The sequence below is a fragment of the Microchirus variegatus genome (genome assembly GCF_963457635.1).
Source record: "Microchirus variegatus genome assembly, chromosome: 9".
Classification (NCBI taxonomy): Eukaryota; Metazoa; Chordata; class Actinopteri; order Pleuronectiformes; family Soleidae; genus Microchirus; species Microchirus variegatus.
The window spans coordinates 13,243,179-13,315,267 of NC_139810.1; the positions used below are offsets into that span (position 1 = coordinate 13,243,179).

General features: G+C 38.5%; 3 protein-coding genes across 3 annotated transcripts; 1 reads left to right on the top strand and 2 right to left on the bottom strand.

Annotated features, from left to right (window-relative positions):
* Positions 1-3,726: 3,726 nt before the first annotated feature.
* LOC310932292 (transcriptional regulator QRICH1-like) lies at positions 3,727-14,366 on the bottom strand. Its single transcript, XM_083895586.1, has 12 exons — positions 14,229-14,366; positions 12,672-12,958; positions 12,476-12,571; positions 11,398-11,538; positions 10,528-11,304; positions 9,152-9,329; positions 8,900-9,054; positions 8,678-8,792; positions 8,152-8,260; positions 7,898-8,046; positions 6,290-6,380; positions 3,727-4,573 (listed from the first exon to the last, which is right to left on the bottom strand). The coding sequence occupies exons 2-12, from the start codon at positions 12,924-12,926 to the stop codon at positions 4,387-4,389; spliced, it is 2,253 nt and encodes a 750-aa protein (XP_083751712.1). The 5' UTR covers positions 12,927-12,958; positions 14,229-14,366; the 3' UTR covers positions 3,727-4,386.
* A 1,072-nt stretch (positions 14,367-15,438) lies between these two features.
* On the bottom strand, positions 15,439-29,119 carry qars1 (glutaminyl-tRNA synthetase 1). The gene is made up of 23 exons (XM_083895585.1): positions 28,931-29,119; positions 28,070-28,220; positions 27,623-27,732; positions 27,447-27,522; positions 25,361-25,425; positions 24,887-24,940; positions 22,487-22,550; positions 22,310-22,384; positions 22,123-22,208; positions 21,455-21,541; positions 21,267-21,366; positions 21,086-21,164; positions 20,534-20,773; positions 20,326-20,418; positions 20,010-20,147; positions 18,850-18,937; positions 18,620-18,766; positions 18,434-18,535; positions 18,247-18,339; positions 17,296-17,423; positions 17,085-17,151; positions 16,126-16,251; positions 15,439-16,004 (listed from the first exon to the last, which is right to left on the bottom strand). Exons 1-23 carry the CDS (start codon positions 29,039-29,041, stop codon positions 15,954-15,956), a joined length of 2,331 nt encoding a protein of 776 aa, XP_083751711.1. The 5' UTR covers positions 29,042-29,119; the 3' UTR covers positions 15,439-15,953.
* An 8,590-nt stretch (positions 29,120-37,709) lies between these two features.
* dennd2c (DENN/MADD domain containing 2C) lies at positions 37,710-54,809 on the top strand. Its single transcript, XM_083894714.1, has 18 exons — positions 37,710-38,670; positions 40,514-40,638; positions 41,398-41,480; positions 41,661-41,813; positions 43,252-43,330; positions 43,618-43,662; positions 45,529-45,716; positions 46,360-46,469; positions 47,129-47,198; positions 47,723-47,800; positions 48,120-48,260; positions 48,863-49,011; positions 50,163-50,340; positions 50,585-50,626; positions 51,368-51,476; positions 52,720-52,962; positions 54,019-54,105; positions 54,180-54,809. Exons 1-18 carry the CDS (start codon positions 37,775-37,777, stop codon positions 54,209-54,211), a joined length of 2,808 nt encoding a protein of 935 aa, XP_083750840.1. The 5' UTR covers positions 37,710-37,774; the 3' UTR covers positions 54,212-54,809.
* The last annotated feature ends 17,280 nt before the right edge of the window (positions 54,810-72,089 follow it).

Here is a 72,089-nt window from a genome sequence, read left to right on the forward strand (position 1 = left end):
GATGACCTTAATGACACATGTATGCTGCATTCCATTTACATTGGAGCTTGGAACTTGAAACTGGGAATGACATCAACGCCCAAGTTCACCACGTTGCAGTTGAGAACTTGGAAATGCAAAAAGAAAATCTTACACTAGACCTTTTCTGCCATTTTAAGCAAACAAGCTACTATACATGGGTTTCTGAGTTGGAAATCTAAGTTCAGGAACTTGGAATTTTCAAGGTCATGGAGCATCCTTCCAACTTCGGACTACAAACAGAACACCTTTGAACACAGCAGCAGTTGTGTCTTGATGATCTAAAATTGCTGATTTTCTCCATGGGTCTGTTGTGCAGGAGAATGTGTGGTATACACATTTTTAATTATTTTGGAATTATTTACCCAAATATGGCTATAGTGTATACTTTAAGTATTAAATGGCCAAAGTGTCTGCTCTGGTTTAGACTTAAATACAAGTATAGTATAAAAGCATATTTTAATATGTATTTGACATTCTATGGGAACAGTCTAACACAGTGTTCCTTTAATTATTATCCTCCTCACCTGCTCATTTACTTCTATGTAACCAGGAGCAGTACATATTCGTGTATCAGTGTCTGCTACAGTGGCTCAACGGAGTAACAGGAAGAAGCTCGGCAGGGTGAGAGACCAGAAATAAGCTCCCAACACACACCATTCTTAGTTTGAGCACAGGCAGCATATTATTAGTCAGTGTAGCGTATGATGACATTTTAATTAGGTGTCTTCTCTTCCTCAGCAGCCCACAGATTCAGGGAGCCAGTTCGAAAATTAACCCCCACATTCAGGATCAACCCCATGGCTCCTCAGGACGCGGGGAGCGAACGGGGAGGAGGAGACATCACCGTCATGGACAGAAATCTCCCTCAGAGCCGCCACAGAACACAATACAGCAGATGTTACACCCGGGAAACCTGCTGAGGAGGTTGCTGCCCTCGTCGTCGCTGTTAAATCCAGGCTCTAACGCCTCCTGAACTCACATGGCATTAAGGTGACATAACAAAGCAAAGACACTGGTCACACGGTGCGTGAGAAACAAGGACAGAGGCTGCGGAAATAATGCTGTGTGTGCTCGACGACAATGTCAGGCCCTGCAGGCAGAAAACTGGCCTGACGACATGCAAATACATGCTGGTAAAGGAAAACATAGAGGCTGGTATTTTCCAGGTGAGATTAAGTAAATCACCTGTTATTCAGGTCAGACTGGTGCACACAAGGACAATTTTAACTATCAAACCACCCAGATGTTTTCCCAGACGTTATTTGCACATCTTGACGTCACAGTCCAGTGTTTAACATTAAGGAGGATCCATTGGTAGAATCTGAACGTACTGTACAGAGAACATTGCATTTAATGTACAGGCCCTGTTTCATTTCTGACAAAAAATGTGCATAAAACAAAAATGATCAGGCACACGTGGAGCCAAGAAACAAAGAAAATGATTATGACATTACACGCGACGAAATACCATTATAAAATATAAAAATAAGGAAGATATGATATATAAGCTAGAGCAGAGAGGGAAGAGGTAAACCGGATGGATGCATCGATAAAAACGGACAACAGGAGAACATACAACTGAAAACCATATGTTCCATAATGTCTGTCAGGTAAAAGAATGGACAGCAAAAATAAATGTTGTGGAATTGTACATGGCAACATACATTATAAAATAATGCTTGCCATTGACATTTTTGTTTAAGTGTATAATCACTTCAAAATGCTTGGCTTCAGAGGCTTTGGAAAAAGCGTTTTTTTTTTACGGCATGTACTTCAGGCAAGGCTGAGCATTTAGAAATGAGCACGTACAAGGAACAGCTCAGATCGATCAGGTTCAGAGAAGATTCATGGACGTTTTGAAGGAGGAGGACATGAGGACAGCTGGTGAAACAGAAGAGGACACAAGGGAGAGGACAAGATGGAGGCAGATGATCCACTGTGGTGACCCTTAACTGGAGAAGCTGGAAGACAAAGTACTTCTGGTTCCACTTACATAAACCCGATGCATAAGCCAGAGAAGGAGGAAACCAAAGATGGAGTGGGAGAGATCAGTGTTTTTGGCATGCGAAGACAACAGTAGCTCCCTGTCGTGCTTGAAAAAGGGAGGGAAGAGCATTTGTTGCACTCTGCAGTCTGACCATTGACCATTTGATGTCATTAAATGTTGAATTGTTGAAATTACTACAATTGTTGCCTCACAGCAAGAAGGTCACTGGTTTGACCTAGTTTGAATTTCCTCCCCGAATGGGTTCTCCGGTAACCTCCCGCAGTCCAAAAACATGTAGAGGATAACTGGACACTAAATAGACCATAGGTGTTAATGTGAGAGTGAATCGTTGTTCTCTATGTTTGCCCTGTGATAGACTGACGACCTGTCACCCCTTTATTGTAAAGATCATCAGTTACTGTGACTACAACTACATATTAAAAAAGATACAAAACATACGTTTTATCAGCAGTTGCATTTATAAAAACTAATCTTTCTACCCCAAAGACTGCCTAATTTGTGGTGCATAAGTTATTACAAGGTGGCAGCATCAGCAAGCATTTAGTTAGGGAACTTCATATGTGTTTGCAGAAGTGAGGAAAATGTTTCTTGAATGCATCTTGTAGCCATTTCACGCACTCTCATGTGCTGGATTTTACAATATTTGATGCTAGTAATGCCCATACCTAGTATTTATCACAAAAAAAAAACTTCAAAGGATTTTGGATTATGAAAATAGTTTATGATTTTCATTGCTGTTTTTATATTTTGCCTCCATTACCGATTGTGAAAATGGCTTGAGATGACGTAAATTAAATTTTTTGCATCCTTTTATATCACAAATGTAGACCGTGTGTGTGTGTGTGTGCAGAATTGATGCTGGAGTTGCTACAAAGGCAGACACATGGTATCGTGGCTGTACAAAAAAGTCATGTTTCAAAAACACACAGGCACTGCCGTTCTCCTTCACATGGCTGAAAACCCTTAATAATACATAAAGGAGCCATGACTATTATACAGTATAGAACATTAAGGGCTATCTCACTTCTTAATTTCATCCGTCCGTGTAATAAACATGTTATGATACAAGAGGTCCCTCTGCGGGTGAGTTTTGGGGTTGTACTGAGGGGAAGATGATAGGAAGGTCCAGCAGCAGTCTGCTTCCTCAGCCCACGCTTTGCCACATTTCCACCTTGTGGCAAGTGCTTGTAGCTGCAGATCGAATAAGTGACACTTAAAAGCAATAGAGTTCATTACTGGAGTAATATCCTGATGGGATTCGGTGCTGCCGTTGGGTGTGAACACGTGAACACCACTCAAGACATACGAGTGAAATGCAAAGGAAGAATACACACTCGTTTGGTTACTTAATGGCATCTTAGTACCACTGAGGTATTCACTGCAAGACTTTACAGTGACCAAAGCAGACAACATTGAATGAGGGATGTCTTTCAGACCTGGTGCAGACCTGGTACTAAAATCCATCCTCTGTGATTTGATTGCATATGGACAACCTTGAGTTGGCCTACTGTAACCACATTATGATCAGATCTGGCTTCCCATGCCCAGTATCCAAATAAACCCAGACGTTTCTTTGTGAGCGACAAGAGGAAAAAAAAAAAAACATGAGTGAAGCTTCAGTGAGTCAAAGCTCTAGATTAGAAAAAATAAAGTATATGGTGACCAGTGGTAATATTGTGGAAGTGGCTGCAAATAATAATAATAATAATAATAATAAATAAGAAATTAGAGGACTTCAGGTGAGAAGGCAGTCGCTAGTCCACCCTGAGGACAGATTTGCATTCATGCAGCTCAAGAATGTGGCCACATGTCCTCAAACCACCTATGAACGAGGCTTCTGTGATCACATCTAGAGCGTTCACACTTGTATTTAGCGCAATCTGCCTGGATGGATGTTAATACCAGGTCTGAATGTAGTCTAAGAAAAACAATAGTGCAGGCCAACCCTAGTGAAAATAGATTTGAGTTATATTACAGATTAAAACAAAAGACAAAGAAAATCATCAATTGCCTTATTGATCAACAGAACCAAGAGCTAAAATAACATTTAAATTAGAGTTCAGGTCCAACAAAAAGATTAGACAGCACATCGTTTGGCCGAAACAAACAGAAAAAATCTTGAGCGATAGCCTCAGTAAGGCAAATGATCATTTGTATTGTTGGTTTGTGTATGTACAGTCCGTGGGTGTAAGATATGCTGACATATTATGATTATAAACATATACATGTCACCCTTACAGACCACAAGAGGGTGTGAGATAATATAAAAACTACCGATGATAATGAGCAATCAAAGGCTGGGTGAAGAGAAAGAGGGGGAGAGTCTAGTCTGTTTATATAGTTCTCCTGCGGTCAAACTAGTGCACGCTCTCTGACAAGGTAATGATTTCCTGGATTTCGCGCACGGCGAGGATGCGAGAAAGCATCTGCTCCAGCTGCTCCTTTGGGATTGGCTGAGTCGAGTACCAGATAGGGCTGTTGGGAGCGACCACAGGCTCGGGAGTCAGGTAGAAGGTGTCATTGCGACCTTTAGCACTCTGTGGACTGAAGAGAGAAGCAGAGAGAACACAGTGTGAGGACGAGTTCAAGTCACACTGATTATCACATGTCAATATTATAGTTTCAGTCCATGTCTGTGAGTCAAATTTTTTTTTAAATACTTTAGGGAACTGGGAGAAATGAAGTGGGGAAGTGTGCTTTTATGATATAAGCTTGATGATGACTGTAAAATTAACAATAACAGAAGACATATGCTAAATTCCATTTACATCTGAACTCGTCAGAACTGGGTGTGACATCACCCCGAGCTCACTGCGTTTGAGTCGGGAAAAACAATAACGGTCAACACAAACAGCATGGCGTCATGTCTATAGTGAGAAATGAAAAGGTACTATGTGTAAGACTGATTAAATGTGAAACAACTGAAATTATATTAACGGTAAAAACAAACATCTTTTTTTTTTGCATGAATGCCATTTTTCAAGCATTTGTTCCACAACCAGCTGTAGCGATATAGTCTTCCAGGTCTGTCCAGCTTAGGCATGAGGAAACCCATGACCTAATGACCCATGCATTTTAGCAGCCAAATTAAGTGTCTATTACTAACAATAACTCCATAACTTACCACAAGTGTATGTCACTGTGATTAATTCCCAGATTTAAAAAAAACTAAATGAATTCAAATTTGTCTATGTCATCAAGCATCTTTAGCGACAAATGTCTCTCCACAGGAGATGACTTAACAATAATTATCTTTTCCCACGCCTGAGTAACGCGTGTCCACGCTTTAATCGTTTTTTCAACTATGTCACCAGAGGGGCTCTGTACAAAATAGTGACAAGCAGATCTTTTTGGTATACTGAATCATTAGAATCAGTTCATTAAAAAATATTGGTTCAGTACTTCATAGTTGTGTGGCAACTGACTTCACACCAAGTTGTAATAACTTCCAAGTTCCAGATATAGTTGTGAAATATGTCGATATACAGGATATACATAGAATCGGGCAAATAAATTCCACCATTTGATGAGAAGAAAAAAGAGGGAAAGGAAGAGAAAAAAGTTATTATATTGCATCCATGTTTTTGCCAGTTGCCTAGCAACAGTGCTTCTGCAGGTTTCAGCACTTGAACACGGAGTGCAACATGTACGCCACCTCGCATGTCAATAACACAAATAGATTTTATTTAAAGGTATCAGCAGCACCTGCACAACAAAATCTCTTGACTCTTCTTATGACTAAAGCAGAACCGAGTGAGGATTATTTTTACCACAAAATAATTGCTTTCTTGATTTGTGTTGAAGTTATATTAAATGTGTATCATAGATTTTAGGGCTGGGCAGTATACCGGTTCACACCGAATACCGGTTTTTATTTTTGTTATGATATGAATTTTTAATATACCGCCATATTGGTGTATTTGATTAAGCAACATCCGCGCAGCCGCAGTGCGGCTGTCTACTTTGCGAGTGAGCGTTTCATTAATGTTTATATATTTGTTTCAATCACTGAATGAAGCCTGTCATATTTGGGACAAGAGTCGGGACCTTAAATCACTTGCACAAAACTCTTGATCAGCACTCAGCATTTGTTTGTTGTTAAAAAAATACCGTCAGATACCGTGAAACCGTTCAAATAAAAAAAAAAAAAACGTGATATATATTTTTGGTCATACAGATCAGCCTTAATTGGTTTATCCTTAATTTAATCATATGTATCCATTCAATGAGTCCTTTTTGTCATCTTTGAATCATATTTACCATTTGAAGAGGTAGAAATCATAGAGTTTGATGGGGCATCGCAGCGGGTTCTCTGGATCCTCCAGCTGCTCCGAGTACATGTCATCTGTGACTGAAGAGATAGAAAAAAAAAGAAAAAAAACATTTGTCTACATTCTGTAAATATAAACTCAAAGGCCATCTCCACAATCAATCACATGGAATTTAGTCATGTTGACTCCAACCCTACTTAAGTTCAAACCAAGCATCAGAATGAGGACAAATGTGATTTACTTGACTTTGAACATGGCCTGGTTGTTGTATTTTATATATAAATATAATTTTATATGTATTTTAGAAAAGTATGATCTCATGGGATTTTCCTGCACAATCACCTATATCACGTGTCAAACTCAAGGCCCGGGGGCCAGATGTGGCCCGCCATGTCATTTTATGTGGCCCGCGAGTGATTAATCGGTCTTTAAAATCTGTGTTAAATAGGTCTATGCTGCTTAAAGGTGTGCGTTGACCATAAACTGCATTTCCCATAAGGCATGGCGATCGAGTTTCCCCCAAAGTGGTGGCATCCCGCCACTAGATCGCAGTTTATCATTGTATATGTATCACGCGACGAGTGAAATTGAGATTGAGACTGTGATTGCAGCAGAATGTGTTCACAAAAGCCACAACCAAAAACGATGAGGCAGTGAAAGGTAAAGGGTGCGCTTTTGAAGCAGTGCATGCTGGAGGTGTGTGAGCAGGTCTGCCCCGACCAGAAACAGACTTTTAAAACTGTTAGTTTGTCAAGAAACACCATCGCGGACCAGATTACATCTATAATGCATCATATTTGTAACTTGAATAAGTAATAAATACAGAAAGTTATTTTGCAATATGTTACAGAGTAGTTATGTTTATTTTACATTATATTTGGTTACATTTAGTTACGTATTGTACGTATTGTATCATACATGTATACTGTATGACAGTTACAGCTGGCCCTTTGAGGGTAAGCATTAAGCTGATGTGGCCCTCGGTGAAAATGAGTTTGACACCCCTGACCTATATGGTTTAATGAGATTGTTTGGAAAACACAGCCAGAGGTCAAAGGAGAATAAGCAGACAGGTTTAAAATTATAGAAAGGTAACAGAAGACACAAATAACTGCTTGTTATAACTGAGGTATGCAGAGGACCCTCTCTAATCAAATGTCATTCTGAACTATAAAGGAGATGGGCTACAACTAGGGCTGCAACTATCTAACATTTTTGTAATCGAGCATTCGACCAATTATTTTTCGATTAATAGAGGAAGCAAAACACAACATTATTATTATTATTAATGAATAATCGGTAGAATATATAGAATATAATATATCTGCAGCAACTGGATACTTCCGGCTCAGATGCTGAATCATTGAGGACGTGCTGTTGTGGTACGCCAGTTGTCGTTTACAGTGGTACCATGTTGGCTTCTTGTTTAAGCGTGAAATAGTCCCACACTTTGGACATTTTCTGCACGAACATGGGCCGTGTGGAACAACGTTCCCTGCGCTGAATAGGCCGCGCAAGATAGGAATTAAACGAAAACTCAAGTCAGAGATTTTGATTTGAGGAATTTTTCTCTCAGACAGAGGATGTGTGTTCTCACCTTTCTGGCCTATAAACCTCTCTGTGGACTTGAGATAGCGGATGCTGGTGCTCTTGTCTTTGGGGTTGTTAGGACTTTTCCTGGTGTGTCTGAGCACCTTAGAAAAGGCCACCTTCAGATGTTGATCCACTGTTTTTAGGTGGAAATATCTGTAAAAACCATTTGTGTTGATGTTACACTGTTAGACTGTATAATGTACAACACTGTGCAGAGAAATCACTCATGTATGGCTAGTGATGAACTGTGAGACTCACTTTGTGTTGAAGAACATTAGAGTTGTGAGCAGGGTTGAGGGTGAATGAGCTCCCAGCTGTTTACATTCCCACAGCATCTCCTCTGTCACATGACTGGGAATAATGTAACCTGGAACGAGAGGTAAAGAGCAGATTATGAACCTCAAGGAGTTTTGAAAACAAAATAGCTGGTGTTAGATGAAGCTAAAACTAAAGACTTTTACCATAACGTGTAATGTAATTTTTAGTTCAAATGTATTTCATGAAAAAAATGTTGTTCGGGAATACCTATCGAACCCTGCCCTAATTGTGGGAGTGCACACAATAGCTTCCGATTAAGAAAGAAACTTGTGACCTAGATGCTAAATCTCAGTCCGTAACACAAGAAGAGACTTTATTGTCCTGCAGGATATTTGTCTTGGACACATACAGAATGTAAGAAAATGCAAATGTCATAGTGCATATTTGACCACACAAATAATGTGAGTACACACAACAACCCACATTAATGTTCCACACTATGTTTGATAAACATCAATATTCTGACCTAATGGATGAACAGCTGGTCTCCAGGACTCCAGGATCTGGTGCAGACTGTGAGCAAATCGAGTGTAGTACTGATCTGAGAAAACGTCATCCACTCGACCATTGTCAAACAGATACTGCAGAAAAGAGAAAGGACAAAGACAGATGCAGTTTAGGCAATTTGTTTCTCCACATACCAACCAAATAGCAATAAACAGCAGTAGTTTGTGAGTAGTGAACTTACTTTTTGTATGCACAGAAATACATAGTAAAGAACATCAGCCTCATAAGATTCCCCTTCCAACCCCCGGGCATCTGTTGTCATCAAAGAGAGACCCATGCAGAGCTCAGCGACTGCACATGACACCAAGTCCTCCTGGAAACGTAGAGCCTGACGTCCTGAAACGCACACATACACATGTCACATGACTTAGCTGGAAAAACAAAACAAAACAATTATTCAATGCTATGATAAACAGTGCATGCATTAACTTACGGCCTATTGGAGCCAGTTTAGTGCTCTCTGATTTCTCCAACTCTGCGTTTTTCCGCTGAGCCCAAAGCCGCCACACGTCAAGCCCCTCTTCTGGCTTGAGTGTGGCAGGCAGCAGCAGCTCCTGCACCTGCACATGCTGTTGGACTTGTCCATCTATCTCTGCTACCACTGTCTGAGCCTGTACATACACAAACACAACAGCATGTTCATCACTGGATACTCTACTATTCAGATTGGCATGTCCTCAAGTGAGATGCAATTTATTTGTTATAGAGCTCTGACTATAAAACTACCAGAAGTTTCCACACAATTAATGGCTGTGTTTGTCTATATTGTTGTTGCTTGTATTACTGTATTGTTTCCATCCTATCCGGAAAAGGATATAGAAAATATTTTCAAAATACACAGCAAGATACACATTAAAACAATGTACAGTTTTTATTTCATGACATTTAAGCCGTGTTTTCACCAAGAGGAAAGGTTCGGTACGGTACACTATGTATTTTTTTTTTGCTTTTCCATAAGGAATAGTACAAAATGACCGGCCCCAACTGTTCCATTTTTCAGTATCCTTCCCTTGAGGTACTAGAGTAATGGTACGGGATGGTACGGGTGGAGCCAGAGGTAATGTGCTCAGCCTGACCAAGGGCTTTACCGTCCAAACCGTGGCTTACTGTACTATGATGGAAACAAGGATTTAGCTCAAAAGATCACATCGACCCCTTTGACTATGTACTTGTCTGTTCTGTGCGACTATGGCGCAGGTACAAGGTGGACTAAACGTGGCATTACATAATTTGCCCTATTTAGCTGCTTAACAAGCTCTGACCTTTCACTACAATTGTCAGCATTTTATTGTACTTGACACCCCTTTTGTTATGCTTTAATTATTTAGTTGGAATTGCTCTGTGCAGTTATGTAGAGTGGGTGATGTCTTTTATGTTCTGAATGAGTGTTTTATGTTTTTATGCTAAACTCCCCTTTGGGTAAGGTTTCTTTCAGTCATTCTGTATTTTTTACAGGTAATGACCACTCAAAGCTGCTTTACACAACAGTTATGCCATTCACCCATCACACTTTGATACAGCGGATCTATGTGTAGCAAATCACTCATCTTTCATACCGTCTCATATGCTGCCGGCACAGCTGTCAAGAGCAACCTGGGGGTTAAGACACACTGGCATGGACACTAGCAAAGTACATATCACTGTAAAACCTACAATGGCTGTATTCGCCCTCTAGCTCTTAGACCTAGACTCACAACACTGCTAAACAATATGACCAGGAGGTAAAAGAGATAGAATCATCAGTTTCATTTTTAATATACTCACAAATAATAAAAAGACCAAACAATGGCTCTACGATTGCATTAGTACCTGAAGCTGCTGTGCTTCCTGTCCCGTCAGCCCTTGTGTGTGCAACACCTGCTGCTGAGGGTCCCAGATGAGAGACTGTGTAGCATTGGAGTAACCCTGCACTGATACGGGGATGTGGATGTTTCCGTTCATCAGCTGGGCAGGGAACAGCGTGTTGGCAGCCAGCGTGTGCACCACTTCTTCCTGGCCGCCCATTCCTGCAGAGCTTATTATGCTGGAAACAGCCTGCACTGTCTGACTCAGACTGGCGGGGTTTTTCATCTTGTCGTTTTCAATAGTGACCTGTGTCGGCAATGTGGTCATTGTTGTGGTGTTTGCCCCTGTGACCTGCACTGTTCCATAAGCCTCCTGGGGGATGGCAATGTGTGTCACTTGTTCACGGCCTCCAGAGCCAGTGGGAGCCGAATACACAGGGATGGTCCATGTCTCCCCCGTGGGACTGGTAATGGTACCTGTAGCACTGTATAGATGAGAACTGTCCACTGTTAGGAGGTCTGGACGCAGGGATACGTAACTTTGCTGCTGGCCCTGCCCCTGCGGGATAGCCAGGACTGTAGCTACCTGCTGACCAGGTAAGGCATAGGACACGGTGATGGGCATGTCCACCTTACGCTTCTTGGCCGGTTGGAGGACACCAGCTCCCTGGGTTGTAGCGACCGTGGTTCCCAGTATCCTTCTCTCTGTACTGTCCTGATGCTGGGTGGGAGAGAGCGCCCCCACTGTCTGAATTTGAATCTGTTGTCCTCCTGCAACAGCTGCCACCAATTGGGCTTGAAGCTAAATCAGGACAAGTGATAAATAACTTTACAATATAAATAACTAACTCAAGTTTCTTACAAAATATGCATTCACGTGTGAGGGTAAGCATACCTGTTGGTGCTGCTCCTCTGTGAGATCTCCAGGCTGAATCAGCTGTGCAGTGGTCACACCTTGTAGCTGATGATGTAACCCAGAGGGCACTTGAAGGATCTGACTCAACATCTGACCTTGCTGCTGGCCCTGGATCTGGACCTAAAAAAAAAAGACAAAAAAGGTGGAAGTATTAAACTATCACTTTTTGTCATGTTCCATGTTGTTGAGAATAAATAAACAGGCATGTACTTTAACAAATCACTTGTGGGAAATGTCGTTGACACTTCAATCAGCAAAAACCAACAAGTCTACTTTTAGGAAGGGGAGATATATAGATAGATATAGATATATATATTATAAAGGGCCCACGGTTGGTGTAGTGGTTAGCACTCTAGCCTATGCAGCAAGAAGACCCGGGTTCCTGGGTTCGAGCCCCGGTTGGAAAAACTTTGTAACAAGGTCCTTTCTGCAAGGAGTTTTGCATGTTCTCCCTGTGTGTGTTCTCCGGCTTCCTCCCACAGTCCAAAAACATGCAATATGGGGATTAGGTGAATTGGTCACTGTTTGTCTGTGTTGTTTGTCTCTATATGTGTGACCCTGTGATGGACAGATAAACTGTCCGGGGTGTACCCCGCCTATCGCCCAATGTCAGCTGAGATGGGCACAGCACCCCCTGTGACCCTCCAGTGGAGGATAAAGCTGTGGATGATGGATGGATGGATATACTATAAACAGTAGTAATAATTTAACAATTCACAAGAATTTGGCTTGTAAATATTGAATATCATGTAAATAGAGCAACTGTTCTGAAATGTCTTTTCGTGTGCATTTATATGTATTCTCTGTTAATTCGAGCGTGAGTATATGTGCAGTATATCGGTGTTTATACACATAATGCCTTAATACACTAATGTCTTTTCAAAGGCATGTATTGATGTATACTTTAACTGACAAAGAAAACAGCGATTCAAGAATAAAATAGTTACTTTGATTGTTGTTGGTTTTTTTTTTACCAATGAATAAAGAGAAATAAACATACGAAGAAGAATAAGTTTAAGTGACAAATGCAGCATTACAGTGCAATATAGATACATACCTGCACTATTTGTTGCTCAGTATTCTGCTGAATAGATTGCTGCTGTGATGTGGACTCTTGTATCTGTTGCTGCTGTGGCTGAACCTGCACCTGAACCTGCATTAGAAAACATTGTCATTCAAATTTTCAAAACAAGAAATAAACCCTCTATTCAATCACAGACTGCTTTATGAACACTTGGTCCACACTCATTTACCGGACAAGCCAGTTCCAGCAAGGATCCTGCCACCTCTGTGCTGTCTGTGTAAATGCAGTTAGCCTCCTGCTGGTAAACCATGGTGGTGGCGGTGGTTGTAGTGTCTCCACTTTGCTGGGTGAACTCCTGCAAGGCATCTGGACCCTTGTTGGCCAATGACTCAAGGAATTCCTTCATGCGATGCTGAGGGATACTCCGAGCTTTCTGCCTCACCAGCTCCTCATAGGAGCCTGTTCCCTCCAAGGAGTTATTCATTGCTCCTCAAAGTGCCCGCTTTACAGGAGTATCTGTAGATACAGTGAATTTATGTTGAATGATTTTCAGGCTTGCATTCATTTACAACATCATGCTATGATTAGGTATCTAAGAATGGGACAATATGAAAAATTCCTCTCACAATTATCCTGACCAAAATGTTTGTAATTCATACTATTATTATTATAAAAATTATTATTGTGGTAAAAAAAAGAAGACATACATAAGCAGGCAAACAATGCCACTACTATATATTTGTTTTGAATGGATAAATGTCTGATAACAGATGAACTAGTCACTAATGTTACAAAACTAAATTTCTTACTTTACCAGTACATTGTTGAAACACAAATGTTTGTGTAAAAACATTAAAAAATAAAAAGCAAAATGATTAGACAATAGCAATGAGAGACATTGCCTTAAGGTTTAAATTATATTGTTTTTATTTAATATTATTTTTTAACATATTTTTTATTTATTACCGAGCTGGAGGACTCATTTTAATGTTCACCGTTCACTGGTGAATGTGGTGTTTATTTAAAAACATAGCATGGGGCTTCACAGTTGTGCCTGAAATCGAGATTATATAGTTTTAGGAATAATCATTGACGATGTACAAACAGTGAGTCGACAAAGTTTTGGAAAATGTTTAAGGACCTCCAATTTCTGAATTCGGAAGCTCTGTAGCTTAAGGTCCAGATATACAGAGAAAACAACAGATAAGTAGATAGTTAAATAGGGGAATGAGGACAAATAATATGATCGAAGTTGAAACTTGACATACGTGAAACGTGACATATCGATCTACAGCTCACTGTCCTACCACAACAACACACAGAGATGGTAATAGGAAAGGGTTAATAATGACTGAGTGTATGTGAGCTGGGACAAAAGCGCGGTCACTTTCCAAATTCTAAGTCGTATTCAAAGTGGTGACAGACCGTGGAGAGCAATGTAAATACGCATTTTTTTACACTACGGTTGACATGAAACGATGGGTATGGTTCGATAAAATAATAAAACCTAATATGACAGCTGTTTACACAACACGGTGGGTGTGAGCCAAGTAGACGGCTAACTAGCCGCGTGCAGTCCGCAAGTAACATTCGTCTCTATTTTGTGTGGCTAAGTATAGTATTGCAACAACTACGAGAATGACAGCGTGATAATTTGGTCACACGTTATATATACATATAGTTTGACTGGAATTGAAGAAACCCTCCCTTGGAGGTAACGTTAGCCTGGCAGTATTTTGTTATCTTAATGGCTAGCAGGCTAAACGTTAGCAGACGCGTTAGCTACCTCTCTTCTTCAGCAGGGCCGAGGGTCGAGCCGCTCACAAGCCCTTCTCTGCCTTCGAGACAGCGTTCCTCTTCCAGGCAACGGGCAGGTGAAGCGCTACTATTATGTCTTTGTGGCTGCTTTATTCTTTATTTTTCGTGATTTTTCTTGGATGGCTAACTGTAGTTTTTCTTTTTCATGGACACTCATATTTCGCTGGGTGCCATCTTACAACAGTACCATCAGACCAATGAGAAGACGATTTGTAACTCTGTCATGCTATCGCGGTACTTCCACCACATCGTCTCGCGGTAAGTGTATGCTGTGGGGTAGTTCCTTAAAGGCGCCACTCGCAGAGAACGCGAGAAAGCTGCACGCTTGATGAGGTAGATGTGGCTCCACCTTAAAAACAGTTATCCTCAGACAGGCGCTCCTAGTGGTTCACTAGCTTCTGGATCTTTTAAGGTGGTCGCACAGAAATGAACTAAATATGTGGGTGGATGTCAAGAAGCTCCGGGCAGCTGAGGGTTAATTCCTATGCACTACAACTCAGCATGGCCTGAACATGGGTCTGCATTATGACCGATGTTTGTTGACGTTTACTATAGCGTATGTATACACGTATACACATTTTTTATTATTTTTATATTAACATTTATTTGTCGATTTCCCTTATAGTTCTTGCTTTCATAATTATATTTTTCAGCATTTCATTTTATTTACGAGATTCTCATGATTGCAGCTTTACAGCAGCATGTGTACATTTATACATCTTTTAGATTGGATTCAGAATAATCTAGACCAGATGCTGAGGAGGGGAGATCATCAGTAGTACTTCTGTCCATGTTCCTGAGCTGATGGAAACTAGGCTACAACTCATCAACCAATTAACCTGTTGATCATTTTCTCAATTCATAGATGGTTTGGTTCTTAAAATGTAAATGACGTATCAGAGACTCGCACTCTCGCTTCCTCAGCCACATTTTGAAGGTGTCCTCACACTGCACTGAAGCGCTTGAAGCCAAATAATTAAATATAATTCAGCAGAATCTGTTTAGTAATGACATAAATGAAACTTTGAACAGCATAAAGATTACATTTTAAAAAGTGGTAACATTTCACTATAAGATACAATAAAGGTTAACAAACTAAACTATCCTGTAATAATCCATGGCAATTCATACCAATTCAATGTATGTTACTACAGAATAACACAGACAGTGGTGGTTTCAAATGTTATTTATTCTTGTCTTGGTAAAAAAAAGACACGTATGCGTCCACTTGAGTCTTAGAAAAAACACAGTGGTTTTGGCACTGATCGACCACCTGTGTTACAAAATCATGCCTGGCAATTGAGAGCTTCACCTTTATGTAACACCAGTTTAGAGCAAACACGGAAGCATGAGGTACTTGTTGAACAGCAATTCAAGTTGCATACATTCAACAATGAGGAAACATTGTTGGTGAATATTACTGCCATAAATAAAAACACACTTTAAGAGATGGATCAGTCTGTTATTTTGATGGACAATGAGTTTATAAAGACCTACATTTAAGTCCAGAGATTCTCTTGCAGTTGTAAATGAGCGTGACCCAGTCATATGTGAACAGTAAACTCTTGGAAATGTCTAGAGTTCATGTCAGTCTGTGCCTTTACTGATATTACACATTAAGTGATGCAAACATCTTGGCCATGTATCCGTGGGCTCATATGGGAAGCAGATTCTGCCACTTAAATTCAGACAATCAGATCTTCCCAGGGTCTTCTTTCAGAGTGACTGTTCTGTTGAAGATGGGCTGTGAGGGAAAATAAGATCACAGTTGTAGTTAATACTTGTAACCAGGGTAGATTTTTATTATTAAATAACAAAAGACAGAAGCAGTAATAAGTGACTAGAAGTAAGTCAGAGAGTCATACCTTGTCTGCAGTGCTGTCAGGGTCCAGAGAGAAGTATCCAAGTCTTTCAAATTGGAATTTGTCAAAAAATTTGGCTCTCTTTACTGAGGTATCCACAAAGGCACTGCTGATCACCAGGAGGGAATCCTGAATAAGACAAAGCAATACATCAGTTTTGTTATCTACTGAAACACAGTGGCAGCTCCTGGGGGGGGGGGGGAGATAATGATTAAGGTGACCCATTCAAGAGGTGACAAAATGCAATATTATTTTTTGACAGTATCAATTTGTTGTTAGATGATTAACAGAGTCCTTCCTGTGTCCACTGGATGGCAACTTCATAAACCAAAATTATTTACATGAATCGAATGTTGTATGATGTAAAATAGTTAAACAGGACACAAGATGTGTCCAGCAAACACATAAAGACAGGGGCAGCATATTAAGTTAAGTATTTATTAACTGACCAAGGATCAAGAGCTTTCATAACCTTTACCAGATTCATACAACAAATATATGAAAAGATAGTGCAGTCAAATTATTCATTAAGTGTAAAGAAAAGTGCAGAATTGGATCTTTAGATGTGTTGCTAACTGGATCTTACAATATTTTCTTACATGAAAGAGTCTGATTTGCGTGAAGTTTAACCTGCAGTTAAACCATGAGTGATACAAACAATGTTCATCAACAATGTTAGAAAACAAGCTAAGAAACGTTGCCAAACGTCCGCTGCTATGGACAGCTAACAGGTATGAAAGCGTGATCTCCGTGGCACTGGTAAAACTACATGTACTTATCAGTTAGTGCTGGGAACGGTTAAACGAGCACAATCCTCCGTGTATTTTTAAAACAGAGAACTTCGCTGAGAGTGCTGGGAGCAGAGAGGCGAAAAAAACAGGCTCACATTGAATAGGTATTGCACTAGTGTAAATGTTCCCACTAAGAACTTTATACTGTCACAGGTGTGTTAAGATACTCACAGGGTTGATGTCGCTCAAGAATCCATTGGGCACCTCAGATGGATCCTCTGGGTTTTTGTGCAGGAAACTAAAAAGATAGTGAGTTGAGTTTATTTACAGCAGAGTGAGGGTCCCAGATTCTTCTTTATTTCCCCCCTGACAACTTTATTAATCTATGGCTATTGGGGGAGTGAAGAGGATTGTGAATGGCAGAGGTTGGTTTGTGACTTACAGTCTTTCATAGAGACGCACTTCACACTGCAGCGGCTTGCTGACCCAGTGGATGAAAGCCTTTGGTTTCTCTGCAGCGTCAGAGCTGCAGCAGTTCACCTCCACTTCCACCACTTTACCCTGATCGTCCTGTAGACACAAGAGCAAGTTGTGATGAAAGATTATCAAGGATGATGGGGGCAAACAGTCGAGAATGATTACATTCAAGTCTATGTAGGACGTATTAATACACGATATCTAACAAAGATCAGAGGACAGTGGAGATCAAGACCTAAAACTTGTTTTTGTCAATAGCAACTGAGCAGAATTTCTAATATTATCTTTTGATCAATGCAGAATTGCTAATTAATTTGAAGACGATTCAAACATAAAATTTCTACAACAATACTATGGACTTTTCAGCCAGTTTGGCTATAAACTGTACACAAAAACATGAATTAACCTTACTGACAAGGGGATACATGGGAACATATTTTAGACCTTTAATATTAGAAAATTAACGTCACAATTCACTGAAACCTTTTTCACACTTGACAATTAGGTATGCATAAAAAGGTTAACTAATCATAAAGCAAAAGTTGAGTGATGGTTAGTTAATCATTAGGTAAAGATAACATTATAATGATTACTTAACCATGTTTGTACCTTATTGTAAAGTGTTACCTCTTTTTGAATTAATCTATTTTTTAAGTGAAACAGAATCTTTAAACCGGGTGAAGTTGTGTTAACACCAGACCTGAATTTGACCACAGCATTATAGTTAGTAAAAAAAGATTAGATTCTTATATTGTACTTGGTTTTCGTTGAAGTCTTCTGCATTGGATATGCAAAATCCTCAAAATAATGAGTTACGGTACTGTTTTCCATGTCATCTTAAGAGGAACCTAAAACCAATTAGTAACTCATAACATGAAATGTATTTTTCTCACATAAGAGTCTTAACAGATCTTACCTTAATGATCTTCTGCACAGAGATGACATACCCAGCATGCCTCAGGCCAACAGGCTGTTCTGGGGTCAAACGTTTGTAGCCCTTCTCCATCACCTACAGAGCAAACAAAGTCCACCATCACACAAAGTACAAATACATGCTGCTGCTCAGACTGTGAGGGAGTATATTCAGTTATTTTCTCTCTGACCTCTCTGAAGTCACTCTGTTCAATGAAGATGGTGCGAGAGAATGGAACCGTGTGGCTGCCCTTGGCTTCATTAGCGGGGAAGTCTGGTACTCGCACTTCCGACTGAAGGAAGACAGCAGGAAGATTCAGCGCCGGTGACGTTTAATCGTACACTATATTTACAGTTTCACGTGTAAATGTACAAACCTGTGTGTTCTCAGGAAGGTTCATTATGGTGACTTTGAGAGGCTCCAGCACGGCCATGACTCTGGGCGCCGTGTCGTTTAGCACCTCCCTCACACACGACTCCAGCAAGTGGGGCTCTGTCGTCGTCTGAGAAACAGTGACTCCAACCTGTCGAGAGACGCGACCCGTTATTGTACAAAAGCACCGTCCTCTTACAGTTTATATATTTTTTTATAAACCACTCTGCCTACCCGTGCACAAAAGTTGTTAATCGCCTCTGATGGGAAACCTCTTCTTCTCAGCGCAGTCAGAGTGAAGAGACGAGGATCGTCCCAGTCTCTGCGTTTAAAAAAATACATTGTTTACAGTCACCTAAATGATAATATGTAGAATGAAGACAGGACTACAGACATGAGTACTACATACAATCTAGAAAATAAGAAAGTGAATAATCGTACATTTTATCCTTTTATCCTGTGTTTTAGCACATGCAATAATGAACTATTTAAATATTCAAAGTTCCAATTTAGGAATTGTATTATGAAATATATAGAGGTTATCTGGTTGCAGCTTCTTAACGTGAATATTTTCTTATTTATTTTGTACCAATGACAGTAAAGTGAATATACGTCATCATTTGGAGGTTTGGGGAAAAACTGGTCACCATTTTCTGACATATTGTGGAACACAAAAACCACCCAAATAATCAAGAAAATAATTGGTTCAAATGAATGACTCTAAATCAGGCAGGTTTAAAATTTGTATTGCCATTTGAGGCTTAATTGACGAATTTCATCTCTCTGTTACTATTCAAGTAAGTACATGCTGTTTAGATCTCAACCAGATGTCGTCACTGTCCCAGTTCAGACATAAATTGAATTAAAATAAATTGAATACAAAGAATATTCAAAAGAAGCTTGAGATGTGATTTGTGTAAAATCAGAGGGGAGAGAGTTCCTGAGTGTAATGGTCCAAAGGTTTGATCTTATTAGGTGTCGAAAATGTTTATTCGTGTAAAATCGTTTCATTTCATTTCAGCATCACAGCGTAGTAGAAAAAGAGGCCTTCAGTTTTATGATTACAACTTTCTTTAGGTTTTACTAAGGATACTTCAATAAATGTTTTCATTTTTTATTTGCTTGTGGTTAATTTTTTTTCCCAAATCAAACATAAAACCTACCTAATCTTGCAAACTCTTTACTCTGATTTCATGATGGCAAAACTTTTCTTAGCACACAGAGTAGACCCTTGTGAGATTCTGATTAACACCTCTTTTAACCAGCATTTAATACTTTTTTATACTTAATAATTCAAATTCACTACACTACAGATAGTTTTGTGTATTGTATATATATGTACATTGCATATTGTAAATATATGGCCAATGTAGCAGACAAAAGTGTGATTTCACCTGACAACACCAGTCTCCACCAGCTTGATGATTTTCCTCTTGGACACGACAGTATAGGTGAGGTTCAAGCGGCCATATTCCCACTGCACAGGGCAGTACAAATCCAGAGCGTTACACAGCCAGTAATATGATGAGCGTCTGTCAAAGACAAACAACCAAGGTGAATGTTGAAAATGCAATCAATCATGTTGAACTTTAAAGCTGAGGTTGTCAGCATTTATTTGGCACGACTGATCGACAATTTGATTATAATGTAAATAATTTAACTTCTGTACTTCATCTAAACTAAAAACTAAAAACATTGATAGAGTCGTACCTGGCCTGAAACTCTTTGGTACACAGTGAGTGTGTGATATTTTCAATGGAGTCACACAGACAGTGGGTGTAGTCATAAGTGGGGTAGATGCACCTGCACAGGGAAAAAGGTGGAGTAAATGTCATTTAAAACATGACCTGTTGTAAGAAAGACATTCTATTTTTAATTAAACCAGGTAGTGATATAAAAAAAAAATAGGGTTTTCAACCATTCATCTCCTGTTCGATGATGTGGCGTGTATTTGATTCTGTAGGCCACGGGGTCCGTCTTCCCGTCCTCCATGACCATTTTCATCCTGAGTGTGGCCTCTCCCTCTGCAAACAGACCATTCTTCATCCTCTCAAACAAAACCAGAGACTCTTCGATGGGACGGTCTTTCCAAGGTGATGGAGGAGCATTATAGCCCTTTAGTTCCTCCCCTTTCTGGTGGCACACGTATGCATGACCCCTGAGAGATGACAAGGAACAATCAGGGATACACCAATTGTGCATAGGATCAGATGCTGGCCTTGTGTACTTGTATTCGTTAAACTACTCCAATACTGCTGTGCACCAATACCGTACCACGTTACACATCTTCAAGTGAGCTGAGCAGGTGTGCATTACAATAGTCTGGACAGGTTGTAATAAAACCATGAAGATGTTATTCGAAGTGCCCACTTGACAGAACAGACCTAATCCATAAACTCTTTGCCTCAATTGAAAATTAAAGCATATTCACCAACACATACTGTGTTGTCACCCCAGTTCCTATATTTACCTGCGAATAAGATCCACAGCAAGATCATAGAGTTGCTGGAAGTTGTCTGATGCATGGGTGACCTCATAAGGTTTGTAGCCTGTAGAAAACAGTTATAATGGTAAGAAAATGTCTTAATGAACTACTGCATGTTTGACAAAGATGTATATAGACCCCACAAAAGGGCGTCAATCTAACTCACCGAGCCACTCCACCATGTCCTTGATGCCAGTAAAGTATTTCTCCTCCTCCTTCTCGGGATTTGTGTCATCATACCTCAGGAAACAAATTCCGTTGTTTGCCTACAGGAAGAGGCGAGAGTTAAACAAAATACCCTGTTTCAAAATGAAACAACTAATATGATGATAAAAGAAGGAAAACTCTTTGCACCTTTGCATAACCAAAATTGAAGTTAATAGCTTTGGCGTGTCCGATGTGAAGGATACCGTTGGGCTCGGGAGGAAACCGGGTACGAATCTAAAAGAATTCAGAAAAAAAAACAATACATATAATAATATCCATTAAAGGCCAAAAGCCCTAACAAATATATAAAGACAAATAAAGCAAAAAAAGCTGGAACTATAGGAGTAGATTATTAAGTTGCTGATATTGAATTTCTCTTGTTAAGGCTGGATTAGGCAAGATCACCATGGTGATAGTTGACTTTCATCAGAAGGTTGTTAAAACACTAACGTTTTTTGGGACTGAAGTTATCTGACCTGATTCCTGAGCTCAGATGAGCATGAACAGATGTATCGTATGTGTTAATTGTCTGACTCTTTTACATTTTACATTCCTATTTTCTTTACAGCATAGGCTGTTTTTGCTGGTGCTGGAGTGCCTGTCAAATGACTGCACACACTACACACCACACTTTGATTGGCCAAAGGCTCACATGACAGGCCAGAATGAGTTAAAACTGAAGACAGAGCTTAGAAGATGTAAAGGGGTATCACTCTCTCTCAGATAACTTGCTTTACATTGGAATCACTAATCAATAACCCTTGAAAAAACCTGCCTACTGCACCTTTAATCAGACATGTAAAGTGAACCTGTACCTGACCACCCGTGTAATCCAGGTGCTTTTTAAGCAGGGACATTGTGTTTGGTGTCATCACATATCCCTCGGTTTTATAGTTCTCTCCTGTAAGATTGAAAGTAAAAGTGAAAGAGCAGCATGGTCAGTATACACGCAGTGGTGGAATATGAAGAGAAACTAAAATCATTAAGGTGGTTTCTTCTCACCTGTTTTGTGGAACTTCACTGCTTCTCCTCTGAGCTGCTCCATTAGTGACATTCCCTCCCCAGTGGTCACCTCACCTAAACAACCGCAGCACGCACACCCACACACGTAAAAATCATCAATACACACTCTAAAATTAAATTTACTTTCATCTACCATCCACTTTGTCTGCCGTTTACCATTCACTGACAACTCCTCCTTCTTCGGCTTGATGTCAGTCTCTGTAACTTTGGCTTTCGGAGCCTGAAAGAGGACGCACAGATGCACAGGAAAGAGCAGGTCACCCTCAGCAGATTAAGAATCTGGCACAGCAACTTAAACAACTGTAAACACTGTCATATACATGAGATAGTACAGTACATACTGTAAAAAAAAATACATAGAGAAAGGACATGGGGTGAGAGACTGAGGGGAGCAGAGATGACAGAAGAGTCTGTGCTGAGTGTGGTGGGAACAGACAGGGCAGAAAGTGTCTGTTCAAATTTCTGAGGCAGAAAGAATATGATAGACTGGATAGTGTAGCAGTTTTCCAACTTCATAGGATGGCAGTGATGGAACATCATGGATGCAAGCTGCCGTTAAACTCATAGGCCCCCTTTACACCTGGCATTAAAATGTGTTTTTTTCGATGTGTTATCGGATTGCAATCGGATAGCACCTGACCACTTATGGTGAGTATAGGTGTAAATTAGGGCTGGGCGATATATCGATATTTAAGATATATCGATATATTTTTTAAATGCGATATGGAATTAGACCATATCGCGTATATCGATATAGTTCAAATTAGCGCTGTGATCCTTGCTCCAGACAAGCCGCTGACCGGAGCTCTCTGCACTGCTCCTTGCGCCCCGCCCCTCTTTCATGCACAGAGAGGGGAGGGGCAGGTACAGACACTCCGCTTCACATGGAGAAAGCAGCAACGTCTGCAGAGCGTGCGGCGAGCATCTGGGTTAGTAAAAGAAAAAGCAGTGGCTCAATCATTTCTAGATGGTTTGGATACAAATCATCGGACGAGCAACAAAACCACGCTATATGTAGGGAGTGCCATAAGCACGTTGCAGCCAGTGATGGAAGCAATACGAATCTTTTTCACCACTTAAAAACGTGGCACAAAGTGCAATACGCAGAGTGTGCGAAACTGCGCGCTGCAGACGCCACAGGCGCAAGCCGTCCACAACCCGACAAAACTCCAGACAAGTGGTGTGCAATAACAAAAGCGGTGTCCTTTCACATTGCCAGAGACACGTTAATGAAAAGCTAATGAAAACGATGGACCCGAGATATGCGCTTCCCAGTCGCAACTATTGTGCACGAGAAGCAAATGTACAGTGACGTCAGACAGAGCCTTGCAAACCGGCTCGCTAACGTCACCCATTTAGCGTTGACCAGCGGTATGTGGTCAAGCAGCACATGTGACAGCACTACTGTTTATCAAAGTAAAAAAAAAGAGGGGGAAATGTTTATTGAGTTGCTAGTCTGTTTCTTGTGCAACTGGTTGAGACTGTTCAGATAAGTTAACAAAAACGAAAAGGTAATCTGAAGCTGATGTTTAAAAATGTTTTTCTTAAAATGAGCACTTTATTTTGTTGTCTCTTTATATATAAATGCTGCCCTTACTAGGGTTTTTCATATTTTGTTCTTTTATAAGAGAAGAAAATCTGTAATTTGATTTTCAAAAGCCATTTATAGTTGTCAAACTAAAACATTTTGATATTGTACTTTTCTCATATACACATATTTATTTCAGAAAAAGATTGGCCTATTTTATAGGCTATTTTTATTTAAGATATTTTTTTTATTTAAATGTTCACCTTATGGAGCTTTGATTTTATAAAAGGCACTCCTGTTGTTATACAGTGTTTATGTTTTCATTTTAGTAGTTTTCAATAAAACTACTTTTTCAATAAAAGGCTTTGACTTTGACTGAACAATTCATTTCACAGCTCTCACTTTGCGGAAAAAATATCGAGATATATATCGTATATCGTTATTTAACCAAAATATATCGAGATGTGACTTTTGGTCCATATCGCCCAGCCCTAGTGTAAATACACCTAAGGACAGGTGGGCACTTCGGGAAGTCTGTCATATTCTGTCACCATATTGTGACCACATTGAACAGAAGTGTAAATGTAACAAGTCTCCAATGTGTCACCGCTCCACCCACAACAACTACAAAAGTGGAAATACGTTGGTGGCTCAGAGCACAGCTGGAAAGTGGCAACAAAACTGCTGCTTTGCGCGTCAAAGACGACTTTGTCCCCTGCTTCAAAAAGCAAAGAGGAGTCCATACAATAGCACTACAATATCTTTGCTGAAGAGGGGGAGGATGCAGGTTAATACAAGGTGTAAATGCATGTGGTGAAGCTCTATCCGATAGCTATTCAGAAAAAAAAGTTCATCACTTAACAAAAATAAATAAAAAAACAACCTCTACATGGTATATTGTGCAAACAAACCGCATAGCAAAGTGTTTATGAATAAAAGTATTACATCATACAACTGATTTACTGTGAAAGAAGTGTTATTAACAGTAAAAAAAAAGTCAAGGTACAAGAAATATGTTGAAGCATTACCTTAGTTTTCTTCTCTAGGTCAGCTTCTGTCTTGGGTCCTAAAATGTGTAGAACCTATGAGACAAATGCCAGCATTAGTTATGGTGAGAACAACAGAATTACCTCAGATCACGACTACTACTATTCGTAAAATACAATCAATTACTACATTAATTGAAAAAAGCTCTGTGTGTTTCTAGTAGGGTTGCATTGATTAATTGATTATCAACTAATTTTAAAATCGGTTTTAATATTTTTTGATAATCAAGTTCTCTTATTTCTATTAGCTCCTTAAAAGTGAATATGTTCTAGGTTATTTGCTTCATATAAAAAGAAATCAAATCATTAAGCCTGAATAATTTTAGTTAATAGACAAAAAAAACTTTTGAAAACATCATGTTTGAAAAACACTAGTCAACATTTTAAGGCCCAAACAAAAATAATCCATGGAATAGATGAAAATAATTTTTAGTTGCAGCCCTGTTTCCAACTCACCTGCATGTCCACCTCATTCTTGATGACCTTCCCATCGGCCCATTTTAGGCCCCCACGTGCTTCCCCTATAACAGACACAAAAGCTCAGAGAGACATCGCAGTTGGAACCACAAGTTTTCTTTGCTGCCACAAAGGGATGGGGGCAAGGTCTACTTGGCTGATGGTGCAGTAAAAGATTGCAATGAAATCAGTAAATAGATAATTCTGCTGGTTGGGTGTGCCAGTCTAATTTTATGCTCGAGTTAATGCTGCATGCTTGCATCTGCACTGTCAATGGCACTAGAAAAATTCTTTAATAATGACAAATGTATAGATTTTATATTTTTGCAGGGACAATTCAATTCAAACTGAGTAAAAGTGAGCTTCACCAAAAACATTCATGGCTAACAGCTATGCAAATGGCAAGAGTTTGAATGTGTCATTGTGTTGTATATAAGAAATTACATCTCTGGCAAAAATGAAGAAGACAAAGAATTTGTTGCAAAAAAGAATTAGTGCATTCACATGTGCGTTGCCTTCCTATCGATGCAGAGCAGAGCCTAAACCGATTAAAGAGGACCTAGACCGGAAGTTCCAATTAACGCTGTTTTTAGTGTGTATCTGCGTCATTACCTTGTGTACGAAGCCCTGAAATTTTGAAACAAACAGTTCAGCCATTGCTGAGAACGCTGTGTTTTATTGTAATCTCGGGCTCAGCGAGATCTCTGAAAAAACCCGGTCCGGTTACGTAGACAGCAGTTCTCCTGAACAGCAGATCCTCCTGCTCTGGGCACTAGCCCGGGAACATCCGGTTGCATACATTGAACCGCAGAAGAAGAATAACGTGCGTTGTTTCACTAGCGACAGTGTCTTCTGACTCTGGGTCAAAGTCATAAAAGGGACTGCGGCGGGGAGTTGTGACAAAGCTATTTTTTAACATTGTTAAAACAATGTTTTGATAATGAGTAGCAGTGTATCGACCGTTCCAGAGGGGGGAGCTGCGCTTCTGAGTCACTCTATGTGAGCTTTAAAACTTGCTTCCACTGCAGAGCCGTTTGTCCCAGGGCTGAATGTTCTTTAAACAAGCATTCACAGCAGTCAAAAAAACCTGTTTAAACCCAGCAGGGTTCCCCCCAGTGCATTATAAACATGACGGGCCGCCAGGCTTTACTTGCCCTGACGCCAGGCTAAGTGTTGCTTTTTTATTTATTTTAAATAGATTTTATTTATATACCACAGATTTTTCTAAACCGCAAGGACCATGAAATTTCTTGTCCAGGTGACAATTGAAACACAAATAGGCCATTATCACGTTTATACTGTACTTGTCAATAAAATATGTTATATTTAGGGATGCACCGGAAATTTGGCGGGCAAAACCTATTGGCCGAAAATTCACCACCAATAAAACCAAAAAGATCCAGTCTGCGTTGGATACGGAGAGCCCGCTTGGAGGGTGGGAAGCGCACGAGAGGGAGAACAGCGCAGTGGTGGTGCGCAGAAAAAAAAGGGCTGTCTGTCTGCACCAGATGAAAGGGCACCATCACTTTTTTATTTATGTTGATTTCTTTTCTTTTAAATGTGACCAGCATTGCATGGCTTGTTTTAAGATTGAATGGCCAATTACTTAATTTGGATTTAACTTAACTTAATTTCAAGAGTGTGTCTTTCGTAAGACTCTATAGTTGGTGTTAAAGTATTGTTAATAAAATTTCCTGTCAACCTTTAACATTTTTTTTTACAAAAACACAGTGGGCCGCCGGTGGGCTGCCCGAGAGGCCCTACCACCGGGCTTAGCAGGTTTTCTGGGGGAAAAATGGGATATAGCCAAATGTGCCAAGTACAGTAGAGCACAAAATGAGAGCTGATGTGCTTCCATTGGTAAAAGAATAAAGGTCTATGCTGAATTTGTTGTCTGCTCTGTGCAGACATCCATGTGCAGCCCAAACATTTGTGACCACGTGGACCATATGCACTGCCTTTACAGATAAGACAATACATTGGAATAGAATGTGGAATCAGGTACACATGTGCGTAAGGCAAGACAGATGCAGACACTCATTTTTTCTGTGGACATGGAATGTGGAAAAGTATGTAGAGAACCTACTCATCAGTAGTCCCATGTTGAAGTGATATCTCTCCTTTAACAGCTCTTCCTTGTGCTTCTTGATCACTGACTCCACCTGCACAAGATTCCACAGTCACTTAAATGCACCACAGCTTGTGGCGCTCAAATAAGTACATACTTCTGACCAATGCGAAACCCTAACCCTGTGCACTTACCGCATCTTCAATTTGCTCGGGGGTGATAACCACACCCACTCCACATGATTCTTCAAATTCTTTTTGGTTGATAGGGTCATGAGGGTGACTCATCAAAAACTCTAGTGCAGCTGAAAAAAAAAAAAAAAGTCAACAGAAAGAATAAATTAATGGAGGAGCATGACATAGATCATTATCCACAAGAAGAAGTGGTGTTAGGAAATCTTTCACTGTGTATGTGAAATGCTGCGTCTCTAAAAGCAGTTTGTGTCAAACTTTGATTAGTTTCAGAACATCAAATTAATGAGTCAAATTAAAATATAAAAAAATATATCCTGATTGAAACAATGTAATGAACAATTTAAGCAATATTCACTTTTCCACTGTTGTGCAATCACTTGCACTGTGGTAGGGACTCTGAAACATTCTCTAGTTTCATCATGATCAGTTTTGATATCAAGGAGTTACCGGCCAACTGTAGCTCTGTGCAGATTTTGCGCTGGGCTATGTTCTCCGAGAGGAACGCCACACGTTTTGTGTCTTTAAGACGAGATGCCATGCTGTACAGCAGTGTGCCCATGGCTTTGTCCACCTCTGATATGCCTTTGACATTCTGGGCCTATTGAAATCAATGAGAAAAGATGAAATGTCAGTTGTTGTTGTTTTTAAAGCAAGGTGTATTAGGAGACAGGTGAAGCTGAACTCAAGTTATACATTGTTTTGTGAATGGGGACAACGGAGAAAACATTATTGTACAAGGCCCAACTGAAAATTAATGACTATTTTCCAGCAGTGCTTGGAAAGGGCACATAATAACACATCTATTTCACTATTGCAATTTTACAACACTACTATGCAATTTGTCTTATCAAAACAATACAACGACAGTGTTCTGGTTCTGTTTCTTTCTCCTAACAGTGTGTTGAGCCCTACCTACTGTCAGTGTCAAGCTTAAGTTATACACAGTTCCACAGCAAGTCCTGTAAATGTACACTGTTCATACATTGTTGAGAGAAAAAAAATCATACTATAAAACACTATATAGAACAAAATGACATGAAATCAACATGAGGCTTTAAGGGCTCCTTCTATTCTAGAGCTGTTATGTTGTGGCCTGGTTGTTGACGCTGTTTTGTTGTATACAACTTAACAAAAGTGAAAGTAAAACAATAGTGACGACTCAGAGTCTCGAGAAAGGTTTATTTATATATAATCAGCTATCTCTAAAGCCATATATAGAGAACATTTTAAGAACTAAACACAGAGATAGAACATAAACTAAGGAATGTCACAGCTGTCCCTCCAGGCACTTCAGTCACTGGCTCATACCTGAGTAATTGCCTCTTTCAGTGCGGAACTCAGCGCTTCATTCTTCAGCGTTTCTTTCGCTTTCTGCTCGCTGAGACCTATGGAAGTGAAAAGTGTCAACGTGTCCGCCATTTTCCCCCCGTAGAATCACCGGCTAGACTGAAGTCACACACGCTGCCGGCACGACTTCTCTGCTGGGAAGAGGAGTCAAGTCGATCACGGTCACTTCCTGTACACCCCAGCGGAGAAAAAAAAAAAAAAGATGAGCAAAAATATTAACCAATTGGAGACAGCGGGTGGGGAGATATTACCCAATCATGAAGGGGTTTGGGCTCAACGAACCGCCTACTGTGACTGAGAAGCCAATCAGAGGCTGTGTGACAATGTGAAGGAGGAGCTATATGAAAGCGTAATGTTGCATCAGTTTCACAGTACGTTACATTGTGGTTACGTTGAAAAGAAATCGGAAATCGACCTCCCGACCGTAATATCATGGTTGTATGGGTAATATGCACTTAAACGGCCAAAACAATAAGTATTGTTAATTGAACAATATACAACATGACTGTTAAAGGCAGAGTCGGCTTTATTTTTATCAGTACAATCATGAAGAAAACGAATGGTTAATTCTGCTCGGTGGTCAATACAAGGTAAATGTATAAAATTCGCCAATATGTAACAATCGTCTTCTTCTGGCTTTCCCCACTGGTGTCATGTCAAGTTTCCAGCAATGTTATGTTATGTTAGTAACATTGCTGGAAACTTGAAACTAAGAAGGTGGCATTTTTAACACTCCATATTTATACAGTAACATAAATTTGGAGTGTTAAAAGGACACCTGTTGGAATCGTATAACATGAATACCTGTTTGTTTTCGGGTTTTGTCCACCGCAAACACTGATACCGTAACGCCTCGAATAAACGAGAACACATTTTCTGACTGATTGTCTGCACACCGAAAAGGAACAACTGAAAAAAGATTTGTGAAAATGCATTTGTTCTGTCCACTAGAGGGCAGACTAACTAAATATGGTAACAACTTACAGTTTTTCTCACATCACTATTAACATTTGCACAGCAGTCGGTGGATTTCTCAAAACAATTAGTGCAAACTGCAAAACCTAGTGGATAACCTGCAACACCATCGTTTATAAACAAGATAGTCAAATGGATTTGTCATATTTTCATTATGACAGTTTATTCCCTCTGTGTTTTCCAATGCAAAAAAAAATGTCAGAACTCGGTGACACGACCTGAAAATGCTCAAGACAGCACTATACACTACTTGTACAGCCATATGAAAACTACAGTTAAGTTACAAATTGCTGTAAGGGGAGTAAGTGAGTACATTTTTACTGTATATGCTCTTTGCAATTCTACAGCACTGTGCAAAAGAAAAATACACTACAGACACTTATTTAGAACAAACATAAGAAACACCCTTTTGGTAGAGCTGTGCACAAATATAACAGTACATATTGTAACTGAACATAGCTAAATCATTCTTTCACATCCAGACGTTCCTGTCTGTCTGGCCGCATATTTTCATCTACATCACAACGAAAAGTATCTTCCTGAGTGGCGAATTAAAAAAACCCACCCTCTGCATGACTCTGCTGTGATGCTGTGCACCTCCAGGCAGAGAAAAACTCCTCTATCGGATTAAGGAATGGGGAGTTGGAAGGGAGATATTCGACCAGCATCCTGCCATGTGCCGCAAGTTGGCCTCAACCCCTCTCATTCTCAGGGACTATGTCCCTGTAAAGAGTGTCTAAAAATGTTTATTCTATGGACCAAGAAGGGGGATATGGGTGAGGACACCATTTTCTGAGATGGCTGCACACACTGTAACATTCACTCCGCGTTGGCCTGGGACATCAGCGGTTGCTCTCTGTCCAATGTGATTTCTTCCACACCTTTTTCTTTTGGCGGGTTTTGAAACCCGCCTCATCAACATACTGTATATGAATGTGTGCAGTGGTTCCCTGGCTTACAGCTTCAGTACACGCTTTATCGAGAGAGAGAGAAATGTAACAACTTTTCCTGTGTAACATAATGCATTTAGTAAAACATATTGTACAGCTCTGTGAATACATATACAGAATTGCTAGTGTACTGCATGAAACTACACAAAGTAAATTAGTTTACAGTGCTGAACATTAGAGTATACATAGAAGACATGTTTTACCTGTACATATTGGTGATGGATCTCCTTCACTCTTTCACTGTTCCGTTCAAATGTCACTTTGTACAATTGTTTCATGTGCATTTCATTTCTCTTGAGCTCTCTGTCAATTGTTGCAACTGACACAGAGTCAATATTGCTAAATACATTGTTATGCTCTATGACAGCGCTTTGAATATCTTTCAACCTTATGTTTGCAATCACCATTGCACAAATGGCTTCCCCTTGCTGTGGGGTAAAAGGGGCCCTCTTCCACCTCTGTGAGGTTGTCTTTCAATCCAATGTGGTGCAGAGTAAAATTACAGTAATGTACAGTCAACATGAGATATGAGATGTTGGATTACTGTCCAATACTATACATACAGTCTCCCTACGAAATGTTTGAATGATTGAATTCATAGTGGTTCTTCCAACTTTGGTTGCACCCTCCGACCAGCCTCAGCCATTGTGAGGCTGTGATTGACAACATGGTCCACAGCTGTAGCCCTAATTTCATTAGGAATTTCATTAGGAATAGGAAGAGACCAAATGCCTATGTATTTGGTCTCTTCTCCCTCTTCCCCTTCCTCCCCACATCCTCACCCCTCTTCCAAGATGCTGACCTTCCATTTCTGCATTACAGAATTGTAGAAATGGAACACACTAAGTCCTGCTTGGTTCATATATGCTTGCCAAGTGAGGGTTCATGGGATTCATCCCTGAGTGATTGTGAACAAGTGGCTTGTCATTGGTTACAACTAATACTTCACACACCTCCTCATGAGTGCAATTGTTCAATTTAGGTGACTATTCGTTTTATTGGGAACGACTATTCAGCATCCATAAGTATAGTTCATTTTGACTGACATGACATAAGCAAATGATAATGTTATAAAACAGCAGAGAAGTGTATGAAAGCAACTGATACATGTCCAAAAGCGGAGGAAGGAGAAATTGCTTCTATGATGTGCACAAATGACTAAATGTTGTGGCAGTTGAACTATTAGTTATGAGAATTTTCATTGTGATCTGAGAAAAGCATCAAAGCGACTGAGAAAAACTGTAATATATTTCTGCATGCACTGAGCATCAGAATGGGGAGAAAGGTGACTTAAGTGACTTTAGTGAACATGTTGGGTATTTCAACAATTGCTAATCTACTGAGATTTTCCTGTCCCAACATTTAAATCTATGGCTTACAGAGAACAATCGAAAACAGAAAATATCCAGTGAGTGTCAGTTCTCTGGGAGGTCGGAGGAGAATGACCAAACTGATTACAAGGATATGAAGGTAGCAGTTACTCAGTTATGGTGGTTGTACATGGAAATCCCAATAGATAGATAGCCGTTTGAGAAATACAGAGTCCCTTGAAACATCTCGCACTAATATGGATAGATAGATATATATTATTATGCTCTTATTAAGAGATGCCACACAATTATTCTATGTCCTGCAATGACAACGTTTTGCATATCAGTTGAACGCTCTGTGTTTCATTTCATTGAGGTAATCTGTATTGTTGTGACTGTAATTATTGTTTTGACGTCATATATATTGTCTATTGTCCCAGTCGTGTGTAATCATGCTGATATCTGTTTGATGTTACTGACACTGTTGAATATAGCTACTCACCTGCAGACTTTGGATGTATGGTCATTAATACTACATGGTGGTTCATTGATTTTCAAATCATCTGTCATCTGGTGTGTGGTTAAAAAGTAATGCAACAAAGTTCGATTATATCTGTGTAGCTGTGTGATTATGAAAAACGACCAGCAGGTGTCGCCCCGTGAAAACCTCCTGATCTATAGGTTTGGAGAATCTAATTTTCTCAAAAAGAAATGTGTCTATCCTGAGAGCTGGACAGAAAAAATACATCTATAGATAGACACTACCGGTCAAAAGTTTAGAACACCCCAATTTTTCAGTTTTTTAAATGAAATTGAATGGACTACTGAAGGCTGGAAGAAGGTATTATGGACTGATAAATCCAAGTTTGACATCTTCGTTTCATCACACATGAGTTGTACGCCGTCGAGTAGGCGACAGGATGGTGATGATGATGATGAGCCGCCTGGGTTATGGGGACCTCTGCTGGTGTTCTTTATTTAGGCAGGGTAAGTTTTCAACAATATGCATTCACACACTCATTTAAAAATAGTTATAGCCTACATCTCCTTCTCCCAAACACCTAGCTGTTATAGCTTCACTTACCAAAAATAAATGTACTACATACCGGCGTTTAACGAGGACGGTATAATGAGTATGAAAATGAAGTTAGTGCGCTTTTATTTTGAAGTTTTTTTTAACGTCCTTTCCGCTGCCGGTATGCCCGCTGTGATATTGATAAAAAAAGAATTTGCAAAAACAAAATATGGCCGTTTATTTGAATATGGTTTTCTCGTTTCTCGCTTTGAACCAAAAACGAAAAAAAAAACGTCGTATGAAAAAAAAAGCATGGTATTTCCGTTTCTCGTTCATTGGTTATGAAAAAACAAACGATCAAAACATACACGGACCATTTACTTCATCATGTTTTTATGATTAAGTAATAACACATATAAAAAAAATCACATTCATTATAATATTATTAATATTACATTAATATTACTATTAATATTAACATAATATTCATATTCATATTCATATTCATATTCATATTAACATTAGGAGCCGCACTCTTGCCACTTGTAAAACCAAAATGTCTGTATTTCCCAGGGCACTTGAAGACAACAGTGTTTGTTCATGGTTGACAGCTGTAGGAGTTGATGTGATGACGTCTTCCCTCTTCGAGTTTGAAGCATGAAGAGTTTCTCACAGTCTCAGCTGTGTCAAGCGCGACATAAACACAGATGTACAAACCGGAAATCAGGTGAATTGTGTCATTCAACGCTGTAAATTATATGACAACTAGTGTATGTATGTACGATGAGTTGTGCAAATGGCCCTCAAATGGATAGGTTAGATTTTTGTAAGTGAGGTTGTATCAGGAATTTACATAATTAATTCTGACTTCCACTGATAACATGTACAGGGGAAATATATTTGTCTTAACTTATAAAGTCTTCGATATTTTAAGAACATGTCAATCTCACTGTTAGTCTGGCTGTTCCAACTGGAAGCGGAAGTTTGAGCGGTGAGCGACACTCACTCTCCGTAAAGAAAATGTGCGGTTTTTAAGAATGTCAATCTCTAACTTTTATTTTGAAAGTTATAACCGGAAAATGTGTATTTCTTGGGTTGACTTGGCATTAATTATCCTGAGACGGAGGGCTAGGAGTGTTCAGCTTTTCTCTATGGCCACTTTCTTTGTTGTTGTTGTTGTTGTTGTGCGTACTTATTAGAATAGGTGACACGTTTTTTATACCTGGTAAAGTATATTTTCTGATAAGTTATTCATAAGAAGCGGTATGACTGAATTAACTTTAGCTCGAACTTACCCAAGAGTTCTAACCGAGTTGAGAGATGCCTGCGAATCGCATTTTTCTTCCTAATTTTTCATTTTCAGTGAATGGAAAATGAGGAAACGACATTGTTATCATCATTTGAAACTACCAGGGGTAAGTTACGACACAATAACCACGTGTAATTGTCCATGTCTTTTCTTACTTTACACTTTACGTTAACAGACTATCTGTCCGACACTCGTAAACAAGTAAATGAATACGTTTAGGGCCGTTTCATGTTATACGTTTTTATACATTAATCCAACATGACCTAGTTGCGAGCACAGCTACACTTCCCAATTCTTTCCAAAGTTAGTAAAAACATTCAACGCTAAACTCAATTGACAAAATGACTAATTAAAAATTACCTCACTATTATTATATGTAGTGATGTTGTAGAATACTTATCACGCATGTTTGTACATGAGCAGTTCATATTGTGTAATTCGGCTTGCATCCAATCAATGAAACTGTGCGCTTTTGACCAATATAAACTTTCTAATGTAACGTTATCACCTTCCTGCAGACATCGCTTCGTTTCAGCGTGATGACTGGGGGCGAGGAGAGTAATCCAGTGAGCTGCTTTAGGTTATCTCGGCCCTTTGTTGAAGCCGAATTAGACAGGACATCGGACTTAGTCCGATGTGTCCCTGAGTTTGATTTATGTATTATGACACCTTTACTGTGAGGATGCACATGGAGCTGGACGTGTAGCGTGTCACTCCCCCCGATCCCCTTTAGCATCTACAAACTTAATTATAGCAATAACCCAACGCCAGGAAAGAAGTTCCAAATGCAAGTAACTGTCTCTATATGGCCTCTATATGGAAATGCCAAATTTATCTGCAGCTGATTGCAGATCTAGGAAAAACCGCCACAGTTAATGATTATCCAAAGAGAGTAACTATTGCTGTTGCAACTGAGAGCACCTGCAATGTACAATTTATTCCACTGATCTGCTCATACCCATTCTGAAAGGTCTAGTAAGATTAGGAACAACTGCGTTTATTTGGTATTTGTTGGCTTTAAATAGATGTAAATATTCTGACATATTAACTATCTTTGTCTAAGGTTATGAGATCATTCTGAGGTAGTTTTTGCACAACAAATAGTCAGCAACAAATGACACAGATTTATGCAACTTGTCACATTAAAGTGGTCTACCATTCACTCATTCATTCATTCATAAGCTGTAAATAGTGATACTTGGATGCATGGAAGCTGTTCTAGTGCCTGGTAAAGGATTCGTCATAATACGATACTTAATCTTGGTTTGTGCTTTTGTGTTGGTCTTTCGCAAACCTACATTTTTCTGTTATTATAGCTTCAACAGTCAGTTGAAGGCAAGCCACAGTCGATACAATACCTCACCTGCAACATGTTGTGTCATGCTGCCCGTCTGTAGGGGCGTGTTTTGCGGGGGGTTTGAAGGTGCAATTAGGTTTAATTTAGCTGCCAAGTGATAATGGGCCAATTCGGCTTCATAGGTTCCCTGTCTGGTTTCTGCATGGATGAGTTAAGGAGTTTCACTGAACAATACAAGGATATCTTTCTCCACAGTTGACAGCCAAATAAACAAGTGGAATTCATTTTGACTTGCCCTCTGGCTTTTTCACCTGATATCACAACACCTTCAGTTTGCCTCAATGGCAATAAAAACATGTATGCCACAGGGAAGGAGCAAGTGACAGCTTTATATGTATTTCCAAAATGTAACTTGCTAGTATAGTTTTGAATTTATGGCATTTAATAGGGTTTTTGTTTGCCATCATACAGGGTCTGGTAGTGTAGCTTATCTAAACATAGCTCCAACATAGCTCGGTGGTTGTGACTGGGTGCAAATCTCTGCGCACAATAATTATGGACAGTCTGCTGATCCTTCTTCCTGCATCACAGGAAATATAACTCATGCCTTCCTGTACAACATACCACACAAAATGCAAGTGGGTCAGTTTGAGACTCGCATTGTCATTGCATGGTCTGGCAATGATCGAGCAGCATTCCAGTGCACACATACATTCGATTTGTGTCAAACCAAACAAAGGCATTACTTTCAAGACGGACTGACTGTGTCTAGTTAAATTTATTCCCAGACCCCCCCTCTTCGTAGCTTCGTAGGAATGCAGCACATACAGTTATTGTGATCATGAGCCGTGCAGTGGAATTTTACCATGTCTCCTCTTCTCCAGATTCTTCTCAGCCTCGGTCCTAATGTGCAACGTGTCCAAATGGTTTGGTTCCAGAGAACCAGGAGCTGCTGTATGAGAGTGTACAGTCACTACCTCAATCTTGACTCAAGGACTCTGTGTCAATTTGCTGGAGCATCCAGTGCAGCAGAACGTTATATCAAATCTGTCTGTTTTTAGTCTGAAATGTACTCTCATACAGCAGGTTTTTACACTATATGTATTAAATATGCACTGCAGCTTAATAACCTTGCTTCTCATAAATAGTTCATCCAGTTGAGGGGCTTTTATTACACTGCCTGGAAAGGTATGGTTATAATGGTGTCACTCATTCACTTAATTGTGACTGTGGTCTCTTTAGCATTTGTGTGCTTTCTTGCCTCCAAAGCTCCTTCAGATCACTTAAACTCTACTTCCTTTGCAGTTATATCACTAAGACAGCTTCTGCAAGAATACTCAGTTAGATTTAATGCTTTGCTGTGTCATTGGAATTTTGTATTTGGCTAACTGTGTGGTTTAGGACAACAACTACAGAGAAAACAGAATTCCCCGGGGGAGAGCAGGCTTCGATGTGGCTCAAGACACAGACACGGAGCAGCAGCATGCTGCAGTTACCCTGTTCCTGCTACTGCGTTTCCTTTTTCTTCAAGAATTTATTTTTGGAAAGCTTGACAGGAGCCCATCCTTCCTGATCTTTTTTCTGTCTTGAGATGAGTGTTCAAAGTAACTGTGTCCTCCCGTGTTGCCTCAGTGTCCCTTTGATCCTGGTGTGCTCTGTCTTGACTTGTTTTGAAGTGATTGATGGGTAATTTCTGTGTCTTGACCTGTGTCTTTTTAGGTTGTTTACAAAAGGAGTCAAGGGGATAAATGACACTCCACCAGTACACGACGACGCACAGAGACACCTACAGCCCTAACAAGTAATAACATTCCAGTTATTGCTAATCATTTCTGTACTGACTGATACCAGATTACGTGGATTTTTCTGGCCATATTTCTGGGGAAATCCCTCATGGATTCCCTAACGGAAAGCTGAGGGTGAGCTGACATTTGCCTCCGCCCCCCAACATGCTAGCTCTACGGCTGGAGGGCAGGCAAGGGGGTGGAGAGGTTGATCGCCTGCAGAAAGGGGCAACTGTGGCCTGGCAGGGCCGGCAGTCAGGGAGGCCCTCTCTTCATGAGCAGCGAATTAACATCAGGGAGAAGATCTCCCAGTGGGAAGGTCGCAGTCAGCAGGACAGCAACCAGGAGGTCGGAGTGAAAACACACCCTCCAACTGTATCCCGAACTTTGTCTGGGGATCTGCTGGGCAACGGATGCTCCAACGAGAGCTTAACAGGGGGGCTGCACACAAAAACCAACCTCTCAAAAGCAAAGAACTTGGGTTTAGATTTCCGGGAATCCCCTGCACAAGCTGGATATGGTGGTATTAGAAGAAAATCAGAGCCTCTGCAGAAATGCTTTACTGATGTTTATACCACAGCCCAAGGAAATAAAAAACTTCCGGCGCAAATATTCTCTCCTAATGTGGAAGCAGTCGCAGCTGACTCTACTGGTAAGCACAGATTCACCACCAATGGCAACCAAACAACGGATTACATCTTGCATGTTGAAGTAGTTTCTAAACCTCTACCTCTGTCAACTGATGACCCAGAGGATAACATGCCCGCTGGGAACTTTTACACGTCGCGGGGTTTCTGGCGTAAGCTTGAGGGAGACAGACTGCTGTGGGAAAAAGGCAGAGAGACTTCAGGTGAAGTTCAGCCTCCTCCTAAACCTCAGCGAACTTTCCAGTATCGTGGAGCCAACAACAACTCAGGGCACGCAGCGCAATGGGACAGAGGATCTTCTCATATCCACCACTCTAATGCAGGGAGAAGGAGGGTAGCATACCCACCTAGCTTCCCTCCGCCCCCATGTCCGGTTGCAAAGACTGATAGATTGTCAAGGCATAAAAAGAACAGGTGAGTGAATCTGTTAAAAAAGAGAGCAGTAATGTTTAATTGGTGTTTAAATTGTACATATTTCACAACATTCCACAGTTCATTTTTAGTATATTTCTTTCACAATAATTGCATGTTAGAGCACTGACCTGTAAAATACACATTGAATTGCTGTCTGGTTTAAAGAGAGTTTATAGGGCAGTTTTGAGGAGGGGACTGTCAGAGTGTAACTGCTGGCTGAGGTCCAGGTGTGATGTCACACAATATCTGGCAGCATTGTTCTCTATTGTTTGAATGTGGCCTAGTTCCTTCAGAAGCCATGGGTCCATGGTCATCTAAACACACACACACACACACACAAAACAAGACAATGCACACAGTCAGCTTAGACCAAACCACAGTGTTGTGTCGTATCATTGAAACAACTTGTTACAGAATATAATTACAACTAAAAAATATGCAGAAAGTATGAATAATTCGATCTTTTAAATCAAGTCAGTGCAACTTTTGAAATGACAGTTATATATATAGGGCTCTAGTTTTTTGATAGATGTGTAATTTTGTTCTCTGGATGTGCTACCGGCATGCTGTGGCGATAACATTTCACAGATAACAATTACATGGTTGTCTAGAGCTGTCTAGTTAAGATTCTAACACTTTGTAGGAGGACATGTCTGTTTCTTGTCTTTGTCAAGATTCAAGAACTACCACTGAGGCTCTTTTAATTACAGTTGACAAAAGTGTCTTTGGCGTGTGCAATGTCAGGGCTATTATTCATTTAGCCTAACATTTGCCATGGTGCATAAACACTTCATGGTCAGACTATTTTGTTCATGGTCAGAACAAAATAGTCACATGACACAATCAATTGGAAGACAATATAAAAGGTGTTGAGGTGAAATATGATAATAGAACAGAAATCATTTTGTTTACACTGCACCTACAGCAGAGGTACTGGTATCAGTCTGGTAATTGTGTTGCATTTCCTTCCTTCTGTATTACGATATGAGATTGTGGATGTTTGTATCATGGTTTTGATCTCATTTCAGAATACATTACATTAGATGGCATCATCGTACCTAGGTTTGTCTTAAATTGACAACTCAGTGTAGATTAAGTATTTCAAAAAACTTAAACTGAAGCTTTTGTGACAGCCTGCACAGTCAATATGGCAACACTGTGCCTAATGAACACAGTCTTGACAGCGACTGATTCAATCCTGGGACAAAAAGGGGACCTTTAACGTCCCATTGTCTTGCAACATGCCAATAGTGGTAACAAAAGCTGTTTCTTAACTAAAGCTACTTAATTAAGTTGTTTTCTTGTATTTTCCTGTTTTTTTAAATGCTGTAAAACTGAACCACCTTTTGTGGTGGTGTGGTCCAATGCTGTCCTATACATATACATACATACACTATATGACTAACATGAATGATGTCACAATTTGTGTTTGTTCTTTGATGTTTTGTACTGTGTGCTTTATAGAAGCAAATTCCGTTTTCAGTTATAAGTTGATGGATAATTTAACCAAAAGCTGGTCAGAAACCTTTTAAGGCTTTCAGGAATGAACGTTGCAGTTGTCCTACATTTTTCCTGTCCTGCTGTCTCTGTTTAAAACCTGTCATGCACTTTCTCTGTCCTCTGTTTGAACAACGTCTGTGTCACATGCTCAGTCATTTCCTTTCATGACAGTTTATCACACTCTGTGTGTCTTTGCTGTGTTTGATATCAATAGAAGGGAATGTTGTGGTGGGACTCTGCCTCCTCATTAGACAACAGGGTGTAAATAATAGTATGCTGGCTATCTTTAGGACACCAGCCAGGCCCGTCTGTCTCACTGCCTTCATTTCCTTCCCTGCAACAGGAAGTCCTTTGAGTATGAGGATGCAGCTCGTCTGACAGCGAAGCAAGTCACGCGAGGAGGCGAAGCAAGGCGCTCAGGCCTATATCATGCCTATTCTGAGGATAGCATTTATGAGGACATTGTCTGTAAGTTGAAACCCCGACTCACATGCACCTAAGAAAACAATGTAGAGGTGACTGTGTATGAACTTATGGATATAAAGTAATCTTACCACAGGTGAGGGATTTGGAACTATTCCAGACTGCCATGATGTCATCTTAGATATTAATTAAATTTTAATAAAAAAAGAAATTGTTCAATGGCAGAACTAACTTTATAGACAATTCCTGATTGGCCAATGCAGAAGGTCGCCGCTCTGAATCTGTTTTTGAGGTTTCTTCAGGAATTCTCTGTATTGAGATGCCTTGACGAACAGAAGACTAACTTTTGCTCAGTTGTGCTTCAATCACTGTATTATGGTGAAAAGTACTGTATATAGGCACAGTACTTTTCACTAACGCTTCACCCCCCTGTAGCACATTTCTTAATGATTATAGAGCTTATATTTAAAATAAAATACTTTTCTTATTGTTTGACAACATGGTGTCTCTGGATACATGTTACAACAAGCTTTTTCTTGAAATAAGTGGGTAATTTGTGCTTAACTATTGCAGTGATTGCATTGGATATGGGTGAGAGTTTTGTAATAAATCAGGAACAGGCTAACAAAATAAAACGACATTATTAACTCTCCGATTTAAAATTGGTCACTTTAAAAGAACATTTTTACATGCTTTCCTTCCAATTAACTAAAGGCTCTGCTGAAATTATTCAGTGTGGCCACTCACTGTATGAAAAATCCAGCCAGTGTGTTTAATCTTTCCATTTACTCTGTCTTCCCTCAGGTGATGTGACCAGAGATAACCCCTATGAGGATGTCAAGCTATCTCCCATGTGTCTGCCCACTGCAAGGCCTCAAGTTCCTAAGGTAGTGAAAGAATGTCTATTTCTTTCACAGTACATAATCATTTTTATCAGTTCTGCATAGAGGTATCAGATCATCACTGTGCAACTGCAGATTGAGTGGGAGGAAAATGTTTTATTTTGTAGATTGAGAATATGTGATTGTCTAAATCTCACTGAAAAAGTTCAACATTTTGTCTTCCAGCTGCCTCCCAAACCCCAAACTTTGCAAGGTTACGCGAGCAAAGTGGAGAGGAAAACCTTCCAAACAGCATCTAAATCATCAACACTCGCAGAAACTCCCAAACCTGCTGCACCTCGACGCACAAGCACTCCGAAAGCCCAGAGGAAGCCTCAGGTGAGTGACACTTAAAACTTCAAGGCAGTCAAAGTATTATTATATTTTCAGTCGATCTCCACAGAGTGATTAACTGAAAAATGTTTATGATGCTGTTTGGTAGAAAAACTAAATATGTTCTCTGTAAATGATGAATCCTGTAATGTTTGGGAAAAAAATAAGGGGGCAGTGTCATGTTGAACAGGAAGAAGAGAATGCTGTAAGACAAAGATAGGGACAGATATATAGACGCATGTATGACTGCTCCATTAGAATTCACACAGAGTTCAAGCTTATGAACCATGGCAATTGGAAAACAATGTTTTTTTTATTTACCTAAATATCAGTAATAATATTTAACATTTAACATTAAATGGAGGAGCATGTGTATGTCTGACATTTATGTTGACTCTAAAGTTTTTTGGACAAGTGGTTCTTCAGTAAATGAGATTGCTCCTCTTAATTTTAACTATTAATGTTCCCAAAATAGCCATGATTTGTTTTGAATTGGGACAGAACAACAACATTAGCATGCAAAAAGACTTATCTGATCTGTCTGTATTTGGATTTTCTTGACAAACGCTGACATGGTTGTTGCTTTGAGCTGTTCTTAAGAAAACCCAATATGACGGACTCAAATCTGCCACTTAACATAGTTAGTTTTATTTACCACTGTTGATGTACAATTTTTTAAGGGATATATATTTGGCCAACTCCTGCCTTGTCTCCACCAGCTCTTGGGAAAATGTATCGCTGTCCCTTTATCTGTCCAGCAGGTCTTAATGTTTTGTGTTTTCTTGTGCCTGCAGCCCTGGTTCAGACCTCTGGGGTTGGTTTAGAGGCATAGTGGTAGAATTTCTTTCACTGGTAGAATCAAAGTTTAAGTTTTTGTTTAGCTGAGCAGATACATGTACTGTGCTTTAAAACATTTATTCCTGACAGTGATTTGCCATTGCTGAACACAAATATTGCCCTTCTCAATTTACCATTAACATTAGTAGGTGCACTTTAGTTCCTTTCCATTCATGGTCATTTACTTTTTATACCTCATTTACTAACAGTATTCTGTGGTATCGTCTTAAAGATAAGCTTGACCTGAGTGTGCAGTTTCACCGACAAATATTCAGTTATGTTCTTCTAGTGCATTAAGTGAAGAATGCAGGAATGTAAGGGTAAAATAAATCTATAATATAATTACCTACTTAAAGGCTGGCATAGTTTGATTCCCTGCAATCACAATTATGTAATGGCTGTGAAATTATGGGGCTGAACGGCATCTCTCTCTCTGTGTGTGTGTGTGTGTGTGTGTGTGTGTGTGTGTGTGTGTGTGTGTGTGTGTGTGTGTGTGTGTGTGTGTGTGTGTGTGTGTGTGTGTGTGTGTGTGTGTGTGTGTGTGTGTGTGTGTGTGTGTGTGTGTGTGTGTGTGTGTGTGTGTGTGTGTGTGTGTGGTACAACGCAGTATGTCAGCAAGATTGAGACGATCTTTGATGACAAACGAGGGAGGAAGAGAGTGAAGAACCAGGGAGTCCCAGTGAGAGGTACACACACGCACGCACACACACACACGCTTACATACATGCATATGCACAGACTGTTGCAGATGCCTAAATGTCACCCACATTAAGCACTTCAATAAGATTAAGTTGAGCCTCTTGGTGGAAATACCAAACCTTTGATGGCACACACCACACAGGGCCGGCTGCAGTTTGCAAAGCCGCTGATTATGAAACAAAGGCTGACTGTCTGCATCTGATTATGGCTTCTCAAGTCTTTTCCAGTCTTCTGCATCTCGCTAATCTCTCCCTCCTCTAATTCATATCAACAGAGGAGACCAGTGGGACAGAGAGCGACCCTGAGGACAACACCAAAGGTATCAACACAGAGTTAAATGTCCCTTTTTTCTCTCCACGTTTCTTGTATGTTCCTCTTTTGTACGTTTTCTTATAACTAGTGATGTCTCAGAAACCTCTTGGACCTTTTTTTTGCATTGAATGCCTCTTCTCAACTGCTGTGTAATACCATTTTATATGTCAGCTTCTATGATTCACACCTCCATGTATAAATGGAAACTGCACAGCAAAAATAAATTCCATAGTCATTTACAGTTTTAGCTCCAAAAGTTTTTATGACATGACCCATAAAATAAGCATCCTATTATATAAGTTAGGGTGCTTTCACACCTACAGCATTAGGTGCGCACCAAACGTGTTTGGTCCCTTGGTTCGGTTCCTTTGCGTAGGTGTGAATGTAATCTCGGTACCAGAAAACAACCGGTCGGAGACCTGCCAGAAGGGGTGGTCTCGGATCGCTTTATCCGACCTTCTTTGGTACGGTTCCTCTGGTGTGAAAACAACCAAACCATATGGGACGAAACGTTATAGTTTAATGCATTATCTGTATGAGATGAGATACAGGATTACCCCGAATTTCCACGGGGCGCGTCAGTGGCGAGGAATGTCAGCGGCTTTTTTTGCGCCGTCTCTGCCCAGCGTCAATCCCCACCGGGCGCTCATGGCAGCGCTGTTTTGCGATCCAGCCATATTCGGCAAACCAGCGATCAGCTCCGGTGACCGTGGCGCTTGCGTTCCGCGGCGGCGAAGGCGCCTGGTGGAAATCGGGGGTTAGTCTGGTTCCGGGTGCTTTGCCATCTATTTTGGTTCGTTTAGAATGTGAAAGCAAACCGTACCCACGTCTGTTTGCTACATTGTAACATTTTTCTGAATGGTGCGAACCAAAGCAATCGAACTATAGGTGTGAAAGCGCCCTTAGATACACTGAGTAATGTTAACAATTAGTAAGTTCATTTATAAATATGTTTCGAGTATTTTGACTGACGTGCTTTTGAGCAGAAGAGTCTAAAAGAATGTGCTTAGCTCCAGCTCTGTTTTGCAAGAGTGCTAGAATGCACACAAAGAAAGTCCATTAGGAAATGATCTTATTATTGCAATTATTATGTAAACAATTATTATGCTAACATTTATTTATTAGTACACAACCGAAACCTGAGGCAGTGTCATCATCAGTAATGAAGGTGTTTAGACTCACAGGATGGACACTGTGGAGATAAACCTGTCATTTCAGGCAGCACTCATCCTCCCCTTCTCATCATCATTTCAGATTATTCTTTACTACAGGAAACACAAACCTGCTTGCTAGCCAACCACATGCTGAAGACTGAATGAAAAGATCCACTATTTGAATTACCATATTCCATTTGAATGAAAGTGCTTGCCTTCCCATGTGCATTGGTCCCACCAGTCATGTATCCACTCATACTCAAAAGTATACTTTGACCCAGTTATGTTTCTTAATGAAGTCTGAATCACCAGAATTGACGCACTTTAACCTGTAGGGAACATGAACATCTGCCAAATTTAATGTAAATCAGTGCAGTCAGGGGGAAATAATTGAAAAGCTTTACTGAATATATTCTCCATCCATTTATCCTCCTCATAAGGACCAGGCACATCCACTCTTTTCAAGGGGTAACAACAAGGCTCATGGATAATATGGTTAAAACTGGGAGAAAGTCCCTAAATACCAACATAGTGAGATTATGGTTATTGTTTGAGAGACTATGCAATACAGTTAATATTACAACTGTGCTGCTATATATTTGACATTTACAATGTGTACTGAATAGTTGCATGCCTTATATTGCTGCTTTGTGCTGGATAGGAAACTGTAGTATGTCTCAGGACAAACATTACCATAATCAATTCACTGTGTCCTTCAGCTGGCTCCAGGAGATCAGTTTACATCCAGTCGACACTGAAACGCCGGCCGGGCTACCGCACCCTGGAGAGAGACCTCATCCAGCTACAGCAGCAGCAGCTTTTCCAGATCTTTGTGGTGGTGTCACTGAGAAAAGGCTCCCCAGGAAACACCTACTTCCCTGAAATTACGCAACAGTTCCCCAAAATGGTTAGAAAGAGTCTGTGCACATATATAACGGTTTTAGTTTTTGCTACTTAATTCAATTATACCCTGTTTGACAATTCCCAATTCTTGTACGTGACTGGAATTATCCCAACACTGTTTTTTTGTATTTAGAGCTGCAGTGCATAACTTTTGGGGATTTTTGCCGTTTTTGTCGTGAACAGAAATGATGTAACATTATTTGTATGCGGCATTCTTCATCTGAAAACACAGGCTTAGCTGTCAGACTAGGACACTTGGGAAACTATCAGACCAGACTGGGGTGTGTTTGTGTGTATACACCAGCAGCGCATGGGCGGACGGGGGCAGGGGATGTTTATCCCATCAAACTGAACTACTTGGTTGTTTGAGCAGTAGAATTCACATCTGAAGCTTCTTGTGGGCGCTCCTTTGTGTTTTCAGTCAGACTCTAGTCTGTTCGCAGCTGAGGAACAGGAGTCATGTGGGCTTAATCAACATTGTGTGAACCTTTGTCAGTGGTTTGAATGAATTTTTTTTTTAACAAAAATCATTCCTGCACAATCATATAATTATGTAGTTGATTGTTCACCATTTGTTTTCCTCTCATGTCCTTTAAGAAGTCATTTTTAGATTGCTGTCGTATTGATTTGTAGTTGATCTGTTTCAGTTTGAGAAGTCTTCGCGGGTCTCCAAAGAGGCTGAGGATCAGCTGAAGGTCATTCCTAACTTCTGCTTCCCGGACTCACTGGACTGGAAACCCTCTGCTCACATGCCCAGGTCAGCTCATTCTCTACAGGAGCATTTTAAAAGCTAGTTATAATGATATTGTGATACTTTGTTATTCGTGTAAATCTTTCATTCATCTCCCTTTTTGTTGGTATCTTCTATTGTTGTCACGGTGCATCTTTGATATGTTTTTAACCTCTTTCTTTTGCACTATTTTGACTTCATTGTGCCACACTTATTATCAATTATGTCATGTTTAATGTCCCCATTTCCTCTTTTCCTGTTTATATCCTTGGCTGTCATCTGTAACTCCTATAACGCTGCTGCAACAACCTGAATACCCCATAGCAAACATTACGTTTCATCTGATCTAATTAAATCTTTAAGTGCTAAGGGCTATGGGGCCTTGTTTATTTCTAGTTAATATGGTAATTGTTGTAGTGTGGGTTATGATTGCCGCTTACATTGCTCCACTGTTTTTAGTTTAGATAAACAGTAGACACAACTGTTTTTCTACCTACTTTGTGTTTGTCTTGTATCTCCAGAAAAGAAACAGTCTTCGCATAAATCAAAAGTTAGATTATTTCCTGAAGATATATTTAAGTACTGTCTTAAGGAATAATGGCTGTATTCTAAAATGTTTTCCACCTGAATAGAGTCGATACAAACAAACTGATTTAATTTCCTGCATATTGACCTTGTGTTTTCAGTGAGACCTTCTCATTTGTCCTGACTGGAGAAGACGGCAGTCGTTGGTTTTGTTATTGTCGCAAGATCCTGGTGAGTGTGGATGAGCTCATGTTTGCATTTGAGTCATTGTCCCAAGTACTTGTGTGTGTGAGTGTGTCTGTGTTTGTGTGTGCATTTGTGTTTGTCAGGACCAGTAGTTGTAGTAGAAACCTATTTTCTGAGGAAATGGTCAAGTTTAAAATGTGAATTGTTGTTCGGTTAATGTTAGGGTTGGGCATTAACTGGTTATGCCTTGTTTAGGTTTGTGTGTGTGTGTGTGTATGATGACATGGCAGTTGGCCATGTGCTTACTCACCATCTCTGAGGAGAAGTGAATCACAGACCATACCACTTCTCAATCAATGACAGAGAGCAAGAAGAATGTTATCTTTCCCCTTTTTCTCCCCAAAGAAAGTTGTTTTTTAATTATTTTAAGTTTAAGCAATTGCAAGATTTAATGTATGTTTGTGTTCCTGTTTGTTAGAATGTTGTCAGTAATGTGAAATATCATGCATGGATAATGTATTTTTGTTGTTTCATGCTTTATGACCTAAAACTGTTTGCCTGTCTTTAAGCCAAGTGGAAAGGGGAAGAGGCTTCCTGAGGTGCATTGCATTGTCAGCAAGCTAGGCTGTTTCAACCTTTTCGCAAAGGTAACGTGACCATATATAGTGTTATAGTACTCATGTGTGTTCCTCCTTTATATGATTTGGGGTGGAATGAGATTACAAGATAATCCTGAGCAATTACTGGTTGTGTGTGTGTTTTTTAAATGAATAAACGATGTCCATGCAGCAGTGTGTTCCACCCTTTTTCCAGTTGGCCACTTACAAACTATAAGTGTGAATGTGATATGGAGGAAAGCTGCATTTTCATGCAGAGATGCATGTAGCCTCAGCTCTATTGTTTAGACTTTAATCAGCGCTAGTTCCTTCAGGACTCGCTGTGATTTGCGTGGTTCTCTCTGCCCAGATTCTGGAGGAGGTGGAAAGGCGCAGGGAGATTTCCCCAGCACTGGTTTACCCTTTTATGCGTAGTGTGATGGAGGCCCCTTTTCCAGCCCCTGGACGCACAGTCACCGTCAAAAGCTTCCTCCCTGGCTCTGGGAATGAGGTAAACCTGAAACCAAAAGAGGAAATGTTAATTAGTAGTTTTGTTCCGTCTAACCACTCCTTTTTAGACTAAGTGAGTGACTCAGAATGGGAGGTTATCTGTGTAAACAATAGGGATAGCTATTACAGCTTTGAAGGGTTCAAGTTGGGACAGCTGCATATATGTAACCGTTAACAGTAATCAGTTTGGTCATTACTGTTTAGTGTTTCCAGAGTCACAATAAGTGAATCAATTCATTGGAACATCCCTACTTTCTTCTTCCATATGTTTGGTGTTTTGCAAGATGCCAGCTTATATTTCTAAATTCCTAAATCCATCCTACTTCAGCCACATTATCATCATCAGCTTTGTTGGCCAAGTATGTGTACACATTCAAGGAATTTGACTCCACTTTTTAACTGGTTTCAGTTGACTTACATTCAAACAGACCCACAGTGACAAAAAGGACAGCAGCAACTTGACATAGTAGTAAAGGCATGGTACATATTAAAAGTAATGCAAAAAAAAAACTGTTTTGCGTAACATACAGCTTTCCATGTTTTCACACAGTCAGCCATTCACAGACACTGTGTAATCTTAGTCGGTATGCTCTTTTTTCCCAGGTGCTCACTTTGTGTCGGCCTGTGGACTCCAGATTAGAGCACGTTGACTTTGACAGCCTGTTGCAGTGTCTCGGTGTCGGGAGACTCCTGCAGGTGTTCGCCTCCATCCTGCTTGAGAGGAGAGTCATCTTCATTGCCGACAAACTCAGGTACTCCTGTGATTAAGATGCAAACAACACTGCAGGGCCACTTAGGCACCAGCGTTTACAAGGACTGTATTAACGTAGGCTATTTACAAAATACATCATATGCCAGGTAATCAGTGGTTGATAACATCCCACAGGACCAGTGTCAATTATCTTTTTATACACTGAACTCTGGCTTTACAGAGCCACAACAAAACACTTACTAACACTACATCATCAGCAGATGAAGAAGAAGAAGACATCACAAACACTTGAAAAATATACTTAAATGAAAGGAACATTTGGATAAAATATAATGGAATTTTACTGCAGTGTACTGATAATGTGTGTCCTTTGCATCTTTGAGTGTCATGCACGTGGTTTTGTCCAATCATGTATTTGTTACCATTTTAAGGTACAAACTATTGCATATTGTATTTAACTCTTAAAGTGAATAACCAAAATATAATATGTTACAAAAAAACAAATTGTTTAAAGAAATCCTGAATCTAGATTTCTATAATCTGCACAAAAATCTGATAAATTAATCTCTGGGCTATGACCTGCATCACCACACATTTAATCCAGAACGGTCATTCTCAAGGTATGCTGCTCACAGACGGCCAAACAGGCAACCTCCTTGGCAGAGGTAATAAAACATTGATTGAATTGGGGTGGAGACAGCAGCCTGGTGATGCAGGGCTACAACTGACTGAAGGGTTTGAAAAGCTCATCCAGTAGTTGATATGGATATTAAATTTTGTTTGAAAGTGTATAGGGTTAAGTGTAGCACAGATCTTTGCAAAGTATTAAGCTGTAGAACTTGATAAATCAAAAGGAAATGGAGGAGATACAGTAATTCACGGCATGTAGGCACCTGACCACACAGGAATGAAGTTTCACCAGAAATAGGAGTAGTGAATGTGATGCTACGGTCATTAGCAGAGATCAATTGTTTTGGGAAAATATGTTTGATACACATGTTCATTTCATTCACAGCTCGTACAGTTGGTCACTGTGATCGAAACAAATTGTAGAGTGAGTCATTAACCGTAAAGAAGTCTGACACTTGTGTTTTTAGGGCCTGTGACTGATCTGTGTGTCATATAATCAGTGTGAGAAGTGAACAGTGTTTTTGTGTTTAACCTTCATCTCCTCTCTCCTCTCCTCCGCAGTGTGTTGTCCCGGTGTGCCCATGCAGCACTGGCTCTGCTGTATCCATTCACCTGGCAGCACACATTTGTGCCCGTGTTGCCAGCCAGTATGCTGGACATCAGCTGCTCCCCAACCCCATTCTTCATCGGGGTGCTAGCACCCTGCCTCCCACAGCTACTAGAGCTTCCCATCGAGGAGGTCTGTCATTTCACTGTCAATGTTCATGTCATTTCTTTGTTTACTATATTTAATAGACTGATTTGTCTGTAAAATGAATGCATACCCAGTAGAACCTCCACAATTGCACAAACAGCATTGCCCCCACTGTGTGACTAGTTTTGGAAAAACAGGTTGTAGTGTGTCACTATTTCATAGCTCTTGTTGTGAAATAGGGAGCTCAGTTCAGTCTGTAACTGTCATTCTCTCTCCTCTGTCTTTCCAGGTGCTCATAGTGGATCTGTGTGCAGACAAGTTTGTCATTCAGGTGTGTACACACACAGCAGCATATAATGGGAATGATAGGTGTGGTCCCAGTGGAGAACGTAGCTTTGCCTGCACTTGTTGGAGTGCAGTGTTTTGAGGGTGACAAAGGTGCTGCAGAGACAAAGATACATGTATGTAAGATATGGCTGCAACCATGACTAAATTGATTCTCAACTAGTTTGATAATCAATTAAGTCTTTTTTTGTTAGATAAATAAACAAGTTATCTGATTGTTCATCTTCTTAAATGTGAATATTCTCTGGTTTATTTGCTCCATATAACAAATAAAAAATAGAAATGTATGGTTCATTTTGAAAATTAGGAAACACTAATCAACATTTTTCAAACTAATCTGTCTAGCAAATATTCAACAGATTCATTGGTAATGAAAATAATGATTAGTTGCAGCCTTAATATAAAAGCATGAAATCACACACACACTTGACTTTTCAATTAGTAAACTTCGTCTGTGTTAGCTACATTAAAGAAAACAATCAGTGCCACACCAACATAAGCTGTCATTTTGTTGGTCAGTTTATGCTGTGTTTCTGTAGTCAATGACATTGTCAAATTGTATTTATATTTAGTGTTTAACAGCATAAGATCTGTGGTTTTGTACACCAACTCCTGTGAGTGTATGTTGAGGCAGTGTGTAAAGCAGATTTGATGTACAGTATGGTTTACAGTGGTGTCATATGACAGCAGTTGACCTTTTCTTGTGCATTCTTGTTATGCGTGACAGCTGGGTGATGAAGACTGCATCCTGCCCAGTAAACTGCAGGCGGCGCTGCAGCAGATCCTGGAGGAGAGGGAAGTAATCCTGAGGCAGGAGGATGAAGAAAGCTGTGGAGGTTGGTGTAATGGACACGACAGGGCCTTTCTCAAACTGATCCCTCCCCCACTTCCACTCAGGCTTGTACTCACAATAATATTGTTGAACATATTATGTTCACCGTGTCGTGTGTAAATACAGTTATCAGCTTCACTTCCCTCTTTCTGGCAGAAAGAGGAACCTTTTGTAACCATGGTTTCATATTAAGCGTTTTTGGTCAGAAGTATAATTTTGATTAAACTGCTCATGCCACTAATTGAAATATAATAAGTAGAGGGTGTGAAAGATTTTCGTGAAGATGAAATACATTTAGAAGTTCCTTCTCACAGAAGAAACTTGGCTTAGGTAAACATAAATAAATATACACGACACGTACATAAAGTGATCTTGAAAAGAAGTTCTTACACAAACACATCTACTGTTTTTCAGACTAAAGGATACAATTAGCCCTGTAAGTTTTTAATATCTATGACATAACTCTATAACATTAACATTAATTATCTAATTTGAGACGTTTGTTTGCAACTGATAAGGAGAATTTAAAATGAAGAAGTCAACATCGGTGTAGGCAGGCTCTGAGAGGCTTTTATAACCCACTCCCACTCACCACTAACTGGTTTGACAGTCAGGTATTTTAACCTTTCATAAAGCTGAAGAATGGGGTTGGGGAGCATAAAGTTTCATAAAGTTCCTTTGTTTTCTTGTCTATAGGGATATTACTATTTACAGGTTCTGTTTTTTATAATGGCACCATCATGCTCTTCTCTTTTTACCCACTTAAATAATGAAGTGGATGTTTAGAAATGAATTGTAAATATCAGCTGCACACCATGTTACTTAACTGGGTACTTCAAACTAATCAGGTGCTCTCCACTGACTAATTACTCTAATCTAGATTGTCACTTGCAGCACATCAATGTGAGCTCAACTATGAAAACGTTGCAGTATGAATTATGTAAAAAACATTTGATGAGAATGTTTTTGGAGCAAATCTGTAGTTTAGAATGTGATTTATTCACGCTGCAACAATTAACCAATTCATAGATGATTTAAATGTGAATATTTTATTTGCTCTATGTAACACAATCATTAAAACTTAATCATTTTGGTTTTTGGACAAAAGACATCATCATTTTGAGTTTAGGAAATGCCTATCAACATTTTTTATAATTTTCCGCCATTTCATGGACCAAACAACTCAATATTTGTTAGTTGCAGTCCTCTTGTTGAACTTTTTCCTCTTTATCCATTTATCTGTGCAGGCCAGCAGGCTGACCTGAGCGCTCTGGTGTCAGAGGGTTTCGTGCGGTTCTTTGTGGAGCTGGTCGGCCATTATCCTCTCCACATGGTCGAGTCCTCCAATGGAAGCAGGGAGCTTCAGCGCGACAGCTTCCGGAAATCTCACCCCTCGCGTGGCGTGCGCCAGTTCCTGCAGCTCTTCATGGACACGCAGATGTTTGCTGGTTTCATTCAGGACAAAGAGCTGTGCAAGGGAGGAGGAAGAGGTAAAGGCAGTGGAACAGTGTCAGTAGTCTTAAGTAAAAAGAAAAAAAAAATCATAAAGTTCCGAAGAAGACAAACAAGATTTGCACAAACACAATTTACAAATATGAACATTCTCTGCTTGTCCTTCAAGCAAACACTGAACACTACATGGTTCAATATTAAACTGAGATTGTATTTCATTGCTGCTGAAGCTACTGTCAACTGTTAAAGCTGTGGTCACCTCATGTTCTGAGATCTGTCTTATGCCCCTCCCACAGACAATTTCTCCATCTCTGTAATGCTCCACTCGTGGCAACTGGTCTTGACATCACCCGTAGCAATCTGAAATCCTGTTTTTGAATCAGATTGGTGATTTGGTCTGCCACCATGTTGAGACAGAATTTTACAATTGTCACCTGTAACTAGGCTGCTATTGGACAATACTAGCTGTCAATGGTATCCACTCATACTGTATGTGCATCTTCATTTTCTAGTTTCCTTTAAATGGGGAAATAGTTTACGAAATGATCATGTTCTATTGAAGAAGACCTGGAAGTAGAGAGAGTGAGAAGTAGGCCCTTTTTACTTTGGACTTCCATTCAAACTGAGTTGTGTTTCCACCCTCTAGGGTTTCCCCTTGGTGCCTAAAAGGGAAAAGGGAAGACTTCATCTATTTTTTTTTGTATGGTCTACGATTTATAATCTGACTTTCTTTTAGACACTTTCCTTTTTTAGGTTTCTTTGCAGTGTAGGCAGTTTGTGACCAATACCGCCGAAGGAATTTGTTGCCTATATCAGCTTTAATGCTGCGCTAAATTAAAAGTTGATTTTGCCTGCATGGAGCATCTCTCAGTAGTGTCGCATTTGTATAGAAAATATTTAATATAATCTAAGTCAGATGTTTCTAAGTATAATCTAGGTCAGTAGTGATTAATTTAATAATTTTTAAGCAAGTCATATGACTCAAGAAAATTCCAACTATGCATGTAAACATCAGAACAACAAAGTGCAGTGCATGTGAAGAAAAATCAAAACCCGTTAATTTGAAGTTAAACTGATTTCCATGTCTGTCTCAGGTCTTTTTGAAACCAGAGTGGCCGAGTATCTCGACTCGTACCCTGAGCCGGAGCCAAGTGGCGTGAACAAATTTCTCAAGGGCCTGGGTAAGTGTTGCTCCAAAGGTTTTTCTTCAGGGGTCAATTTTCACCAGCTAATTGTTTTCCTTTTTTTAAATTAGGAAACAAGATGAAGCTCCTCCAGATTAAATGAGAAAAGGACATCGGCGTGTCTTTTTAATTGAAAGACTTTGTAATTAAAAATGGAAAAACATGTTGCTGCTGAACTGACTGAGGAAATGAATGTTTGTCATTATGTAAGTGCACTTCTAATTGGATGAAAACTGGAAACACTTTTTTTTTTATAATTGTTTTTTAAAAACATTCCAGCTAATAAATGTCAGTAGCAGCCAGAGGGTTTGGCTCTTTGTTTATCGATGTGACCATGTTTACTTTTGAATACAGTAAATCCAACTGTAATGTTACATTTCAATCTTGTAAGTACTTGACTGAAGATACGGTGTCTGGTTCAAATGTTTTACACATTGTGATGTAAAACTCTCGTTTCTGTCTTTGAATTCATCTCAGCACAAACTGTAAAAAAAAAAAGCTTTTGTTTACAGTTTTTGTATTGTGTACATTACAGATTAGAGGGTTCTGGTTGTTGTTGTTATTGTTGTTTTTACATTGATCAGGGCATTTTAGCCTTTTTTCTTTTGTCTTTGTTCTCGTCCCTGTTAACTGGAGTTGTAAATATGTTTTATACGTGTTGAGAATCAGTGTACAGTATTTTGGGATATTTTTGTTAAGCATGACGGGTCCTGCAGAATGTTGAAATAAATGGCTTCTACAAGGACAGAATTTAATGCGTCACTTGCCATTTGTAATGCAGAACCTTTGTAAACCGAGTTGTACAGTTAACTGTAAATTGTATTGTTTCAGAATTATATGTTAATATGAAACATTATCTCAAAAAATACTTCACGGGGAATTTCTAAATCTGTCTCAGTCATTCATTTGCACTCAAAGATGAAGTGATTATATTTTGGTGGTCAAAGGTCACTGTGACCTTGTGTTTTTTATGATCATTTTGTTTCATCTGGTATAAACATTTAATCGGACATGGGAACGCCCTGATTAGAAGGTCACTGTGAATTCCTTATTAAGCACCTCGAGTGAATCCTTCACTTAGATTCACGGATGATCTGCTTAGAATTCCATGACCAAAGCTCAGGGTAGCCTCATAACTTGTTTTGGCCTCCTGAACTCCTTTTGAGTCAGTAAGTGCACGTCATGAGTGGGAAAATTAAAAATCAAATTAAATAATTAAAAAGGAGGACGAAGCTTTGTGTTTGTTTGAAATAACACCTTGAACAAAAGGAGTAGTGTGGTCTTTGGGTCCCTTGTCATTTACCATACTTTGGAAAAGTATTATTAGGATCTCTGTATGAACAAGAGGAATAATGACAGCAGGTTAAACTTGTTTCACTGTTCGCTGTTGTTTAAGGACAGACCTGATCATGAAGTTGTTCTCACAGTCTGAGATTTACAAAAAAAAAATAATTAACTGACATTTCAGCAATACAAGCCTTCAACGCTGATTTGGTGGATTTTAATTAAACTTCATACTGTCTTGACTCTTCATGTTTTCTCTGATGTATATGAAGTCAATCAGTAACTCGATCCATAGTTGAAATCCCTGTTTGTGTTTGAAGGAACCTTTCACTTCCAGTGAATTACCAATCACAATATTTCAGGGTATTTAATATTGTCCATTATGAACCTAGACACAGTGAAGACAAGATCAGGGCAATGGTCATATTTCTGATACCAGTACTATTGTGTGGTGTGCAATATAATGCAGTTTTGAAATATTTCCTGTATTTGACTTTAACTCTGCTTCATACATTACAGCTGTGTTAACCACCTTTGGCATCTACTTCCGAGGTGAGCTTGTAAGTCTGTACACAGGAGTCAGTCCTCCAGAGGCCTGGTGTGCTGCTCAATGGCTTTTACTTTTCAGAAGACACACCCCGAGACAGCAGGGATGAAGGATTCTGGCAGAACAGGTTTTTCTGTGAAGGAAACCTTACTTTGTGCCCTACTCTGAGTCTCTCAGGCAGCGTTTTTCTCTCTGGCTCCATGTACAGTAAATCCCACCTCGTCTATGGAGATCCTAACATTATCACATGGATCTGACTCTGACCTCATCTTTACACAGACATAACAATCCTGTCATGGCCATAGCTTGCTGGAAATAGTACAGAGGTGTAGTCAGCCTGAGAGGCAAATCTCTGTTCAATGAAACCTCTTAGGTACAGTATCTCTTTTTTAATGGCACACAAAACCATCCAAGGCACATCACGTAGGTGTATTAACTATGACCACATGGGGGCACTGCTTCCATATACTTCCACTTACAGCAAAGGGAAGTTCAGCATACTGTGGCATGCATCAGCCAATTGTATCTACGCAGAATGGAGAAGAAAAATAATTTAAGGGACTTTGAACATGGCATATTTGTGTATTTCAGAATGCAGATTATGCTGGGATGTTAAATTTTTCAGTTAAAAAAAAGAAAGCCCAGTTGATGCCAGAGGTCAGAGAATGACCTGGTTTGAAATGACCATCTCTGTTCACACAACGCCTCAAACTCTGAAACACTCCTACGTTATAAAGGTGTCTAGTGTACCTAATAAAGTGGCAGTGAGTACATGTTTAGTAGTAGTTCAGATCAAATCCTGGAAATGTGGATTTAGAAAAGGGGTTTGATTAGAATAGGTCCTGATTAATGCATCACTTATTTCCATTTGCTTAATCAATAGGTTTAAATAGTAGTTGTGAGCTTGGCCTGATAGTTACAAGGCAGTGACACATTGTAGGTTTTTTATCCCACAGAGAATAGAATAACATCTGACTGCTTGTCAGAGGCCTGCTGTAAATGCACACATTTTCAATGTACTAGTGCAGAGAGAGCTTCTTTTCCTCCTCCCTTGATGAACGACTGTAACTTACGGATTTGATAAATTACATAGGTCCTGGTGATAGGCTCATAGCAATTCAAGGCAAGGCCAATAAATCATGAAAACACAGATTTGTGGAAAAACATTTGTTTCAAAGATGTTTGCTTGATCTTAAAATCTGGAGCTGGACTAGAATGTCAACATATTTGCATCACAGTTTTTTGTGTTATACGGAGTCACAAACTGGCAAAGCTCCTTGTAAACACATGGTAGATTGGAACAATCTGACATGTTTAAACATACACTATATACAGAGGCTATAAGGATGTGCAATTTAGAGTGTCTTATATCCTCTTTTTTTTCAGCACAACCTAGGCAATCTGATGAAAAAATATGTAATTTTCATCAACTATATAAAGCAAAAGTACTCAATATGTTTCATATCAGTTTGAATTTGTGAAATTTCACTTGGCTAGTTTTTATGAACATAAAAAGAAAAGAAAAACTCTTTTTTGTGACTTCTGCACAATTATTGCTACTTTATATCACTACTAAAAATGTGATGATGAAATGAATCATAACTCCCCCCCAGGATGTTATAAGGAATTGTGTGTATTATTATCCCCAATTTACCATGGGTGTTGGCACAGAGAGTTGTAACTAGTGGAGGAACATTAACTCATATCAAATTGTGATGCAATTTTTCTTGACACAATCTCTCTGTGTGTTATTTATATTAAAATGAATGACACAGATAGTCCACATTAGTCACATGACGACCTATTTCTTTGACAGCTATCAGTGTGACCCTTAAAGCAGCAACAGAGCAGGTAAACACAATATATATTGATTTAAAAGCTTGTATACTGGGTGGGTTTATGGTTTTACAGTATCTTTATGGCCCCAAATGCAAATCAGTCACTTTTTTCTCAAAGACGCTTTGGCCCAGTGGCAATTACCACGGTGCTCTTTCTTGGCACATATCAAGGAAGTAGGAAGAAGAAAAATGCTCCTTATCTCAGCGATAGCATCATAGTCTTCATTGAGTAAACTAAAAGTCAGATATCTCATGAAGTGCGTGACTCTGTTTTGCTTGCTGCTCACGTTTCCATAAGGTTATTGCTGAAAGTTTCTATATCAAAGACCTCAATGTTGGATGGGGTTAAAGCGGTGATTCGTGTAAGATAATCATTTTCCAGTTGGCTGATGTTCACTGTCAACATGTGGCGTTTATTGTTGTGTTTATGCCACTTCACTGACTAAGTATAAAACAGCAGTATAAAACACCTGCTCTCCATCACACACACGCGCACTTACATATGCACATTCTGGTTTCCATCACTTCAGGAGACATTGCACTGACTTACATTCATTTCCTGGAGACTTACTCTAACCATAACCATAATTACTACGCACACACACACTTACCCTAACCCTGAAGCTCTCCTAACCTAAACCATCACAACTTAATGCCTAACCCTAACCTAAACCCATTTCTAACTCTAACCCTAAAACCAGGTCTTAATTCTAAAAAGCTCTTTTAAGGGGTTACAGAACGTGAGGACCATCTTAGTTTAGCAGATTAAAGTTAAGGTAAGGTGTAATGGAATGCACTGTGTGTGTGTGTGTTCTTGTATTGGTATCTTTGTGAGGACCAAATAAACTTACATAGGGAGTGAGGACATTTTGGGAAAGTGTCCTCACTTAGCATCACTTGGAGTTATGAGGACAAGACATAAGACATGTTAATGATTATCCATAACACATGTAAACATACACACTCACTTCCACACCCACAAGATGTGACGCTTGGTTACAGCATGCTTACATTGAAACTGACCCTGAAGGCATCTCAACAACACAGTGTGTCTGTCATAAATCCACACTCCTCCTCCTCCTGTGTAAACATTGACTCTTATGTCAGGCTCACAATTCAAGTGTCAGTCAAGTCAATGTGCAACTTCTGAAGCTTTGTGTGTGCTTCACTTATTTATCCGGGAATCACACGAGGAAAAGATGTCTTTATGGCCCTCACTGGAGAGCTGATTAAACAATAATCATATACATGGTAGTTAAAACAATACAGTTCCATCTTTCAGTCTATGTTGTCAATGTAGATTTAATCAAATAATAATAATAATAAACTTTATTTTTCTCAAGGCTATTTTCCATTCCAAAATCACTAAAGGCCCAAGGTTCACTTTATATTAATTAATGTCAGACTGGTTTGGTGATCAATACCAACTTTCCTCATCATCATCATCGTCAAAAGAGTTTGATTTGAAGAGGATATTGTGTTTTTGCCTTGGTTCATATTGTGTTTATATTAATTATATTAAGGATATTGAAAACCTTTAAAGAAAAACAAAGGATGATTCTATTTTTAAATGTTATGTCGCCTGTAGCTTTTCAGCTTCTTTAAATAATATTTATTCAAATATTGACTCTTTTTGTTTTGTTTGTTTTACTGCTGTCTTTACTCTGAACTTTAAAAAAGGTGCGTGTTGTTTAGACTTAATTGTCTCTGAACAGTGAGTGACTTTTAACATTTACCTGTCAGGCCCCACCGACATGATATGGTCAAAGTGAGTGACCTGTAGATAAAAGTGCAGTGTACACATGGAGCGCTGGTGAATTCCATCTGTGCTGCTCCCTGTGGACACTTCACGCCCAGCATGACCCACCTTGTTAGATAAAGTGGCTCCAGGTGGGTCCATGATTGCTCTGACTCACTGGTCATGTGAGTAAAAGTTTATTTATTTATTTATTTTTAAATATAAATAATAACATTTGACACAGATTGTGTAACACTTTCAGCAGCATTCCCTTTCCTGTATAGGTCAATGTGTCGATATAGTTGATGTTCGTATGTGTACATGTACAAAAAAAAACTTTTACATTTCTCAAAGAAATGTGAAACATGTCACCCTGAATGTAAACTAGAGATTTGGAACAGCTTCTAATGATCTAAAATTTGATCAGGATCACACAACTACAGTGTTTCCTCTAACGTTTATGGTCAAATACTTTGATATTTACTGTGTTTATTTGACCTTAATCTGAAAAGCAACTCATAATTCAGTTGTGACCCTTCATGACCAGCATGATTTTGCTGTTTATGACCTGCTGCGCACACGGTCAAATCAAATTAAATCAAATGTATTTATATAGCCCACAATTACAAAGCACAGTTTGTCTCACAGGGCTTTCACAGGGTTGGTAACATCCTCTGATCTTAGACCCTTGACCAGGGTAAGGAAAAACTACCAGGGGAAAAAACCCTTATAACAGGGAAAAAGAAAGCGGTAGAAACCTTAGGGAGAACCCAAAACATACAATACACAATCTGGATTACTGGGTTGCAGAACATAATCCCAAAACCAATTTGGTTTATTTATATAGTTTATATATGTTCATGTTCTTTTGGATCAGTAGTGTAGGTGTACATCTTAGAGTTTGGGCAAGGAGCCCTTCAGCCTCCTCAGGACTCTAGTGGCAGGTGTTGATAGCTTCCTCTTTCTGCCATGTCCAGGTAGTGTCGCCACTGTTGCTTTCATTTTGAACTTGCTTCCTAGTTCCAACTGTATCTCGACAGTGCCTTTGCTATCCTTTAATGTCCTCTTCCTTGCCACTTAGCCATATTATTTCTAATATGCAATCAACCGTCACCATCAACAGTCCAGGTATTTGTATTTGGTATTTATCTTGCTTGAAACGACACATGATTCTGCAAATCTTTGCAGTTATGAGGAATTCTGTTCTGAATACTTTGGAGAGTGCAGTAGTCATTGAAAGTAAGATTTAGTGTTGAATTTGGATAAAATCATTTTTAATATTTGTTTTATTTAACTGTTTAAACTGCCCTTGTGTAATTTGTTTTGCCAAAAAAACAGAAATGCAATGGGGGTTGAATAATTTTGATTGCAACTGCATAAGTATATAAGTTAGAAAATCTCCATGAGCCTTTAATAACACATGCATCTGCATGTATTTACCTGGACTTACCCCATTTTACTCACTGTTCAGAAACAAGGAATTGATTATTTGGGGTCTTATCAGGGTTAAACATAGAGGAAAATAGCAGCCAAAATGCTCTGTGTTCTAAGGGCTAATATACACATTTATCCAAAAGCAAAACTCTTGTGTTGACGTGCAGCAAGAGCATCAATTGAATGTGGACCGTTTTTGGTGGGGGTTTTTTTTCCACCAGTGACCTAACGTCAGGTCCAGCACATCATCTGGTGAAAGTAAAGAGACGCACGTTGAAAATAGTGACGTGAGGAAGTTGAGGTGGAGAGAGGCAAGTGGGTATTGAAAGTTTGTAAAGCACCTGGAGGTGTTTTACAAACTTTCCCTGTGTCGTCAGTACAGGACACCTAATAAAGTGGCAAGAGTGCAAACCTTGATTGTATTAAGTGGTTATTTTAATTACTGTGACAGTTGCCTTCCTGGACTTTCTGCTTGGAGTTTGCATGTTCTCCCCGTGCATGCACGTGTTTTCTCTGGGTTTTCCGGATTCCTCCCACAGTCCAAAAACATGCAATATGGGGATTAGGTAAATTGGACACTCTAAATTGTACGTGTGCCTGTAGTGGCAAACTGTCCAGGGTGTGACCCCGACTATCTCAGCTGAGATAGTCCTCCTGTGGAGGATACATCGGTAGGTAATGGATGGCTGTTGCCTTTCAATCATTTTGAACCACTGTTGTCAGACACACACTGTGTGATATGCCGACATTGGAGCCATCACTATGATGAAAACAGATGTTTGATGTGTCCTAAACGTAGCATTAATCTTTCATTTGCAGAGCCTGATTGCCGCAGTTTAAAGCACTGACTATAATTCACCTTTCTCACAGTCTTCTTACCGGCTCACCACACTTACATAGTGAGGTTCAGGTGCAGAGGAGAATAAATGGCATCCCTTTTCTCATTACATATGTCTGTGACCCATTCAAATAACTAAGAAGCTGTTACATTAAAAAGTTCATGGGCAGAAATTGAACATGAAAATGGTTTGGTTTTATAGCCTGAGAACAAATACTTCATACCTACTTTAGGCAAAGGCCTTACTTTCTGGAGGTCAACATCTTACACAGCCATATTCCTACAGATGCCTGAGTGGACAAACCGGCCTCAGCATGTGCTTTGAAGCAGATGATTAATATGCAAATAAAAAAGAATTACATCCTATCCATGGTGCAAATCACAATGTATTATCCTGACACTTAAGAAAGACAGGAGTAAGTGGAGAAGTGGCCTTTTTTATTACAATCTACAGTATTAGATGTGTACACTGGACTTTAGAGTCAAAAAATGCTTGTAGTGTTAGTTTGTTGTATTCATCATGTGCCTGATGTGGAGAGATTATGAGGAAATTGACTCCATACACAGGTGTTCTTTAGCACTGTGGACACTTTGTGTATAATAGCTTAGTATTCCAGGACTCTTCCTAGTAAATGTCAACATTTGGTTGACATAGTGACCAAGTGGTCCAATAACTCCTAACGACAACATCTCTGGCCTACATCCAACTGTGGGACTTTACAGTGAGTCAGTCACCAAGTTCTTTGCCCTTTGCAGATCCTTGACTATACTTCAGCAAGTAAAGGCAACAAAAGGCCACAGTCTAAAACCTGTGAAGTTTGCCCTCAGTTGGAGTTCTGTATAAATCAATGAGGATTGATGTGGAGGGGTTAGAAGATAATGTTGCTGCAGACGGCTGTGAGTTGTATGGACGGAAATATACAACATCTCAGTCATTTTTAGTTTTTATTCCTGCTGGTTTGATTCAGACCACTGTGATCTTACAGAGGTGATCAGAATAAAACAGCTCAGGCTATACTTCAGCTAAACACTGATACCATTTCCACTTACAACTGATGGACAAAAATGAAAGCTTCAATAATTAACATCAGCATGGTGATTCTCAGCAGTGACGTTTACGATATAAGTACATGTGAGGATGATGGAAATGACAGTAGCTTAGCCAGTATTTTTGTAGTTACTTTGAGTCAATATCTTAACCATAAAGGTTGTAATGATTCCGAATGTATGAATGAACTGATGCTCCAATCATGTAACTACCACTCATGACTTCACCTATACAAATCTGAATCTTTGAGATTTGACCTGCGCCATGTTGAGGATTTGCAATCAGAAGAAGAATGAGCTCAGGTCAGTCACAGTGATGTCCACTCATGTGTGTTCTGCTTTATCATCAAATGTCATCAAATGAAATGAAAGAATGGGTCCACAAACTCCTCAAGAAAATCTTGACTGACTTGACTGAATCAAATGACAAATAGATTCATTTTCACAGGCTTCTTTTTTCAATTTAATCCGATTCAGTTTTATTTATGTAGCCCAGCATCACAAACACAATTTGCCTTTAATGGTTTATGACCTTAGACTCTCTGTACATAGAGCCTTTGTCCTTAGACCCTCTGACCTTAGACCCTATGTCTTTAGACCCTAGGTCCTTAGACCCTATGTGGCTATTAAATTATTACTTCTGGGTCGGCCTCTGGCAAACAACAACAAAATTATGCTCACTTTTAAATGTGGTTCAGAATACATATAGTAGATGTTTCAATATTTCACAAGATAAGTGCAAGATAATAATGTTCATAAAATAAATAGGAAGAAAAATAAAATTCAGAATGAATATCCTCCTCAGAAGTAAAAAAAAATAGGATATAGTTTGTTTTACTTATTCATTTATTAACTATTATTACATGTTTATTGTGTTTATCTTTGTCTGATGCTAAGGTTTTAAAGCTTCAGTGTGTAACTTCTTTCATTAAAACACTGCTTGCATTGCATGCAACTCATTTGACAATGATTTAAATACAATTGACATTTGTTTATTCTCTTACACACAGTTGGGCACAGGTCTGCCCTCAGTGGCTCTGAGTATGAAAATATAATCTTTGAACTCTTGTTGTTGAGTGAGTGCTGTATGAAGAGCAGCGTGACGTTAAACACTGAGATATTTTATAACCTGCCTGCTGAGCAGCAGCAACTGCAGTAACAGTAGCAGTCAGAGCAGCAGCAGCAGCAGCAGCAGCGTCCCCCCTCCCTCCACATGTTGACTGTAGCTCAGTATGTTTCCCCCTGTGATCCACCCAAGCTTTGACATGTTTATTATGACTGCAGGTTTATGAATTCCAGGCAAGGGAATAAAACAGCTATTTAATTGTATACCGTCTCCTTCCTTAGAGCACTCACCACTCACAGCCCAATAAATGACTCTGCTGATGTGATATGGCAGTAATTGAGTCTGGGTTACTAAATAACCGAGTCGGTTAGTCGGCTTATACTGGGACATGTTAAAGCTGATGGCCCAGGTCCATTAGTCATTACCATAAAATAAAATGATTAATTAAATAATAATTTAAAAAAAACTCCACCAAATACGATCCAAGTCATTTTAAAAAAGTGTAACCTCTCTTTTCTTCTTAGACCGACAGAAACAATGAAGAAATACATATAACTTTAAACAGGTCAAGCAGTGAGACTGAGTGTCTGTGAGGACACAGAGGCTGTTCACACAGTCTGCTCCAGTGGGAAGATAGTCCTGTTTCACCACCTGTTACCTTATCACTCACTGAATGGAAATGAACCCTTAATCTATATGTATTGTGCTGCTTTATGACAGTGGCTGATGAGGAAAGCTACAGTTTGTAGACAGTGCGATGTCACAGTGAGGACTTGCAGTATAAGGGGTTACAATAGTCAAGTTCAAATGAGACAAAATAAACACATGAATCACTTGTTGGAATTCATTTGGTGAAAGATATAGTGCTTAACCTTCTCTTAGAGCCTCAGGGGGTCAACAGATAAAAAGACAGGTCTCAAAACCCAGCAGAATTAATAAAAAAGTAAAAATATATGGTGCATAAAAGCATTATGGTGTATGAGAGTGGAAAAAATCGAATAAAAAAATCATCTTAAGAAGTAAGTAGAAAGATGTTACTGGACCCCGCTGACCTGATCCCTTTGAGCAGGTTATCCCACAAACTAAGCAAACAAAGGAAATGCGTGTGCGTGTGTGAGCCCCTCTTCTGTTTGCCTTCATAAGTAACCACCAGAGGTGTGGACTCGGCTCACATGACGAGTCAGACTTGAGTCCTATGAAGGTATATCTGGAACAAAAGTAACAAGCACATTTAACTGCAGATTTCGTATGCGCGCATGTTATAGGTACACAAATCCTATCCTGTGCATCACAACTTCCAACAGTCATGCACTCGACACTTTTGCTCCAATCGTTGCGGTGCAGTTGGTGCGAAACACATTCGCACATCCGTGTTTCATAATCTGAGAACGTGCACAACAGCACACGGATTGAACTGATATAGATACGGTTCATAATTATAAAACACATAAACAGCGGGAGAAATTGTGGATGTGAGTCGATATATTTAATAAAATGGAATAATACTTTTAACCTCGTAAATCTGCGACTCCGCGCCCATGACGACTTTTGCTGTCAGTCAAAAATCAACAGAGAGCTTCCTAAGGCCGGCCCACTCTAAGCCTTGTTTTCTTGTCGATCAATTTGCTCGGAGTGCACAAATACGAATCCTTTTGCACCACTTATACCACCTAGCGAAGAGAAAAAGTATCTGTCCGGAAAACAACAGCTGAAACTCGTAGAAGCAGATTCGAGCACTAGTCGTGCAAGAAAATGCTCAATGATCATAGCGATCTATAGAATTTTATTTATTTATTTTATTATTTTTTTTATTGAAATCTCTAAAGACAGATTTGTCCAAAATGTGACAAAAAAGTCATACTTCAGTATGTCGTCCAAAATTTGACAAAAAAGGAATGCGTTAAATGTGGTCCAAAATTTGACAATATAATCATACTTTAGTATATCGTCCAAAATTAGACAAAAAAGTAAAAAAAAAAAAAATATGTCCAAAATATGACAAAAGAGTCATACTTAATTATGTTGTCCAAAAATGTCATAGGTCAGTATGTTGTCCAAAATATAATAAAAAAGTCAAAGGTTAGTATGTTGTCCAAATTTTGACAAAAAGTCATAGGTTAGTATGGCATCCAAAATTTGGCAAAAAAGTTTTTTAAATAAATAACGTCCAGAATTTGACAAAAAAGTCAATGGTTAGTATGTGGTCGAAAATTTACCAAAAAAGTCAAAGGTTAATATGTGGTCCAAAATATAACAAAAAGTCAAAGGTTAGTATGTCGTCCAAAATTTGACAAAAAAGTTATACTTCAATATGTCGTCCAAAATTTAACAAAAAAAATCAAAGGTTAGTATGTCGTCCAAAGTTTGACAAAAAAGTCATACTTTAGTATATCGTCCAAAATGTGAGAAAAAAGCCACACTCTAGTATGTCGTCCAAAATGTGACAAAAAAGTCAAAGGTTAGTAAGGTGTCCAAAATTTGACAAAAAAGTTTTTTTAATAAATAATACGTTCAACATGACAAAAAAGTCATACTTTAGTATGTTGTCCAAAATTTGACAAAAAAGTCATACCTTAGTATGTCATCCAAAATTTGACAAAAAAATCATACTTCAATATGTCGTCCAAATTTTGACCAAAAAGTCATAGGCTAGTATGTCCTCCAAAAATTTGACAAAAAGTCAAAGGTTAGTATGTCGTCCAAAATTTAACAAAAAAAATCAAAGGTTAGTATGTCGTCCAAAATTTGACAAAAAGTCATACTTAGGTATGTCGTCCAAAATTGCACAAAAGAGTCATACTTTAGTATGTCGTCCAAAATTTGCCAAAAAAGTCATACTTTAGTATGTCGTCCAAAATTTGACAAAAAAGTCATACTTGAGTATGTCGTCCAAAATTTGACAAAAAAGTCATACTTTAGTATGTCGTTTAAAATTTGACAAAAAAGTCATACTTTAGTATGTCGTTTAAAATTTGACAAAAAAGTCATACTTTAGTATGTCGTTTAAAATTTGACAAAAAAGTCATACTTTAGTATGTCGTTTAAAATTTGACAAAAAAGTCATACTTTAGTATGTCGTCCAACATTTTGACAAAAAAGTCATACTTTAGTATGTCGTTTAAAATTTGACAAAAAAGTCATACTTTAGTATGTCGTCCAACATTTTGACAAAAAAGTCATACTTTAGTATGTCGTTTAAAATTTGACAAAAAAGTCATACTTTAGTATGTCGTTTAAAATTTGACAAAAAAGTCATACTTTAGTATGTCGTTTAAAATTTGACAAAAAAGTCATACTTTAGTATGTCGTCCAAAATTTGACAAAAAAGTCATACTTTAGTATGTCGTTTAAAATTTGACAAAAAAGTCATACTTTAGTATGTCGTTTAAAATTTGACAAAAAAGTCATACTTTAGTATGTCGTCCAAAATTTGACAAAAAAGTCATACTTTAGTATGTCGTTTAAAATTTGACAAAAAAGTCATACTTTAGTATGTCGTCCAACATTTTGACAAAAAAGTCATACTTTAGTATGTCTTCCAAAATTTGACAAAAAAGTCATACTTTAGTATGTCGTTTAAAATTTGACAAAAAAGTCATACTTTGGTATGTTGTTTAAAATTTGACAAAAAAGTCATACTTTAGTATGTCGTCCAAAATTTGACAATAAGTCATACTTTAGTATGTCGTCCAAATTTTTGCAAAAAAGTCATACTTTAGTATGTCGTCCAAATTTTGAATAAAAGTTTCAAAAAAAATTATACATCCAAAATTTGCCAAAAAAGTCATACTTTAGTATGTCGTCCAAAATTTGACAAAAAAGTCATACTTGAGTATGTCGTCCAAAATTTGACAAAAAAGTCATACTTGAGTATGTCGTCCAAAATTTGACAAAAAAGTCATACTTTAGTATGTCGTTTAAAATTTGACAAAAAAGTCATACTTTAGTATGTCGTTTAAAATTTGACAAAAAAGTTATACTTTAGTATGTCGTCCAACATTTTGACAAAAAAGTCATACTTTAGTATGTCGTTTAAAATTTGACAAAAAAGTCATACTTTAGTATGTCGTCCAAAATTTGACAAAAAGTCATACTTAGGTATGTCGTCCAAAATTGCACAAAAGAGTCATACTTTAGTATGTCGTCCAAAATTTGCCAAAAAAGTCATACTTTAGTATGTCGTCCAAAATTTGACAAAAAAGTCATACTTGAGTATGTCGTCCAAAATTTGACAAAAAAGTCATACTTTAGTATGTCGTTTAAAATTTGACAAAAAAGTCATACTTTAGTATGTCGTTTAAAATTTGACAAAAAAGTCATACTTTAGTATGTCGTTTAAAATTTGACAAAAAAGTCATACTTTAGTATGTCGTTTAAAATTTGACAAAAAAGTCATACTTTAGTATGTCGTCCAACATTTTGACAAAAAAGTCATACTTTAGTATGTCGTTTAAAATTTGACAAAAAAGTCATACTTTAGTATGTCGTCCAACATTTTGACAAAAAAGTCATACTTTAGTATGTCGTTTAAAATTTGACAAAAAAGTCATACTTTAGTATGTCGTTTAAAATTTGACAAAAAAGTCATACTTTAGTATGTCGTTTAAAATTTGACAAAAAAGTCATACTTTAGTATGTCGTCCAAAATTTGACAAAAAAGTCATACTTTAGTATGTCGTTTAAAATTTGACAAAAAAGTCATACTTTAGTATGTCGTTTAAAATTTGACAAAAAAGTCATACTTTAGTATGTCGTCCAAAATTTGACAAAAAAGTCATACTTTAGTATGTCGTTTAAAATTTGACAAAAAAGTCATACTTTAGTATGTCGTCCAACATTTTGACAAAAAAGTCATACTTTAGTATGTCGTCCAAAATTTGACAAAAAAGTCATACTTTAGTATGTCGTTTAAAATTTGACAAAAAAGTCATACTTTGGTATGTTGTTTAAAATTTGACAAAAAAGTCATACTTTAGTATGTCGTCCAAAATTTGACAATAAGTCATACTTTAGTATGTCGTCCAAATTTTTGCAAAAAAGTCATACTTTAGTATGTCGTCCAAATTTTGAATAAAAGTTTCAAAAAAAATTATACATCCAAAATTTGCCAAAAAAGTCATACTTTAGTATGTCGTCCAAAATTTGACAAAAAAGTCATACTTGAGTATGTCGTCCAAAATTTGACAAAAAAGTCATACTTGAGTATGTCGTCCAAAATTTGACAAAAAAGTCATACTTTAGTATGTCGTTTAAAATTTGACAAAAAAGTCATACTTTAGTATGTCGTTTAAAATTTGACAAAAAAGTTATACTTTAGTATATCGTCCAACATTTTGACAAAAAAGTCATACTTTAGTATGTCGTTTAAAATTTGACAAAAAAGTCATACTTTAGTATGTCGTCCAAAATTTGACAAAAAGTCATACTTAGGTATGTCGTCCAAAATTGCACAAAAGAGTCATACTTTAGTATGTCGTCCAAAATTTGCCAAAAAAGTCATACTTTAGTATGTCGTCCAAAATTTGACAAAAAAGTCATACTTGAGTATGTCGTCCAAAATTTGACAAAAAAGTCATACTTTAGTATGTCGTTTAAAATTTGACAAAAAAGTCATACTTTAGTATGTCGTTTAAAATTTGACAAAAAAGTCATACTTTAGTATGTCGTTTAAAATTTGACAAAAAAGTCATACTTTAGTATGTCGTTTAAAATTTGACAAAAAAGTCATACTTTAGTATGTCGTCCAACATTTTGACAAAAAAGTCATACTTTAGTATGTCGTTTAAAATTTGACAAAAAAGTCATACTTTAGTATGTCGTCCAACATTTTGACAAAAAAGTCATACTTTAGTATGTCGTTTAAAATTTGACAAAAAAGTCATACTTTAGTATGTCGTTTAAAATTTGACAAAAAAGTCATACTTTAGTATGTCGTTTAAAATTTGACAAAAAAGTCATACTTTAGTATGTCGTCCAAAATTTGACAAAAAAGTCATACTTTAGTATGTCGTTTAAAATTTGACAAAAAAGTCATACTTTAGTATGTCGTTTAAAATTTGACAAAAAAGTCATACTTTAGTATGTCGTCCAAAATTTGACAAAAAAGTCATACTTTAGTATGTCGTTTAAAATTTGACAAAAAAGTCATACTTTAGTATGTCGTCCAACATTTTGACAAAAAAGTCATACTTTAGTATGTCGTTTAAAATTTGACAAAAAAGTCATACTTTAGTATGTCGTTTAAAATTTGACAAAAAAGTCATACTTTAGTATGTCGTTTAAAATTTGACAAAAAAGTCATACTTTAGTATGTCGTCCAAAATTTGACAAAAAAGTCATACTTTAGTATGTCGTTTAAAATTTGACAAAAAAGTCATACTTTAGTATGTCATCCAACATTTTGACAAAAAAGTCATACTTTAGTATGTCGTCCAAAATTTGGCAAAAAAGTCCTACTTAAGTATGTCGTCCAAAAATTGGCAAAAAAGTCATACTTTAGTATGTCGTTTAAAATTTGACAAAAAAGTCATACTTTAGTATGTTGTTAAAATTTGACAAAAAAGTCATACTTTAGTATGTCGTTTAAAATTTGACAAAAAAGTCATACTTTAGTATGTCGTCCAAAATTTGACAAAAAAGTCATACTTTAGTATGTCGTTTAAAATTTGACAAAAAAGTCATACTTTAGTATGTCGTCCAACATTTTGACAAAAAAGTCATACTTTAGTATGTCGTCCAAAATTTGACAATAAGTCATACTTTAGTATGTTGTCCAAATTTTTGCAAAAAAGTCATACTTTAGTATGTCGTCCAAATTTTGAATAAAAAGTTTCAAAAAAAATTATACATCCAAAATTGGACAAAAAAGTCATAAGTTAGTATGTTGTCCAAATTTTTGCAAAAAAGTTTTTTTTAAATAAATAATACGTCCAAAATCACAAGAGAAAAGGCATACTTTAGTATGTCGTCCAAAATTTGACAAAAATGTCATACTTTAGTATGTCGTTTAAAATTTGACAAAAAAGTATGTTGTCCAAAATTTGACAAAAAACAAGTCATAGGTCAGTATGTTGTCCAAATTTTGACAAAAAAAGTCATAGGTTACTATGTCGTCCAAAATTGAATTAAAAAGTCATACTTTATTATGTTGTCCAAATTTTGACAATAAAGTCATAGGTTAGTATGTTGTCCAAATTGGCAAAAAAGTTTTTTTTAAATAATACGTCCAAAGAATGACAAAAAAGTCACACGTTAGTATGTCATCACAAATTTTACAAAAAAGTCTTACTTTAGTATTTTAGTATTTAGTATTTTTTTGTATGTCCTCCAAAAATTTGACAAAAAGTCAAAGGTTAGTATGTCGTCCAAAATTTAACAAAAAAAATCAAAGGTTAGTATGTCGTCCAAAATTTGACAAAAAAGTTATACTTCAATATGTCGTCCAAAATTTAACAAAAAAAATCAAAGGTTAGTTTGTCGTCCAAAGTTTGACAAAAAAGTCATACTTTAGTATATCGTCCAAAATGTGAGAAAAAAGCCACACTCTAGTATGTCGTCCAAAATGTGACAAAAAAGTCAAAGGTTAGTAAGGTGTCCAAAATTTGACAAAAAAGTTTTTTTAATAAATAAAACGTTCAACATGACAAAAAAGTCATACTTTAGTATGTTGTCCAAAATTTGACAAAAAAGTCATACCTTAGTATGTCGTCCAAAATTTGACAAAAAAGTCATACTTTAGTATGTCGTTTAAAATTTGACAAAAAAGTCATACTTTAGTATGTCGTCCAACATTTTGACAAAAAAGTCATACTTAAGTATGTCGTCCAAAATTTGACAAAAAAGTCATACTTTAGTATGTCGTTTAAAATTGGACAAAAAAGTCATACTTTAGTATGTCGTCCAAAATTTGACAAAAAGTCATACTTTAGTATGTTGTCCAAAATGTGACAAAAAAGTCATACTTTAGTATGTCGTCCAAATTTTTGCAAAAAAGTCATACTTTAGTATGTCGTCCAAATTTTGAATAAAAAGTTTCAAAAAAAATTATACATCCAAAATTGGACAAAAAAGTCTTAAGTTAGTATGTTGTCCAAATTTTGACAAAAAAAATTTTTTTAAATAAATAATGCGTCCAAAATCACAAGAGAAAAGGCATACTTTAGTATGTCGTCCAAAATTTGACAAAAAAG

Excerpts from the sequence above, each read along its gene's own strand:
- LOC310932292 (XM_083895586.1), bottom strand. The coding sequence starts at position 12,926 with ATGAATAACTCCTTGGAGGGAACAGGCTCCTATGAGGAGCTGGTGAGG. Across the intron at positions 11,539-12,475 it reads CTGAGCAACAAATAGTGCAG|GTCCAGATCCAGGGCCAGCA; the intron begins GTATGTATCTAT and ends TTTTTTTTTTAG. Across the intron at positions 4,574-6,289 it reads GATTTCTACCTCTTCAAATG|TCCACAGAGTGCTAAAGGTC; the intron begins GTAAATATGATT and ends TTCTCTCTTCAG.
- qars1 (XM_083895585.1), bottom strand. The coding sequence starts at position 29,041 with ATGGCGGACACGTTGACACTTTTCACTTCCATAGGTCTCAGCGAGCAG. Across the intron at positions 16,252-17,084 it reads TCTTGAGCGACATCAACCCT|GATTCCCTCCTGGTGATCAG; the intron begins GTGAGTATCTTA and ends TGTCTTATTCAG. Across the intron at positions 16,005-16,125 it reads CTGACAGCACTGCAGACAAG|CCCATCTTCAACAGAACAGT; the intron begins GTATGACTCTCT and ends TTTCCCTCACAG.
- dennd2c (XM_083894714.1), top strand. The coding sequence starts at position 37,775 with ATGCTAGCTCTACGGCTGGAGGGCAGGCAAGGGGGTGGAGAGGTTGAT. Across the intron at positions 43,331-43,617 it reads CCAGGGAGTCCCAGTGAGAG|AGGAGACCAGTGGGACAGAG; the intron begins GTACACACACGC and ends TCATATCAACAG. Across the intron at positions 47,801-48,119 it reads GTTTCAACCTTTTCGCAAAG|ATTCTGGAGGAGGTGGAAAG; the intron begins GTAACGTGACCA and ends CTCTCTGCCCAG.